This window comes from Vicia villosa, linkage group LG1 (genome assembly GCF_029867415.1).
Source record: "Vicia villosa cultivar HV-30 ecotype Madison, WI linkage group LG1, Vvil1.0, whole genome shotgun sequence".
In the NCBI taxonomy this organism is placed as follows: Eukaryota; Viridiplantae; Streptophyta; class Magnoliopsida; order Fabales; family Fabaceae; genus Vicia; species Vicia villosa.
In genome coordinates this window covers 70,975,710-71,033,295 of record NC_081180.1, presented here as the reverse complement: position 1 = coordinate 71,033,295, position 57,586 = coordinate 70,975,710, and the positions used below count along the sequence as shown (strand labels likewise).

Below are 57,586 nucleotides of genomic sequence, written 5' to 3'. Positions count from 1 at the left end.
CTCCTGGAGTAAAAATATCCCTCCTCATATATATATATATATATATATATATATATATATATATATATATATATATATATATATATATATATATATATATATATAAAATTAATTTTCATATCTAAAATTACAATTTCTTAATAATCTATATAAGTTACAATTTAAATGTAAAACAACATATTAACTTAATTTCAACTATTCAAAATACATCAGAAATTATCCAATATAGCACACAAAATTAAATAACTTGTTCCAACAAATTTTGAGATATAAATATTCATGACAATTATAATTTTATAACAATCATAACAACATACTGTTATAAAATTTTATAACAATTATAATTAGATTAATGGGATATTATTTTATAGCAAATTGTTATATATATGATTTGTACTAACTCTATCCTACCATAAAAATTACATCAAAACTTTTTAAATCTCATTTCAACCTTATTTTTAATTAGAATACATCATGGTGTCTTTTCTATATTATCTACATAATTATATTAGGATGAAACCTTTTAGTTTGAAATTAAGTCAAACCATCAACTTTTGTTTGATATTTATACCTTTATAATACCAAAAAAAATTAAAATGCATAAGACGCAAATTGTTTATAGCATACCTTTATGAATTAGGAAAGGATAATTTCTAATTATATTAAAAATTTTAATTTTTTTTCGGACTGACGGGCTATCCATGGCCCATACGGGCCGACCCATATTTTTTAGGGTTTTTTAGGGCCGGACTTAGAAAGACCCGAATGTAAATGGGCTCGAAAAATAAGGCCCAAGTCCTAACTATTTTCGGGCCTGATAGACCGGCCCTTGGGCTTCAGCCCATTTTGACAACTCTACTCAGACTGACCTTGCTGCCGAAACATATTTTTTCTCTTTATCACTTAAGATTTTAAGGGATTCTTGACCTCTTGATTTTTATTTATTTCATACATCAATTTTTTCTTATGTACTTGATTTGATTACTTAAAAAGAGTTAAATCTCATATGAAGGCAATATTTAGTCCATTATAGAAGAATGATTAAAATAAAAATGGTGTCGTAATCTAGTATATATGCATCATATACATCGGCTATTAGAACACAACTTAAAAGATCCATAGGATCAACATTTGAGTCGCAATTGGATAAATATATTTGAACTGAAAAATCCTTGGAAATATACTCAACAAAGATTTTTATTACTACTTTCAAAATACAAAAGAAGATTACTGGTAGATTATTTGATTATATTTTCTTAGCAAACATAAATATTTATTAAAAAATAGTAACATAGATATACTAATAGATCATGATGATTTGAACTTGGGAAGACGTTTCTTCTTGGGAGCTTCATTGAGCTGATTCACCTTTGGCGACGTTGCCGACGACCCTGCATCAACATCAGATTTAGCTTCCAGACGATTAATCTTCTTCGGCCTGCCTCGTTTCTTTGGCTTGACAGATGAATCAGCTGCTGGTTCATCAACAGGAATCATCATTTGGTTGTTAGATTCATCAACCACCAAATTGGAAGAATCAAGGTTGTCACCATCAAAACTAGTGTTTTGTGGCTCACTTGGTATGAGAACATTCAAAGGTAATTGTGGCTTAAGCGGATTGAAAAAATAGGTGGACAGATCTTCACACATAGGAGCCCTAGCACTCTCAAACATGTCGTCCCACTCTGTAGTGTAACAAGCAGAAAGTTCTTCTGTTAAATAAATGTACTGATAATCATTAACATTGTCCACCATTGGTTTGGGTGGTTGAGAAGTTTCAGAAGAAGCTGGTTTTGGTGTTGGGAGTTCCATGTTTTCAAATGAACCATTGTTGTCGTTCGACATTTTTCAACTCAACTATTTGTGTTTTTTTAGTGAACTGAATTGAGTGTGCTTGTCTTTGTGATATTGCACTCTTCCATTTTATAGTGTCACTTTATAATTACATTTTTTTTATTATTCATTGAATTTTGATAAGTTCACCCATGACAAATTTTATCTTTTAGAGTAATATATTAGTTGTAAATTTTTGTATGTCATTTTAAAATATTAATAAAATATTTGATGTTTATTTTCTTTTTGTTATTTACAATTAATTATTCCATTTTTATATTTTATTTAGATAATTATATGAATAAAGGTCATTTAATGAAATTATTTTATAATTATTTTTACATAATATAAAATTTAAAAATGTCAAATATAAGAATAGATATAATAAAAATAAATAAATAAAATTGCAAAAGCGACGTAGAAACTCAAAATGATCCAAAACAAAAATACCACGGCTCCTATAACAAAACAGGAAACTAAAAACAAAACGTATTTTAAGAAAACCAGAAAACACATCCTTCAAACTACCAAAACTAATATCCACTTTTGTTATTTTTCTTCTTTTATATAAAGTTAATTCTAGATGTATTTTTTAATGTATTTATTGACTGATTACACAATTCAAATTAAAATAAATTAATTCATTAAAATAAAATAATAATAATAAATATTTTATTGTATTTAACCTTAGTTTTTTATTATAAAATACATAGAAACTGATTTTCTTTACATATTGCAGTCAACTAATATTTTGTATTTTTAAAATTATTTATATATTAATAATTAAATATTTCTAACAATTAAACGATTATGATCAATTCATAGTATAAAAAATCTTTTAAATGACAATGTATAATAACACTTTTCTTAATTTTTAGCTATAAAAGCTCACTTTTTTACACGACTTAAAAAGGGATAACTTGTTTTGGTATAATATTTTGGCTAAATTACAGTTTTGATAATTCACTAAATTAGTCATTCTATATTAAATTCAAATAGTTTTTATTCTCTATTTTAAATTCTAATATTTTTGGTCTCCCTCTCACGTTTTTTAATAGAAAATAGATGAGAAGTTCATTTTTTAGCTTATAATATCTATAAAATTTAGCAATATATTTATATACGATGATTTGTCATGTCTCACAAATAATTTCTCATTTAGAAAATGGAAACATCGTTAATTTTAAGTGTAAAAGTATGAGAGGGTGACCAAAATTGTTTAAATTTCTTTCACATTTTATGTTTGTATTATTTAGAACACTTATAAGCAGAAAGACAAATGAACAATCAGTGGTAGTGTTATGTATTGTTTAAGAAAAATATAGGCAAAATATCATTTTTGGTCCTTTAAGTTTACCTCGGGATCCATTCTGGTCCCTTATCTTTAAAAAGTTGCAATGTGGTCCTTTAATTGTTCAAAAAGGTCCACGTCAGTCCTTTCAGTCCAATTTTTTGAAACATCGTTAACTTATTTTGCCTTGATATAAGATTCTAACCAAGGACACCTTGGGTGCTGCATTTCATCTTTACCACTGTGCCACTCAGCTCCACGTTTATTTCAAATTTCTGTAAATCGATTTAGTTTCATCTTCCTGTTATAGTTTATCCCAATTGATTTCTCCTTCCCAGATCAATTTTCTTGTTTCATCTCCATGTTACAGTTTTGATTTCGTCTTTCATTTTAGTTTTCCATTTCATTTGACAGTTCATAATCCAAATCAATTTTGGTTTTCACCTCAAAATCCCAATTGACTTTCACCTTCAAAACCCAGAGTGATTTCATCATTGAAATCAGTTTCTAATATCATCACGGAAATTGATTCCCCTCATTAGGGTTATTCATGATAAGGTACGAACATTATCTAAAAAGTATTAAAATTAGGGCTTTTGAAATCTACAATTAATTTTCCCCCAAATTGATACATACACCAAGAAGAAACCGAATCTAGTGGGAATTTGGGGGAAATCGAAAAATCATAAGCTATGCCATGTTTACAGAAACAAGTGGAAGATTTGCAAAAAATCTGGGTTTACAGAACCAAGCACTGTGTCATCCTCATCTTCAGTTTCATTTTCTGATTCAGGAATTAGATTAAAGCTAGAGAGTGAAGTTGGTGACATAAGAGGGTCATCATCGTTATAGACTTTGAAATTCCTCACGTCTTTGTTTCCCTCTGAAGATTTCTTCTCGTTGTGAATTACAAGCACTTGTAGTTCCTTCCAGTTTGTTCCACAAACAGGACACACGTGTAATGGTTGCTTCGTCATGTGCGAAGATATTCAAGGAAAATGAAAAATATGAGAGCATTCAACTATGTAAATTGCAGTTCCTTGAAGGTGATTTTGGTTAAGAGGGATTGGAGAGGGTGAATGATTTAGGAGTTTTGGGGTTAGTACTACATTGGAGTTTAGGACTGTTTGGAACAAAACAAGTTGTTGAAACGGAGGTTCTAGAAATAGTTTAGGATAAAAATAAATAATATGTGGAATGTAGTAATGGACATGTAGGATGCCTCACAAGCAAAAGTTGACGGTGTTTATGAAAATTAGGCTGAAAGGACTAACGTGGACCTTTTGAACAATTAAAGGACCATTTAGAAACTTTTTAAAGATAAGGGACCATAATAGACCCCTAGATAAACTAAAAGGACCAAAAAGAGTATTTTGCCAAAAATATATTTCATTTGTTGAAGGGTCAAGGAAGTCATATGATTGAGAGGCTTGATTGAGGAGTTAGAGATCACTAGAGATCACTTAGCCAATCATCATGTATCACATGAGAGGAAAAACACATTGACATTCGTGTTTTCATTTCATAAGGGATATGATTGAGTCAATGGAGATTTTGGTTCATAAGGTGGCTTTAGAAGAGAATCTGATAAATATGTCCCCTTAATCATTCCCTAGCCTAAGGTTCTAGTAATTGATAGATAAATTCACATCACCATCAGTTTGAATGTCACCGTGCTATATTGTAGTAATTTGGCTTTAAACCCACAAGGAAAGTTTTGTGAAAATGCAAATTTTTCAATGTACCAGGTGTCAACCATATATATGATACAATGGAGATGCCCATTTCCTAAGAAAATGGAGACGATCCTGATCCTAAAACTTGCATATTTTTACTCTCGGAGTCTTTGGGCCAACATGATGCCAACATGCATAAAATCCACCCTATATAATCTTATCCTCCAAGTTTAACATTCTAATTAAAATTTTCCATATTGCACAAACAGAAGAATTTTCCTTCCACTAATCGCTCATGACTGCAAAACATATATTTTCTATCATATGAGCTCGAAAAATACTAATGCCCACCCATTGCATTTTCACAAAACTTTCCTTGCGGGTTTTAAGCCAAATTACCACAATATATCACTGTGACATTCAAACTGACGATGATGTCAATTTATCTATCAATTGCTAGAACCTTAGTTTAGGGAATGATTTATGGGACATATTTACCAGATTATCTTCTGAAGCCATCTTATGAACCAAAATCTCCGTTGACTCGATCATGTCCCTTATGAAATGCAAACACGACTGTCAATGTGTTTTTCCTCTCATGAGATACATGATGATTGGCTAAATGATCTCCAACTCCTCAATCACGCCTCTCAACCATATGACTTCATTGACCCTTCAACAAATGAAATATATTTTTCTTAAACAATACATAAGACAACCTCTGATTGTTCATTTGTCTTTCAGCTTATAATTGTTCTAAACAAAACAAACATAAAATGTGAAAGAAATTTAAACAATTTTGATCACTCTCTCATACTTTTACACTTAAAATTAACGATGTTTCTATTTTTAAATGAAAAATTACTTGTAAAACATGACAAATTATCGTATATAAATATTTTGCTAAATTTTATAAATAAAATTATAAACTAAAAAAATGAACATTTCATCTATTTTCTATTAAAAAACGTGAGGAAGACCGAAAATATTAAGATTTAAAATAGAGAATCAAAATTGTTTGAATTTAATATATATAAGGACTAATTTAGTGAATCAGAGAAAATTAAAAATTAAAAATTGTAATTTAGCCAAAATGTTATACCAAAACAAGTTATCCCTTTTTAAGTTGTGTAAAAAAAAGAGTTTTTATAGCTAAAAATTAAGAAAAGTTTTATTATACATCGTCAAGAGTTTTTTTATACTATCAATCAATCATAATCGTTTAATTGTTAAAAATATTTAATTATTAATATATAAATAATATTAAAAATACAAAATAGGCTTAATTGCAATTTTGGTCCCTCTATTATTCATTTTTTTGAGTTTTGGTCCCCCTATTTTAAAATCCGGAATTTTAGTCCTTTTATTTTAGTTTTTTGAGGATTTTGGTCCCCTTGCAAATCCGAATACAATTTTTAATGAAATAGAACTCACATTGATGACATGTTCAACATAAATCTTAAATAAAATTAGTTATTTTTGAACATTTCAATGCTAAACTGACACTGACATATCATCAATGTGTGCGTCATTTCATTTAAAATTGCCTTCGAATTTGCAGGGGGACCAAAATCCTCAAAAAACTAAAATACAGGGACTAAAATTCCGGATTTTAAAATAGGGGGACCAAAACCCAAAAAAAAGAATAATAGGGGGACTAAAATTGCAATTAAGCCTACAAAATATTAGTTAACTGCAACATGTAAAAAAAAATTAATTTCTATGTATTTTATAATAAAAAACTAATGTTAAAAACAATAAAATATTTACTATTATTATTATTATTATTATTATTATTATTATTATTATTATTATTTTATTTTTAATGTATTAATTTATTTTAATTTGAATTAAATACTATATCAATCAAATTATCAATTATGTAATCAGTCAATAAAAAATATATAAAAAATACATCTAGAATTAATTTTATATAATAAAGGGTTAATACCTATTTTCACCCCTGTCATATGGGGTTGGTTTGAAAAACCCCCCTACCAAAAAAAATTGCAAGAATTCCCCTAACATTTGAAGATTCTCTCGTTTTAAACCTTGTAAAATATTTGTTTTTAAAACCAACATTGCCATTGAAGATTCAGTCATTTTGAACCCTATAATCTTGTAGATTATGTCATTTTAAACCCTCTGGAATATGACGGGCAAGGTTGGTTTTACTAAAAAAAAATTTAAGGTTCAAAATGATAGAGTCCTTCAAGTAGCAAGGTTGGTTTCAAAAATAAATTTTTTACAAGGTTTAAAACGAGAGAATCTTCAAATGTTAGGAAAATTCTTGTAACTTTTTTTTTGACAAAGGGATTTTCCGAACCAACCCCATATGACAGGGGTGAAAATAGATATTAACCTATAGGAAAAGAAGAAAAATAACAAACTGGATATTAGTTTTGGTGGTTTGTTGAAGGATGTGTTTTCTGGTTTTCTTAAAATAATTTTTGTTTTTAGTATCTTGTTTTGTTATAGGAGCAGAGGTATTTTTGTTTTGGATACTTTTGAGTTTCTACGTTTCTTTTGTAATTAGATTTAGGGTTAATACCACTTGCAACATAGTTGTGATTCAAATTTATTCCTATAAAAAAATTTTGTATTCTACCTTTTGAAATGTGAAAATTCTAGGTCTTTTGTCCACTAAGACCCCAAGCTATCCCTGTAAATATTATTATTTTTATTTATCTTCTAAATTTAGTGTTAAAATTATACTTTTAGGGGAAGAGTTCAAAAAAAAAAAATTATTGAGTGAAATCAAAATTTTTTAAAAGGGGAAAAAAATCAAAACTCACTACAATGGTAAGGTATCGTATATTTAACTCTTAGATTTATTTATATATTTTATTTCTATTCTTTTATTTGACATTTTTAAAATTATATTATATAAAAAGAACTATAAATTAATTTAATAAATGAGCTTATTAATATAATTATTTAAACAAATAAAAAAATTGAATAATTAATAGTAATTGACAAAAACAAAATAAACATAAAATATTTTATTAATATTTTAAAATGACATAAAAATTTACAACTAATATATTTGAGTTTAAAGGTAGTGCCATGACAGTTTAAACTAACTTTACACATACAACCAATCAAAATCCTTACACTTGCCATGTCATATCAGTTTTTTTAAATTAAAATTGTGTTTTAATTTAATACATGGTTGTGATTGATTGACAGTATAAAAATATTTTACACTGTCAGTCAGTCATGTCCAATTTTTCTCAATATATTTCTCTAAAAGATCAAATTTGCCACAGGGGAACTTATCAAAATTCAATGAATTAAAAAATGACACTATAAAATGGAAGAGTGCAATGTCACAAACACAAGCACACTCATTTCAATTCACTTAGAAAACACAAATAGTTGAGTTGAAAAATATCGAACGACAACAATGGTTCATTTGAAAACATGGAACTTCCAACACCAACACCAACTTCTTCTGAAACTTCTCAACCACCCAAACCATTGGTGGACAATGTTAACGATTATGAATACATTTATGTAACAGAAGAACTTTCTGCTTGTTACACAACTGAATGGCCGGACGACATGTTTGAGAGTGCTAGGGCTCCTATGTGTGAAGATTTGTCCACCTATTTTTTCAATCCTCTGAAGCCACAATTACCTTTGAATGTTCTCATACCTAGTGAACCACAAAACACTAGTTTTGATGAGAACCTTGACTCATCCAAACTGGTTGTGGACGAACCTCTCAACCAAATTATGGATCCTATTGATCTTCCAGCAGCTGATTCATCTATCCAGCCGAAGAAACGAGGCCGACCGAAGAAGATTAATATGCTGGCGGCTAAATCTGATGTTGATGCTGGGTCGTCCGGGACTTCAAGAAAGGTGAATCAACTCAATGAAGCTCCCAAGAAGAAACGTCTTCCCAAGTTCAAATCATCATGATCTAGTAGTATATCTATATGTTACTTGTTTTTGATAGGAAGAAAATAAAATGAAATAACTATCAGTAATCTTGGTCTTCTTTGTATTTTGAAAGTATTAATATGAAAATGTTTGGCGAGTATATTTCTAAGGAAATTTTTAGTTCAAATAAATTTACCCAAATGATGATTCTATGAGTCTTTTTAAGTTGTACTTTAATTGCGTATTTATGTGATGGATATATAGTAAGATTGCGACAACATTATTATTTAATTGTTCTTCTATAATGAATTAAATATTGGTTTCTTTTGAGATTTTACTCATATAAAGTAATCAAAACAAATATTTAAGAGAAATCGAGGTATGAAATAAATAAAAATCAAGCGATTAAAGTAGACCCAAAATCTTAACTGATAAATAAAAAGAAATATATTTTGAAATTACAAAAAATAAAAATTAATCTGGAGGTCGACGGAGGCTGGCGGTGGGGCAAGTGTGACAACGCAATCGATGTGGAGGGTTTGGCTGCCAGCAGCAGCCAGGTCAGTTTTCTGCGGGGACGTGATTCGTGTCCGTTGGGTTATTAGGTCTGATTCGAGTAGTTTTCGTGTATTGGTCGTGGTTGTTTTGGTTTGTGGATTAGTTTGTTAATAAAGTTTCTTTAGGATCCGTTAAATTTTTGTTAAGTTTCGGAATTTATAAATATGTATTTTTTATTCATTTTTATCTTAATAATCTTCAGAACTTTAGATGTGATGACAAAGAGAAAAGTTTGAGAATTTTAATTATAATTTTAGAGAGATAAATATAAATTTTTAAGATTGTGTTTTTTGAATTTGGAAAATCTTTGAAGATATGTAAGGAGGATTAAGAAACACTTAAATAAAAAATTAATAGGATTGTTCTTGGAAAATTAGATAACACTTTCTTGTAACTCATTTGTAATATTTTATAATCTTTTGTATCAACTCTATGAATTATACCGAGTAAGAGACATTCTCTCTCTCAGAGGCTAAATTATTTGATCAAACTTGATAAATAAATTATTGTGTTTATTATCTTTACGTCATTTTCTTCGGTCAATTTAAATTGTTGTGTTATTCATATAAAGATTTTTGTCCAAAATCATTTATTTTGTTTGTCATTCTTATCGTTTCACATCAAATTTTTAATGTGATTGAAACTTTTAATTTCAAAATAAAAGTACATATAAAAATAAATAGATTTAGGGATTTCCGAGAAGCGGTTGGAGAAGGAGGGTTGTTCGGATAGCTACTTCTCCCTTCGTGACCGGTTGGCCCTTTCTCTCAGTCCTAGGGATAATCTCGGCATTGATAAGGTTAAGTGGGACGGCGGTGTGGGGGGGGGGGGGGAATTCTCGGTGGGTTCTTGTTACGACTATTATGCTAGAGAATTCACCCCGTTCGGCCCTTGTAACAAGAATGATAAGGCATATCGCCTTTTGTGGAAGGCGGAAGTTCCTTTCAAGATCAAGGCTTTTGGATGGAGACTCTTCCTTGATAGACTACCTTCGAAGGAGCTTTTGTTGTATAGAGGAATATCTATGCCCGTAGATAAGGTTAGGTGTACATTTTGTGACGAAGGTGTGGAGAATACATATCATTTATTTTTTTGTTGTAAAGTGGTTAAGGAGATTTGGAGAAGTATCGCTCTTTGGGTGGGAAAATTGGTTAGTGTGGAGGAGGATTATCTTTCGGTGTTTATGAATTGACATTATTTTTTTAGAGACACAAAAGTGAAAGAAGGAAAGTTGGATGTGGTGTGGCTTGCTACGACTTGGTCCTTGTGGATGACTAGGAATGGGGTTTGCTTTAGGGAGGATGGTTGGAATTTAGACGATACTATTTGGAATATAAAGATCTTAGTTTGGAAATGATCTTTTTGTGGGAAAATTACACATGCCAATTACTCTTTTTATGAGTTTAGTAGAGATCCCATTCTCTTTCTCTCATAATTTTAATTGGGGTGTAATTTTCTTTCTTTTTGTGGGGTTGTTTTTTTTTTTATCTTCCCTTTGTAAAAAGGTTGGAGAACCCTTAGTTCTCCATTTTATATCATCTCTTGCTTTCTAAAAAAAAAAATTCAACTTAGTTGATAATTGTGTATAGGCATCTAACACCAGAGATGTAGGTTTGAATATGCGAAATTCCATTTATTCACCAATAAAAACAATGAATTTTTAGCTACTAAATTACTTAGATAAAAAACTAATAAGTGAATTATTTTATATATGTTTATTTTTTCCTTTTTACTAGAACAACGGAGAAGTATATTTTTTAATATGTCACGATTATATAGAGTCTGTTTGATAAAAATAGCGGTTGACTGATAAGTTAGCTGATAGCTTATAGCTTATGACTGATAGTTTATATAGCTTATAACGGATGATTGAGACTGATAGCGTACAAGCTAATTGAAGTGTTTGGTAAAATTAGCGGTTATATTAACTTATAAATGTAAAATGACATAAAAGATATTTAATATATAATTATTTTATTTTAAATTAAAATAAATTATAAGGGTTAAAAATAGATTTTAATTAAAATAATAAAGATAAAAAAGGAAGAAAAAATAATAAGCTATAAGACATAAGCTAAAACGCTATTTGAAATAGCGTCTGGAAAATAAGCTATAAGCTAGTAAAATTACCAAATAAAGACTGTTACCAAACAGGTCTAAATTATCATATGAACTTATAAGACATAAGATATAAGTTATAAGCTTGAAAACATATTTTACCAAATAAAGCCATCGCTGAAATATACTTTTAATTTAATGTATATTTGTATGTGTGACTATTTATTCAATGTTTGAAATAAATTTGTATTAAATAAAATTTATTGTTATTAGATTGTATACATAATTTTAAAAAGTTTAATAAAGAATATAAAGTGACTAATACTTATGTTTTTCTCCATTAAAAGAAAAGTAAAATAACATGGATAATACATACTTTTACTAAATATATAGTTTTGTTGACCAAAAATAAAAAGATAAAAAGACTTTAAAATATGTATATATATATTTAATGGTGTTATGAAAATGATGTGCATAACTTTTTTTTTTAATTAAGAAACACATAACGATAAAAAAGATGATAAGGATTGCTATAGCTGATATTATTAACTTTCTCTTTCAATCAAAATTATAAATAAGAATAATAAATAACTCTCACTCTAAATTAGGATTTTCAATATGCAATGATGAGAGACTGGTATGCTATTTATAATAAATCTAACATACTATAAACTAATTGACTTTTTTCACAAATACTCGTTACAAGCTAACTTAAACGATTAGACATAACAAACAGACCAAATTTAAAATACTAACAACCCTATCATTTCCACACCCACATACTAGAACACACTTCGACTACAGTATGTAAGTCTTTGACACCAGCATGTGAATATTCTTCGACAACATGTATAAAAACATGTATAAATTCTGTCGAACTAAAACTACTCTTCTACCCAATTCTGTTCTCGAGGTTTGATATGCTTACACTCTATTTGCATATACACCGTATATACACCGTCACTTTTTCAAACCATTTCAACTGTGGCACACAACCCAAGACAAAGAAAAAAATTATTAAAAAATAAAAAGTATGTATTACCGTATATAAATACGGTGTGGTTGTAAGAATGGGTGTAATGCTAGCATTTCTGTTCTCATAAATCTCCAGCTTAGAAATAACTCTATAATAACTAATATTAACTTATTATTAGCTAAAGTTTTATAAAATATAATGTAATTATAAAATAATATTATAAAAAGAAGGGTGAAACAACTCAATAGAATACAAAAAGAGCATGCAGATACAAGAAATCTCAAGCCAGCAAACCAACAATCAACGTGACAACAACAAAAACGAAAATATAGCAAAGAGAATGAACGAAAACATACAACCAACGAATACACACAATAAAATCAAAACGAAGGCTCAGAAATCTCCCACACAGCAAATTTCCAATCAACAAGGATCAAGCTAGAGCTCAGACATCAAATCCACCAACAATAGACCAAATTCTCAAGGAAACACCAAAGAACCACTGATCATGATTCTTGAACCGCTAGTAGCATATTCTCAATAAAGAAAGAGTTGGAGCCAGTATTCCAAACAAAAACTCCAGGGACTAATTTGTTTTTGATGAGGTACATGATGCCATCCATAAGTATAGGGTCAGGAGGATTGGTGTATCCTGGTAAGACTTTACAAGGACTGTAGGTAACTACTAGTTTCTTATAGAGTTCAACAACTTCATCCTCTGAGGAGAATTCTTGATTGTAGAATTGATAATCAACTAAGTCAATCATGTCTTTGTTGTCCAAATACAATTTTTCATAGTATGATTCAACTTTTTTCGTAGGAGCAATAGATACCACATTGATGGACAAAGGTGTATCATTCTTTAGTTGCTTTATAACCTCACCAACACAATAGGAAAAATCATCCTCATTTGATTCGACGACATCATAGTGAATATCAATACCATCAATCAGGTTTTCGTATTTATGGATTTGATCATAGCGAACGATGATCTGTTTGATCGAGTTGACTGCGTAGGTAATCCATGTATTTTTATCGAATGGATTGAATGGATATTCATCGCCAACGCCTCCTATGCTTATAACCACCCTCACTTGAGGATTGTTATCCTTGAATGATTTTACATTTTCAGGACTGAGATCATTAAGGTTCCAAGTAGGGTTGAAATTCCCTGTGCCTTTTCCTTGTATGTAGTCTTCGCTAGCAAACCCTAAAATGTAGTCGAAGTTTTCGAGTTTTGCGTTGAAATTGAGTTTATTGGGTAGATGAAGCATGTATAGACGATAAATGGTTAGATCAATGTTTCCATTGCTATCATTTGCAGACATTTTTTGGCAATTGGCTTTTAATTTGTGGATTTGATTTGAATGTGTTTGGAATGACAGTTTCTTTATGGCATTTTATAAGCGTTTTTTTTATGTGCATGAAGGTTTTTAACTATACTTCTATTGACTAATGAAATTTGAAGACTTGATCGGTCAAAAATTTATGATTCATTTACTTGTTTTCATGGATTGCATTGTGTTCACATTATAGTTGTTAGGACTATTAAAATTGGAATTATTTGAGACATCCTATTCTCATAGTTCTCCTTTTTTTATATTATCATATTTCTACATTTAAAAATAATGAATTTAATATGACCCTTTAAAAAATTGTGCTAAGAAAGATTCACACTATAGTTGTTAGAAGAATTGAAATTTGGAGTTATCTGAGATATCCTCTTCTGATACTTCTCATTAATTTATATTATTGTATTTCTACATTTTAAATAATGAATTTAATATGACTCTCTGAAGAGTTGTGCTAAGCTAGACTCATACTAAATAATTAAAAATGGATAAGAAATTTAATTAAGCTTTCTTAAAATTAGCAAGGTGTTTTAGTCCATGTTTTATTTTAATAAGCAAAAATTGATTATAAGGAGTATAAGGGATACTCAACCAATATACAAGAACGACCAAAGAAAATTACAATAAAGCCGCGTGAATGCAAGTCAAAGGATTTAATAACCAAAGCAACCAAGTGCAACTAGGGTCCCCTTAGTCCTAGAATGAAACCAGTCTCAAGCAAGAGATTTAGCCAACTCAAAAATTTCCCGGACTCTTTTGTGATCACCCTTAAAAAGGGTGTCGTTCTTCACAAGCCAAATCGATCAAACTAGAGCCAACCTAAAAATAGAACCAAAGGACTTTGTCACCTTCTTACTGAGAAAATGCAGCAGCCCCACAAAGTGGTTGAAAACAAAAACAAAGGACATGAAAGAAACAAGACCAATTCAAAGGGAAACCTGATGCCAAACCTGAACCGCTACCGAGCAAGTGAAAAAAAGATGAATGAGATTCTCTTCCTAACCTAAGCAAAGCGGGCACATCAAATTAAGCTGACCCGAAATAATTCCTCTCTTCGTTAACTGATCCCGAGTTTGTAACCTATTGTGAAATAATCTCCAAGCAAAAATTTGATTTTGCTAGGAACTTGAGACTTCCATTTTTTTTTATCAGCAATGGTATATATATATATATATATATATATATATATATATATATATATATATATATATATATATATATATCATAAAGCACCAATGGTGCTCAAACCAACAATGAATACATTACACAGGCCAGAGAAATAACATGGCCAAAAAACACCAACAGACCTGTACAGCATCAAAACCCAGAATAAAAAGTAGAGTTAAAACCCTTACAATTGCATACATTGTATAGGAAAGTTAAACCACTCAAAATGGGAATGAAATGGGACTCAAAATGAGAAAAAGAACGCAAACCTGCAGGAGAAAGACAACAAAGCCTAGCTGTCTCTGCTTTGACCGAGTAATTATCCGCGTCCCTCCACCAAATAAACAAGTCCACCCACAACGGATTAAGAGCACACGACACAAGGCAATTATGCAGCTCTTGTAATTCCAAAACATCTAGATTGGAAAGAAGAGCCTCCTCACGATTAGTGTTCCAACTCCACACATCATTAGACCAATACCCCGTCTCCTTAACTAGAGTGCAGTTAGGCTGCAGCGAGGCAAATAATGAGGAAAATTAAACACTTAACGGAGTTGGACCGACCCATTTGTGCCGCCAAAAATCAATGATGGAAACATCGCCAAGTTTGCCGGAAATACTATTCCCAAATCAGTTTGGATCAGCCCCCCAAGATCCAAGAGACAATCTTAGATCCCTCCACGAAATTGACGATGTCTTATCATTAACAAGCCTCGAGGAATCACTACGCCAAATTTGGCTTTTAGCAGCACCCCTACGAAAGCGCTTTTAGGAAAAGCGCTGGCATAGGCTTCGCTAAAGACAAAATTAAAAAACACGCTAAAAAAGCGCTCTAATAGTGGGGGGGTATGAAAGCGCTTTTAAGAAGCGCTCTGGTAGGGGGGGGGGTTATGAGAGCGCTTTTCAAAAGCGCTCTGGTAGGGGGGGGGGGTACGAAAGCGCTTTACAAAAGCGCTCTGGTAGGTGGGGGGAACGTGGGGGGAACGAAAGCGCTTTTCAAAAGCGCTCTGGTAGGGGTGTTTAATGAGAGCGCTTTTTGTCAAAAGCGCTGGTATAGCCCAGGCTATGAGAGCGCTTTCCAGAAGCGCTTTAGTAGCCTTATTACTAAAATTAAAACCAAAAACACGCTTCTACTGTTTCTCACTTTCTCTCTTTCTTTTTCTCTCTGCACGCGAACCAGAAACCCCACCCCTCACCGTCGTCGGTCCTCCGTCAACCTTATCGGTCCTCCGTCAACCTTATCGGTCCTCCGTCCACCACCATCGCGCGAACTTCTTCTCCTCCGTCCACCACCATCGTTTCGTCTCCGTCTCTTCTCCTCTGGTAGCAACTTGCTTTGCGCCACCCAGGTATCACACTTCTCATAGCTTTTAACAAAACCCTAGATGTATCAATGTATCCTTGTGATTCTGAATTTGATGGAATGCTCTTTTCTTAAGGCCTTTGATATATATATATATATACATAATATTTCTGTTAGCAATTGCCTAGTTCCAGAAACGTGTGATTTTAGGTGATAGGGTTTGTTCCAGAAACTTCTAAGTGATAGGGTTTTGAGTTCTGTTGAACTGTGAAATGGTGGCTGTTGGATTGTTTGGGGTCTGCTTGTATGGTTTTCACAAAATATAAATTTAACCTCTTCTTATCTTTTGAGTTCTGTTCCATAGAGAGGCTCTTATTCTTAATTTGTGGTCTCCATTTATGTCCTTAGCCTCTTCTTATCTTAGTACAATTGAAATTGTGAGTCTCTTGTTATCTTAGTAGAATTGAAATTGTGAGTAAAGTTTCTTGACTGTTGTATAAGATAGTGGAGGAGGTGCAATATTTCTCTACCAATGATGATATATGTAGTTGTATATATTATATACTTTTATTTATATATAATAACAACAACAATAACCCTAGCTAGTACATACATAGCTATATAGATTTTGGAATTTGATAAAATATATATTATATACTTTTATTTATATATAATAACTCTATGATATATATGTTGTGTGTGTATGAGATTGAGAGTGATGGTATATATTGTACAATAAATTGGCTTGTTCAAGGATGCCAAGTACTGTAAAGTATGAGAATGACAGCACATAGAGAAATTAAATAATAAATAATATATAATAATAGTAATAATATATACCTTATGAGAGTTGAATTAATGAGGAAGAGAGAAGGTAAAGAATGAAACAAGAGTGAGTTAATGTATATAGACAAGGATGATTCATAAGGTTTGCTTTTGAGCAAAAAGTTTTATAGCTTCGTGTTAGTAGTGGTGTATTTAATTAACTGCATCGTGTGTCTTGTGTTAGTAGTGTTAGTAGTGGTGTATTTAATTAACTGCATCATGAGCTATTCACCCATTCTTATTATAATCATACATTGAATTGAATTTCTTGTATAGGTCTGACTGGATTGATAACTTTGGATCTCTTTGGAGCTCGTATCATTGACTCTGGTACTACATATTTAGGAGTATGTACACACATCAAACTATTGTTGATTTCCTTTGTTCAATCGATTTTGTCTTGGTGGTTACTAACTTTGTGAATTTGCTATAGGGGTAACTTGTGTATAGTGAAAGTTTGATCGTTTCCCAGCCTAGTTCGACGTTTGGCGTTTTCTTGAGTTCGGTAACATCCGAGGTAAATTTCTTTCTCAAATTACTGGTATTATGATGAATTTGTCTGAAATTGTGTGATTATATATGTTACGTTTTATTGCTTCGGATTCATTCCGTTTATACTTTGCGTTTTGACAGAAACACATTAGTTTTATGTGTTTAGAGAGTTAATATAGGAGGTACTTACTAACTTTGTGAATTGAATTCGCCATAGGGGTTACTTGTGAAGAGTGGAAGTTTGACCGTTGTTGTTTAGCTTAATTAAGACATGGATAAGACATGGATGAATTCAAACCGATTGTCGAAAGAGTACGAGAAAGGGGTATGGGAATCATACGACATAGAGACCAAGGATTAGTATACCGATTGGAATGGAATTCTGATAAACAACCAATTGGTCCTAATTCTGCAAAGTTGACAAGTTATATTGGTACACTTGTCCGTATGCATATTCCGGTCTCCATAGCTACCTGGAAATCGAAAACGAAAAATTTAGAATTGGAGGAGAAAAAACAAGCGATTTGGGAAGAGCTTCAGGTATATATCATATATGGTTAATTGTTGTTATTATCTTGACGATAAATTGTTTAAATTATTTATACTAACACACTATGCGTACGTTTTTTTGCAGAGGACTTTTGAGATACCAGATGAACGTAAAAGCTACATACTTAGTTTGGCCGGCAAGAGATATAGAGGGTGGAAAAGTTTTTTGACAAACACCTATCTTAAGGATAAAGATGGAAAATTTCTTGAAGATGCACCGGGACGGCCAACAAAGTATGCGACCTTCATTGATGAAGCAGATTGGGCTGAGTTTGTAAAGCAAAGAGATGAAGCTTTTCAGAAAAAGAGTGCCACGAATAGGGAGAGAGCATCCAAACCCGCGTATCCATACAAAAAAGGGCGTTTGGGATATGCACGCTTAGAGGATAAAATTGTAAGTAAATAGAAATTCGATTTAATTAATTGTCTACATGTGCATGTTTTAATTGACGATTTTATCGTTTGTGTCAATGCATAGTTGGAGGAGACTAAAAGTGAGGAAGCTTCACTTCCTGTACATGTGTTGTGGAAGGAAGCTCGTGTGGGCAAGAATCACGCTGTCGATCCCGATGTTCAGAGAGTTTATACTGAATGTGTAAGTATAATACTGTGTCTTTAATTAAATCAAATGTTTTTTAATATATAAATGACTTTTTATCTCCACTAATAATTATTTAAATGTAAATGAATTACAGGAGACCTTGTCGCAATCGGCATCCACCGGTGAGGATAGCGTACTTAGTAGAGTACTAGATGCTCCCGAGTATCCCGGTCGGGTGAGGGGTAAGGGTCATGGTGTGACTCCAACCTCTTTTTATAAGAGTTCTAGGAGAAGATCAAATCTTACCAATGAAGAAGTGTTGCAAAAGTTGCAGGAATTGCAAGCACAGGTCTCTGAATTGCAAAGAGATAAAGATATGTATATGAGAGAAAAGTGCAACACTTCATCGGTGAGAGAAACTAGTGATAAGGCTAGTATCAACTATCAAAAGAAATTTCCCGAGGTAATTATAAGTTTTTTTCCTTACAAACTGTTCTATTTTATTAATGATAATGACTTTATATTTACTTTTGGTTTAGGGCATTTCATCTTGCCAACTATACTTATCGGAACCGAATTATCGACTAGTTGGCAAGGGAAAAGTGCACAACACTTCGGGAGATTTACTTCACCACAGACCGCTCCCGGATGGACACCTGAAAGTATCGGTGGATGTTGTATTAGATCGTGATGCGATTCTACCGGTACCTGACATGGTCTCAGAGACGACATTGCTGCGAGATGCAATAGGATCGTTTGTTGCATGGCCCTCGGAGCTCATTACCATTAGTGATGAGGTAAATTGAAAACGATTATGAATCATTTAGTTTTCGAATGTCAATTCTAAACCGTTTATTAATTATGTTTTACATTTTATTTTTAGACTGCTCCTATAAAACCCGCAATTAAGGGTAAAGGGATTTTACAGGAGGAGGAGTCTGTTGCATCGCTAAAAGAGGTACATTTAAAGTGTTAATATATAATCTGAATCAAAATATGCATGATTTTATATTTTACCTAACTTATATGATTTTTAGGCATCCGCTCGGGAGTCACAACAAGTGACGCAGCAGGTTCGTAGCGTACCACCCAGTGGTCCTCCGAAGCAAGCGGCAAGAAAAGGCGGTGCTTTTGTGCCTCGATACCGGGCGACACTCGCAACAATGGTTGATATGTCCGATATGAAGGATGGTGCTTTACGGGAAATCGATATGGATGAAAGTGTCTTCGGTATTGAGTTCAAGTCACATATTACAATTGATGACTTGCAAGAGATTTTTAACCATGATCAACTAGGCGTCAGTAATATGCAATCATACATCCGGTAATATTCACTCATCCGATATATTATTTAATTAGTCCCACAATATAATTTATTTACACTTTTCAATGAAAAGAATCTAATGTTTATTATGTTTTTATTTAAGGTTGTTGTATGACAGAGTGTTGCGCGGGACTGCATTGTCTAACAGATTCCGGTTCGTGTCTTCCGCCCATTGCAGCGGAATGGAAATTGTTTCGGATCCGGAATCTGTTAGACAGCGCTTAGTCGATAGATTCATGTCCACCGGCAATACAGAATGTCTGCATCTTTGGGCGTATAATACCCGACCAGTAGGGTTAGTTTCTCATTCTTTATTCATCTAATCTCTGTTTCTTTAGTGTATAGCAATATTTTCATATATCCTATTGTTTTAATTTATAGAGCACACTGGTTGCTGCTTGCTATCAACCCGATAAGGGAAGTCGTGTATTATCTGAATTCGGTAAAGGGTGAATGGACCAATTATCCGGCCATGAAGGAAATCGTTGATTTGTAAGTGGGATCGTTCTAAATATATATTCGTGTATATTTATATATTTACTTATTTGTGGGATTGATCTAAACATATGCTTTTATATATTTGTTAATTAGATCAATACAAGTATTCCGTAGTCAACGGGACGCACAGGTATCCCGGACTAAATCAAACAACATCACCTGGATCGAAGTGCAGGTACATTACTTTTCACAAATTTGCTTATAATATTTATGCTACTTGGTAAAACAAGACAACTTATATAGAATCTTATTTGTTTTTCTATGTAGTGTCCGCTACAGCGTAACAGTTCAGACTGCGGATACTTTGTATTGAGGTTTATGAAAGAAATCATTCAGGCGAATCAATTAGAGATTCCTCCCACGGTATAAAGTTATAACTTAAGATAATTTCATATAATTTATTACATTTACCTAAATATATTATTCATATTATGTTTTTGTTTTATAGTACCTTGACGAATTCCGTGCTGCTGGGTACTCGAAGCTAAAGTTAGAAGAAATCAAAGAGGAATTGTGTCAATTTTATATTAAGCTATTTTTCATGCAGATTTGAACTATAATATTGTTGATTTTGTAATGATGTATATATATAATTTTGTAATGATGTATATATATAATTTTGGATATTATAATGGTATATATTAGTATATATATTGTCTTACTGATGGCTGAAATAATATAGTCGAAAATATATTACAGGTCGAAAATATATTACAGGTCGAAAATATTACAGGTCGAAAACATTACAGGTCGACTGGGAGGATTAAATTATAGGCTGCACATAAAAATACCTCATTTAGCAACTACAGCGCTTCTAAAAAGCGCTCTTAAAGGTCCACATACTAGAGCGCTTCTTAGTAAAAGCGCTGGCAAAGACCAGTAAAAAAGCAAAAAAAATTAAAAAATTACGCAGCATACAAAAGCGCTTTTGGAAAAGCGCTCTGGTAGGCCCCCCTATGAGAGCGCTTTTTCTGGAAAAAGCGCTCTCATAGGGGGGCCTACCAGAGCGCTTTTCCAAAAGCGCTTTTGTATGCTGCGTAATTTTTTAATTTTTTTTGCTTTTTTACTGGTCTTTGCCAGCGCTTTTACAAAGAAGCGCTCTTAAAGGGGGGTCTACCAGAGCGCTTTTTCCAGGAAAGCGCTCTTATAGGGGGTCCTACCAGAGCGCTTTTTCCAGGAAAGCGCTCTTAAAGGGGGGGTCTACCAGAGCGCTTTTAAAAGCGCTTTCGTAGCCTACGCCAGCGCTGGCTTTGGCAGCGCTTTAAAGCGCTGTTAAAGGCCAAAAAAAGCGCTGTGAAAGCCCTTGTACGGCGTAGTGAATTCAAAATGAGCCCCCTAAGATCACCGTATTTGAACGCAAGCAACACATAATAATCTGCCCCTACATCAGTTAAAATACGCAACCCCCCATGTTAAACGTCTTCCTTAAGTGTTCGTCTTCCTCAATACGAAGCTTTCTCATTATGCGTTTAATTTCTATCTTCCTCACCATATTCCATTTTCTCCAGCCACACCCTTTTTGCTTTGAGTTTATTTCTTTGCACCTAATCTTCATTTTTGTCATGGCTCGTATAAATTTACATGTAATCCTATTTAGTGATTCTATAAATAGTGATTCCTCCCTTTTAGTCCATGTTAAACGTCTCCTTATTTGTAAGTTATTTATTCAATATATATATAACTTATTTTTAACTTATCTTAAACTTAGTTTTAACTTATGTTAAATGCCTCTAAACTAGGTTTTTGTCTACCCAAGAATAGTTGTGCCTAACATTTGTGGGATATTGTTTTAATTAGGAAATCTTTCAAAATCGATGTCGGTATCTCGTTGTCAAATTCTATCATAAGTGGAAGTGGGAAGGCAACTATGTAGTTATATGGGAAACAAACACATTAAATACCTTTTTCACCATGGAGATTTTTCGAGCGCGTGGGGAATGACACTCTTTTAGGGCATTCGAGTGCACTTATTCACTTGTATTCCCAAGGCAAAATCTGGCCGTTAATTTTTTACCTTTTCGTTTTTTATTTGACTCGTTGATTGTTATCCTCTATATAAAGGTTTTCTGACCTTTTAGGATAATTTGTTTGCAATTCCTTAGAGTCATTTCCCTTTGTGAGAACTGTTTCCTTCCTTCCCATGAGTATTTGCTTAAGAGTTTGTCTTCCTCAATACGAAGCTTTCTCATTCTGCATTTAATTCCTATCTTCCTCACCATATTCCATTTTCTCCAAGCACACCCTTCTTGCCCTCAGTTCTCCCTTATATATCATATTGCTTTAAATAGTTTTTTTTTTTAATTTACATTGGATGCATGCTTCCTTATTTGTCGAACAATTTTTTTTAAAATTTAATATTTGGTCTTGCGACAATTCGAGAGGACCAATTCTACCGTTCACTTATTATGGATTTAACCCAACATAAAAATTATTAGCATCTAACAGAATTTGAATTTCATGATTAGTTTAAGAACTCAAGGTTTCACCACCTAGTCAACACTTGAGATTTTTGTCAAACAAATATTATACTTCCATTAGAAGAATTAATATAAAATAACCCACTCTTTGTTGAATATATGAATGCACATCACAACACATTACATTGTATGTAGCCTTATAAAAACGGCATCAAGAGCTGGTTTCCAAACACACAAAAAGCCAAATCAAATCAATAATTTAAGTCATCAAAATGTCTGCAGGCAGTAGCAAAGGAGAAGTTGAACTAACCATTTTTCGTCTATACGTTCATTCACAAACTGAATTATCTTTCGGCACCAAGTTTAAACAAATCGACATCATTCTAGACTTTGCCATCGAGCACCCTATAGGCTCAGGTAAGTTCAAATCAACATGGAACGTTGATGTTGAATGGCTGCAAATGATGAAGAAAAAATATCCACAACTGAGGGTTGTAATTAGCCTTTGGAGGTGTTGGTTCTAAATATCCATTCAATCCTGTCGATCCACTCAGGTGGATTATCAACGCGGTAAGCTCGATCAAACATATCATCAATCTCTATGGTCAAAAACTGATTGATGGTATCGATATTCACTACGATGTCATTGAATCATCTGAGGATGATTTTTCCTTCTGTGTTTAAGATGTTATAAAACAACTCAGAAATGATACACATTTATCTATCAAAGTGGTATCGAATGCTCCAACAAAACTAGTTGAATCTTACTACCTCAAATTGTATTTGGACAACAAAGATATTATTGACTTGGTTGATTATCAGTTCTATATATAACGAGAAATTCTCATCAAAGGATGAATTTGTAGAACTCTATGAAAAACTTGTAGTTGACTATAGTCCTGCTAAAGTCCTACCAGGAATCACCATTTTTTCTAACAGTATCAGTAAAGAGGCCATCGCGGATCTCGTCGACAAAAAATTAATTCCTGGGTACTTTGTTTGGAATCCTAATGATTACTCTCCCGTTGGCACCAACCCTTTCTCTCTAGAAAAGATGCTGGAATTAAAAAGCTTTGATCAATTTGATAATAATCAATTACTAGCTACCTATCTAGTAATCCATCTTTGATTTTACATGTTTTAAGTAAGATCTATGAAATCATGTGCTTGTAGTATTGTTTGTCTGTCATTGATTTCTTGTTTCCTTTGAATTTCTGTCATGTGTGCAAAATTGCTTATCTTGTAACAAGAGACTGTAATGCTTTGAATAATAAGAATCAAATTTTATATCATTTTTCTTTTAATACCTTTTATTTCACTTAATTGGCCCTTCCTTGTTAGATTTTTCTTTTAATAAGCTATTTTGGAAACAATATAATTCTCCTACATTCGTGTTATCTGCAGCATCACCCCAAATTTTGTTATTCCTCATATTTCAACTTTCATATACAGTTTTTGTGACCGCCATTTTAAGGATAACGACTTTTGCACTTTTTCCTTTTGTCTGGTGTGTTATCCATTTCATCTCTCTATACATATCTTCAGGACTATGCTGAATTTGAATCCACTCTAGGATTTCCATCCAAATTTTCTTAGTAGCAAAACACTCGAAAAAAAGATGATTTATTGATTCTATTCTAGAACATAAACAACATTCCATGTTATTAATCATTTCAAATATGAATAGACGGTCTTTTGTAGCTAATTTTTCATGACAAGCAAGCCATAATGTAAAGCAGGCTCGAGGTCCCACATTATTTCCATACATCAGATGCCTCCAATCAACCTTTGATTCACAGTCTTGCATAATTGTGTAGATTTTCCTCATATTGAATTTTTCCAATATTGAAATATCATCCCACTCTTCTATACAATTCACAGCCTCTCTTTGACCAAAAATTGCCTTCATAATCCAAATATGATCGGCTTTCACTTTAATTTCTAAAAGGTGTTTGTTTTTCATATAACATTCTTGTATCCAACGAACCCACAACAAATCGGACTTTCTACTAAGATTCCATAGCAACCAGATCAAGTTAGCTTTGTTTCATACTTTTATATCAATAATGTTCAGTCCACCATTACTTTTCAGCTTGCACACATTCTTCAATGCTACAGGTGCCTTACGGCTACCTTCGTATCCTCCTGTCCACAAGAAATTACGGCAAATGGATTCATTTTTTTTGCATAACACTTTTGGGAAAGGGGAAACATTGCAGCCAATAATTCGTTATCGCAAACATCACACTTTTGATAAGTTGTAATCTCCCTGCGTACGATAGCATTCGAGTTGTTCATTGCTTAATCTTACAAACTATCTGGTCAATCAGTGGCATGTAATGATATGAAGCGGATTTCTTACCAGTCGTAGACACTCCTAAATATTTGAAAGGTAAGTGTCCCATCTGGAAACCAGTTGTTCTGATAATGTCCTACTTCACATCTTCATTCACCCCAACACAGTATAGTCTGCATTTTTATGGGTTAACAACTAGTCTGGTTACCTTCAAAAACTTATTAAAGGCATTCATCATAATTTCCACAGAAACTTTATCACCTCGAGAGAACATCAATAAATCATCTGTAAAGCATAGATTCTTGGTTTTCAATTTCTCGCATTTTGGATGATAGTTATAGTTACTATCTTTGTGCATTTTGGTGAGGTACCTGTTCACACATTCCATAACAATGACAAATAGCATAGGTGATATCGGGTCACCTTGTCTAAGACCTCGTTTCACTTCCATAATGTCACTGTGATGTCCATTAACGTTAAATCTATACAATACAGTGGTCACAGCTGTCATTGTCCATTTAGTGAATCTCTTTGGAAATTCTACTTAATTCAGTATACTCTCTAACGCATTCTAATCTACCATATCGTATGCCTTTTAGATATCCATTTGCATCAAGCATTTTTCGTATTCTTGAATTGCTGCCTTGCCTTTATGAATGCATAAAAATATTTGTTGCGGCCATCACTTAAGCAAAACCAATCAATTTTTGCTTGTTGTTTTAGCATGTTAAATTCCATTTCTTGCCACTTAATTAATTCTTCAGAATGTTGCATGACCTGCTCAATTATTATTTATTTTTATGTCTGTCCACTTTTTTTTCAAACCTAAAATACATTATTTAATATTTTACTCTATAAAAACTAAATAAAATATCTTTTTACAAAAAAAAGTTTTAAAATCATAATAAAAAAATAGTAGTATATTATTTAAAATAAAATGATTGATTAGTACTTTTAAATTTGATTTATAATTTTCAAATGGACAGAAGAAAAAAAAGTCTCACATTCTTTCTAAAATATAATCAATTATAATTGTAGTTATATATATATATATAATAAAAAATGAAACTTCCGATTATAAAATTGAACAATAACTTCTCAGCCAATTTACATATAAATGTCCTATAATATATTAATAAATTTAAAATAATTAATATGAAAAAAACAATTCAATTCAATTAAATCAATTGTATGCATCTTTTGTTGGTGATTTTAGTATCATCAATGCATTTTGGTAGTAATGTGATTTACTATAGGCCAATGCGATTATGCGTTAAGTTTGAAACGAGTTAGGGTAGTGCGGAGTGCACACTCGTCGAGCCAAACGCGTAATTGAATATGAATAATAGAAACGGGCATAACGTTTCATTTGAATAGTTGCACCCGTTCCCAACGGACATAACGATTCGTTTGAATAGTTGCACCCGTTCCCAACAGACATAACTGTTTTCTGAAAAGGTGTGTCTGTTCGTTTCTATTATTGGTCTCCTATATAAGGAGTCTTTTGGTCTCGATTTGGAAGACGAAATTACATACTTCCTCTCTACATTCTGATCTGTTCTCCATTGTCAGAAACAGATTGTTCTTCAAGAATTATCCCCGCAAAGATTTCGTGAACCCAGACAAGAATAGGGTCGAAATACTTTGTTCGGAAAGTGAACGAACACGATTCTTGAAGATATCCAGAATTATCATACCAGTTATCTAACAAACGAACAAAGTATTTTTTCTGATAATCATGGCTGGAGGAGGAAGCACCGTCAAGGAGATGACTAAAAGTTTCGGAAAATTGGACAAGTTTCAAGAACAATAATCGACAACATAAATTCGGGTATGTTTTATTATTTTTCGTAGAATTTAGATCACTGTGATTCATATTTGTGGTTTTCGATAATGATTAATTGAAATTAATATATACATAGATGATTATGATAACTTGATAAGGATCTATTATGATATAACTTCCATGTATTCATGATACGAAAATAAGTATTCTGTATAGTACCAACTATAAATTTACTTATATTAGGTACTTGATCCTCTTAACTCCATTTAGATTAATTGCTTAATGGATACAGTGATACAATATCCGTTTTACTTTCTAGTTTATTTTGCATTCCGTGTATATTATTTACATACTGCATTATTAATTTATATTGATTGTATACGGTATGTATTTAAACGTTGATCCTGTAATGTAAATATATAAGATAATTACGCAACGTTTCAAAAGTTTTTATTATAAATTGCTGCCGTGTTTTGAAGTTTGTTTTTAAATTTACCATGAACCATTGCCTTGTTTATCATGAACATGTTGTGTTTTGTGGTTTGAACAAAATGAAATTATATCAATTTTATTTTGGAAAATGATTGTTACTTAATCAGTGTCGTAACAGTGGCATGAAATTTGTTCAAGTGTCATTCTAATGATTACTTAAGTTATTATTATTGACAAAAGAAAAACTTTGAGAAGAATCTTGGTATAACTGATTGAGGAGGAGATTAACGTAGCATAGCATGAATGGTCAATAAGGAAAGCGAAACGATTACGGCTTGGCCATGAATCTACAACATCACAAATCACTCTTCATAATAGATCATGTGCAACATTATTCTCGTTATCATGGCCTTCATCATTATAAGTTTTAAAATGTGAACGAGAATTTGAACTTTTATGTGATTGTTAACTGGGAATTGGATTAATTTGTCATTCCTTTTAACTAGGTCACATATTTGAATTAAATTTTGAAATGATTCTCTTTCATTTGTATCATCAATTTGATTTTTGTTAAGGTTGTATTGTATCGGTTGGATACTACTGGTGGTAGAAAAGTACAATTGTGAATCGAAATGGAAAAAACACAACGATTGATACTAATGGTAAGTTATTATAAATAAAAAATTATTAAATGGATTAAGTTGAATCCTCGAGGTACCTAATGTGTTTTATAAGCTTTTCACTCAACAGTAAAATATATATAGACTTTTAAATTTAGAGTCTAATATAACTTTTGAATTCCGAGATGTGGAATTTTAGAACCTTATCACAAAGGATGAAGAATTCGATATTCCCGCAAAAGAAGAACCTCGTGAGGAAGGTTCTTAACATATTGTTGGAGCACAAATCGAAAGTTCGTCACAGATTGTTGAAAAACAACTCGAACTTAAATTAAGCAGATGAGTCCAAAAGACTAAGGATCAAGGACCAAACAAAATCGATAATCAATTTATTTCTTTTATCTGGTAGAAAAAAATATTGAGAATTTTGTTCGTAAGGTGCTGATTATTCTTCAGGTGGAAGATGATCCTTAGACTTTCAATGAAGAAGTAACTTCAAGAGACTTCTCTTGGAATAACGTTATTATCCAAGATGAAATGGATTCAACAATGTCAAACCATACTTGGTTGAAAACAAGTGAGTGTTTAGAAGGAAGTATCATAAAGATGGTATACTAAACACCTACAAGTCTAGATTAATAGCCAAGTGTTTAGACAAGGAATGTGTTAATTATTTAAACGCATATGCACTAGTAGCATAGACGGCAACAATTAGAGTATTGTTTGCATTAGTTTTTGCATGAACTAATACTTCATCAAATGGATGTCAAAACAACATTTCTGAATGGTGATTTGGAAGAAGAAGTGTATATGAAGCAACCTGAAGGTTTTGTAATGCCTGGTAATGAGCATAAAGTGTGTAAGCTAGTTAAGTCGTTGTATGGTCTGAAACAAGCTCCGAAGCAGTGGCATCAAAAGTTTGATGAGGTTGTTTTGTCTAATGGTTTCATTCTAAACCGAGCTGACAAATGTGTATATAGCAAATTTGATACATCCGGTAAAGGAGTTTTCATTTGTCTATATGTTGATGACATAAGTTGATAAAACAAAGAATTTCTTGTCGTCAAAGTTCTCCATGAAAGATATGGGAGAAGCGGATGTTATTCTTGGTATTAAGATTAAATGGGAGAATAAGGGGATTGTAATTACGCAATCTCATTACATTGAGGAAATACTCAAGAAGTTCAATTGAGAAAATTGTTCTCCAGTAAGTACTCCCATGGATCCGGGAGAAAAGCTTATGCCAAATACAGGTAAACCTGTGGATCAACTCGAATACTCAAGAGCTATAGGATCTTTGATGTATGCCATGATTAGCACTAGACCGGATATTGCGTATGCGGTTGGAAAGTTGAGCGGATTCACTAGTAATCCTAGTAGACATCATTGGCATGCGATAACTAGGGTATTCAAGTACTTGAAGGGTACTATGAATTATGGATTGTCATATATGGGATTTCTTTCGGTGTTAGAGGGTTATTCGGATGCTAGTTGGATAAATAATGTTGAAGATTCATCCTCTACAAGTGGATGGGTGTTCTTGCTTGGGGTAGGTGCCATCTCATGGGCTTCCAAGAAGCAAACATGTATAACTAGTTCCACAATGGAATCTGAGTTTGTAGCATTAGCTGCTGCTGGTAAAGAAGCATAATGGCTAAGGAACTTGGTATATGAGATTCCGATATGGCCTAAACCGATATCACCAATTTCTATCAGTTGTGATAGTAGTGCCACATTGGCTAAAGCATATAGTCGAATATACAATGGAAAGTCTAGACATTTGGGTATTAGACATAGTATGATTAGGGAATTAATCATGAATGGGGTGATATCTATTGAGTTTGTTCGGTCGCAACAAAACTTAGCTGACCACTTGACGAAGGGGTTAGCTAGAGACTTAGTGAATAAGTCGGTTATTGGGATGTGATTAAAGTTCATTTAAATCTATTAACTATGGTATACCCAATTCCCTTCTAATACAACGTTAGAAGCAGAATTCAATGTGGAAAGATCATAGTTAAAGATTGGAGCAATTGTGTTTATCTTCCCAAGGTATGTGCTCAGACCTGCAAGTGATGGCTAGGTTGAAGTATATCTTCTTAATGGTTCTTTTGAAAAATTGCTAATGCAGGTGCAAGATTAAAAGGATCACCTATGTGAGCATGAAGTTTTGCCGCTTCAAGAAGCTTGGACTTGGCTTCCTATATGCTTATTAATGGATAAGGACACATGGCTTGTAAAGTGTCAAGTATGAATAGTAGAGTATTGTAAGAAACATATGTGTACTATATCTTTAGATATTCAAATGGATTGACGGGTTCAATCATTATGACACCCTGATTTTCGAATATTTGGAATGTGTATTTGTACTAAGATGAAAATTCAATCGTAAGACATTTTCTTCTATGCATTTGTTTGATCGTTATACCTGTAAAGTAAATCAAGGATTATACTAAAATGGGGGGAGTTTGTTGGTGATTTTAGTATCATCAATGCATTTTGGTAGTAATGTGATTTACTATAGGCCAATGCAATTATGCGTTAAGTTTGAAACGAGTTAGGGTAGTGCGGAGTGCACGCTCGTCGAGCCAAACGCGTAATTGAATATGAATAATAGAAACGGGCATAACGTTTCATTTGAATAGTTGCACCCGTTCCCAACGGACATAACGATTCGTTTGAATAGTTGCACCCGTTCCCAACAGACATAACTGTTTTCTGAAAAGGTGTGTCTGTTCGTTTCTATTATTGGTCTCCTATATAAGGAGTCTTTTGGTCTCGATTTGGAAGACGAAATTACATACTTCCTCTCTACATTCTGATTTGTTCTCCATTGTCAGAAACAGATTGTTCTTCAAGAATTATCCCCGCAAAGATTTCGTGAACCCAGACAAGAATAGGGTCGAAATACTTTGTTCGGAAAGTGAACGAACACGATTCTTGAAGATATCCAGAATTATCATACCAGTTATCTAACATCTTTAGCCACAAAGAAGGTTTTAGAAAACAGGGGATTTTCGCTTAAAGAGCGATTTATCTCCGTAGACTCAGATAAAACTAGAATCGTTTTGACCTGGCTTAAAAAGACGCGATTTACGAATGAACAAAGAAGAAGCGAAGCGGGGAAGCCATACTCAATCAACTACGATAAGAAGAAGGACAGACCTGCACCTAGGAATAAATCTAAAACCCCGAGGTCTCGACGAGCCTTTAATTTATATTACACAAATTGTTGTGGACATAGTCAACCTCCTACTAAGAGAAACTAATATATTGACGATTCATCTTCTTTCATATGTGACATCCATTAAAATCCGATGTGCCATTCTTCAAAATTTTCAAAACCTTTTAATATTCATGTTAGCATAATCTATAACCTTCCATTCATAACTATTTTTTAAAACACCATTTTTTATATATATATATATATATATATATATATATATATATATATATATATATATATATATATATATATATATATATATATATATATATATATATATATATATATATATATTAAAAATCATTATCCTATTTTTTTCATGTACTAATCATTAATTTTTTTGGGTCTATCCACTGTTTTTTCGAATCTAAAATACATTATAGAACGGTTTAGCCCATAAAAATTATATATAAAATAATTTCTTACAAAAAGAGTTTTAAAATCATAGTTAAAAAAAAGAGTATAACATTATTTAATATAAAATAGTTAATTAATACTTTAAAGTTTGATTTATAATTTTCAAATTAATAAAAAAATGTCTCACATTCTTTTTAAAATATAATTAAATTACCATTATAGTTATATAAAAAAATGAAACTTTGATATTAAACCAAACAATAATTTCACAACAAATTTACATACAAATATCCTATAATATATTAGTAAATTAAAAATGACTAATATAAAAAGACAATTCAATTGAACTAAATCAATTATATACATTAAAAATTAATGAGATAATGATAGTTAAACACAAACAAATAATATTCTTGGATTTATTTAAATACATATTTCATCATCCAACTCATAAAAACTTATTCAACAATCATGCTTATTTCACTCTCAAACTAACAAGACTTTGTTAAATAAAGAGTTTTATCTTAGATATAATGTGAATCGTAATAATTGATTACATATTGTCTAAGCCGTTCGAATGTGAAATATATTTAATTTATATAATAATGAAAACACATTCTTGATAAGTGAAAAATGAAGCAATAAAAATCTACATAAATGTTTTACACTTATTTCACTTTTTCTTTGTTTTAATTTTGTTGTCTTATCTTATATTTTCGAAATTCAAACTTGTTTTTTTCACTAAAAGTTATATTTTTTTTCTGTAAAAAAATCTCATCATCTTATTATAAATTTTGGTTTACAAAGTCAAAATCTATTTAATCTAATATTAATTAAATAATTCATTTAATTTCGCGCATCGCGCGTGTCTTAATTTAGTTTATATATATATATATATATATATATATATATATATATATATATATATATATATATATATATATATATATATATATATATATATATATATATATATATATATATATATATATATATATATATTATTATGATTTTTTTAAAAAAAGCAAATATAATATATTAATAAACGAAAAAAGACACTAACAGCCAAAAGTCAGGTAGAGGACACTGATAGTATAAATATGTTTTTCATATTTATAAATCAATAATAATTTTAAAATTATTAAAATGTTTAATTCCCCTGACAACCATAATGTGAACATAATTAATGTGGACATAGTAAAAACATCAAATGAAAGAACACTTATTATATTTAATTAACATATGTTGAGTTATTCCTACATAAGTAATTGCACACGTATAATCCAATATTTTAATTTAGTTGAAACTTATCCAATAATACTTATAATCCTTAGCATTAAAAAATTGTTGTAGAATTTACCTTATAATTTAATTTTCTCCCTAACAACCATTGTGTGAACACCTTATATTAGTTTGGTACTTGGGCTTATAAAAGGACATCAACAAGTGATCATTTCAAGCATCAATAGTAGCCAATTATAATTCCTCTTTCAAATTCCAATTGTGACAATGTCTTCCCATGGTAGCAATGGAAAAGAAGAGCTAACCATTTTGCGACAATACATACATCATATACCAAGAGATGAACCCCATTTCGACCGCAGGTTCAGACAAATCGACTTCATTCTGAGCTTTGCCATCGAGCACTACGATAAACATGGAAAAGGCGACGGATATTTCACCCCTACTTGGAAAGTAGATCGTGAAAGTATTGAATTGGTGAAAAAGTTGAAAGAAAATCATCCAGAAGTGAGGGTGGTTATCAGCATTGGAGGTGTTGGCTCTGAATTTCCATTCAATCCAGCTAAAAAAGATAGATGGATATTCAACGCTGTAGACTCCATCAAAAGAATCATCCTTCTCTATAACGACGACCGTAGCTACAGAAACACAATCGACGGTATTGATATTCATTATGATGTCATCAATTCCAGTGAAGATGAATTCTCCTTTTGTATTGGGGAAGTTATAAAACAACTCAAAAATGATAGAAATTTATCTATCCATGTTGTGTCCATTGCTCCAACGAAACTCGTGGAACCCTACTATCTGAAATTGTATTTGGACAACAAACACAATATTGACTTGGTTGATTACCAGTTCTACAATCAAAAATTCTCTACAAAGGAAGAAGTTGTAGATCTCTATAAAAAACTGGTAATTGATTACAATCCTGCTAAAGTCCTAGCAGGAATTGGCATTCCTGTTGACCATATACTTGACGAGGGCATCAAATACCTCGTCAAACACAAATTACTTCCGGGTATTTTTCTTTGGAATTTTTTGGACTCTATTGATGGTCCCGACACATTCTCTATAGAGAAATATCTACAAGATCTCTGATTAACCTATGATGAATGTTCGAAATAAGACATGTGAATTGTGTGCTTGTTTTAATATTGTATGTGTGTGAGTGTGCTTGTTTTGATATTGTATGAGTGTAAGTGTGCTTGTGTATTGCATTGTTTTCTTATTTGCTTTTTTACCATTTTGTTGCAAGTGCAGAACTATTTTGTTGTATAATTATATGTAATGCTTTGAATAATAAGAATCAAATTTATGTATGTTTTCCTTTCTTTACCTTGTAACGTTACTCAATTCACCATTTCTTTACACCGGCTATTTCGGTGCCTTTTAGTTCATTATTTATAAAAGATGAAGTAACACACATAAGTCATAATAGAAAACACGAAAATAAAATGTTCTAAACAATTAGAATACGTTATGCATGCAAGAAATTGCCGACTATTTCAATGTCTTTTAGTTCATTATTTTGGTAGTGTTTACTGTGGAAATTGTAAACAACCGCTAATCCTCTCAAAGCCTTTAAACTAAGGATTATCTGCAGAATCGACTAGTTGATTCTAAGACACGTGCTAATGTAACTAAGGTGTAGCTTGCTCAATTCGACAGAAGCTTGACTCGAAGAGAAAAACGGTTCCTCTTAAGAGTTTAAGTAAGCCAAATTTTCCACAATAGATAAACTAAAGGTAACTCATGACCAATAGAAAGTTAAGTGATAACATTCAAAAAAGATACACTACGAATGCATCTATGGTGAACTCCATTATCGTAACGGAACCACAGTCGACAACGTATATAACGAAGCACAAAGATAGTTCAAACGTAAATGAAAGTAAAACGAAATGTTCAAGAGGAACGACTGATAAATATGGAAATTGCATTGAAGTAAAAAATGGTGATTCACGTACATTAGCACTCTTGAAACTCTTTTTTTCTCGCGCTGGGATCATGAAGTTTTTCAAGTGATTTTAGTACAAATGAACACCCCGGAGCCCTTAGTGGGGTCTCCTATTTATAATACAATAAAATAATTGCCTACAAGTTTCGTAACTACTTAGAAACCGCCTATAAGCCAAACAACTGGATGCACGATCCTACGCAACTGCCCCCATGTCTCTGGCGCTTATTTTGAGAGCCAAATCTTTGCTAATCGCTGGAGTTTAAATTTCAAATTAGCCCGCTTGAATCTTTCTTTCGACGCTAACCCTTTACACAAACCCCATCAATAAATCTTCTAAGTTTCAATCCTCCTTCATGGTCGACAAAACTCAAGTCGATGTTTTGTCCCAGTTATGCCGACTTCCTCTCGTTGACAACTAAACATATGATTCCTTTGTCATACTTCTAAGCTCCCTTGCAGACCCAATTTGTAGGACTCAACCCCTTAATTTGGGAGCCTTTTCCTTTAATTGCACTATCAACATGCCTTACTAGATTTTTCCCTTAACAGGTATAGCCAGGTGTGCTTTTCCTATCATCTTTGATTGATGACCACTCTAATTTGAGCTTGAATAACTACATATCCTTGCTCCAATTATGGTTGTCTAATGAGGCATTAGCACACGATGATCTGATGTGTCTTTATGCATCTTAAAATTCTTTTTACTGCAAGTAGATGACATAGCTTTGGTTCTTCCATGAATTTACTCACCAATTCTACAATATGTCAAATGTTAGGTCTTAGGTTAGAGAGATACCTCAAAGATCCAATAATCTGCTTATACAATGTGCTATCAACCACTTCTTCTTCAAATTCATTCTTCAACTTGTAAACCCATCTTACATTAATTGCTTTCTTGCATGAGTTCTCAACCAGCTCTCATGTATGGTTCTTCTCAATGGCCTTGTGTTCCTCAACCACCGCAACTTTCCAATTTTCATCCTGCACAGCCTGCACGAGATTGATTGGTTCTTCCCCAGCCATCATGCTTCTTCAATTAGTTCATTATTTTTTCTGATTGCTTGATCAATAAATCTCTCATAGTCGTTCAGCCTGACCGATAGAGCTCTAGTTCTACTTGATCTTCTCACTCATTGAGATTGTTCAGACTCAACTGGTGTAACTTTATCCTCATCATGCAAAGTAGTTCTGACGTGAGTTGAAATTTCACATTTTTGCACTGTATTTTCTGGAATTTTTAGCCAATTCCAACCTTTGCTTTCATCAAACTCCACATCTCTACTGATCACTATCTTGTTTTCATTAGGTGAGAACAACTTGTAAGCACTTGTTGAATGATATCTAACTAAGACCATAGCTTGGCTTATATCATCCAACATTCTTCTAAATTGTTCAAGAATATGTCTAAAGCAAATTGAGCAAAAGATTTTGAGATGACCAACATTTGGCTTCAATCCTGACCAAGCTTCATAAGGAGTTTTGTTACTCATTTTCTTTGTTAACATATGTTGATGATGTACAGTGTAGTTGAAGACGCTTCTCCCCAAAAGCTCTTAGGCATGTGCTTTGCTTTTAGCATACTCCTAGCCATATTCAAGATGTTTTTATTCTTCCTTTCAGCAATGCCATTTTGCTTGGATGTGTAGGGTGTTATCACTTCATGCTCAATCCCTTCCATGTCACAAAAGCGAACAAACTACCTGAGGTATACTCACCCCCATCATCAGTTCTCAATCTCTTATGGTGTTTCCAGCTTGTTTTTTAATCAGCAATTTAAATTTCTTAAAATTGCTGAAAACTTTCCAACAAGTAAATCCACAAATTCCTAGTGAATTCATCTATGAAGGTCAAGAAATAGCAATTACCTCCTTATAATTTTACTTCAAATGGACCACACACATCTTAGTGCATAATCTCAAGCTTGTATTGCGACGTCATTGGCAAGTCATGTTTGAAAGGCTTCCTGATCTACTTGGCTATGCAACATTCCTCACATAGCTGCTTTAAAACTTCAATACTTGGAAGTTTATACATTATCTTCTTGCTGTGCATTAAGATAAGACTCCTAAAATTGAGATGGCCAAACCTAATTTTTATCTTTAGCTATGGTTGATGGAAGACATTGATGACCTTGAATGTCCTGTTGATTGACAAATATGCCCTAAGAATTGGCCTAGAAATTTCATCAAACACATTGAGTTCCCTTCCTTCCAGCTTCATTATGTAATTCTTGTCGAGTAATTGACCTAAACTGGTCAAATTACTTGCCATTGAAGGAACATACAAGACATCACTAATGATAGCTTCATGTTCATCCTGCATTTTCACCCAGATGTTGCACATCCCTTCTTATGTCACCATGTTATTGTCTGCAAAATAAATTGATTTTCTAACTGGTTCATCCAACTTGAGAAACTACTTTTTATTGTCTGTCATATGATTGTTGTAACCTATATCAAGGTACCACACATTTTCTTTCTCAGATGCCAAATATGTTGCAGCCATGAAGATAACATCTTGAGATTCAATGCTACCATCTTGATCAAATTGAGCAACACCCTTGTCCTAATCATTGTTACTATTGTAGTAGAATTCCTAGCATAATTACCAAGCTTCTTACAACAATAGTCTTGAACTTCCTCCATGTCAACATTATTCTTGGTCTTCTGGTTCTGATAAGCATCATTTTTTCTAGTTTCACCTTGGCCTTTTGTAGCCTTACCAGCATCACCATCACTACTACGGAAAAGGCATTTAACAACAATTGGGAAAGATATATAACTATGTTGGACCAGGCATTATCAAGCTAAAAAAATAGGGTTTATGATCATTAGTGATACATTTTCCTATGATGATGGTGATTGAGTTAAAGATATCTTAAGCCTTAAGAAGATTCAAGATAAGTGCGCATTTGAGTGGTATATATGGAAAAAGGATTTGAAACTTCAGAGTTGAAAGATAGGTGATCGGGTCTGTAAACAGAGTCTAAAATAAAACTGCAAGTGCACAGCCTATCGAAGTAATATATAAGATTATTGAACCACAGATACCAATCGTCAATCTATCAACTCCATTGCTAAGGTGCTTATCTAAGACGGTTGAGAATATTTGATATGAGTGCAGTGCAAGAAAGTAAATGGAAAAAAGTAAATAGCAGATAAAATCAATAGGTTCAAATGTAAGTCACGTATATCAGACAGCGTTCCAGTTACACATGGATAGAATTACTTATGGGGCAGTATTTTCTACTTATAGAAAGGAACAATTTAACGGGAACTTGTCGCTTTCGCATACTAAGAACCGAGTTTACTCTTTAAGTCTACCCATTCATTTGTCACATATGAACAGTGCGCAGTGCGTTAAAGTAATAAACCTATTTTTAATAAATTAATTACTTGTCTTAGTAGAAAAGTGATTTTAACTTGGAAAATTTAACTTAAAGAGATTCTTGGCTTTTGGCCAAGAATCAGATTTCAAACCCATAAACGCGTCCGAAAATAGTTACAAAATCGTTTTCTAAAAATGTGTCAAAGATTCCTAATTAACCAAACAAACTTCTTTCGCCCTTTTTGTTTGGTTAAAAACTAATCAAGTTTGATCTTAAGTATGGACGACTTTCGATCTTACCCATAAACATTTAAACACAGTAAACTTGAATTAAAGGTCAAAACATCCCCAGTAGTATTTCTATTAACATAACATTTGGAACACGATCGTGACAACGATCCTTACATTCTAACCCTTATAAATTTAGCCAAACATGGAAATAAAAGCGAGCCTATAAAAACGTGTAGGCATGGTAAGAGCGGGAAAATAAATAACGTAAAAGTGAGACAGTAAAATAAAGCAATTAAGCGAGCCTATAAAAACGTGTAGGCATGGTAAGAGCGGGAAGTAAATAAAATAAAGCAATTAGGCGAGCCTATAAAAACATGTAGGCATGGTAAGAGCGGGAAGTAAATAAAGTAAAGCAAGACAATAAAATAAAGCAATTAAATAAAACTTTCTCTAATCGGAGTCTCTTTGAACCTGCTACAATACTTTTTGGGGTCTCCAATATCACAAAAATAGTTGGGTCTATGTTGAAATAATATTCTAAATAAGACATGTGAATTGTGTGCTTTTAAAACTGTATGTGTGTAAGTGTGTCTGTGTATTGCATTGATTTCCTATTTTCTTTGTATCATTTTGTTGCAATTGCAGAACTACTTTTGTTGTATCATTATATGTAATGCTTTGAGTAAAAAGAATCAAATTTATAGATTTTCCTTTCTTTACATTGATATGATACTCAATTCACAATACTGTTGCTACTCTGGCTATTTTGGTGCGGTAGAAAAGGGATATTATGACGATTAACTAATTGTGGATAGGTAGGTGTGATTGTAAATATATTACTTTCCAGCACGGCCGTCTGGTTGTAATTATAAACAAAGTAGCGAGCTATTTATCCTAACGTTTATAGTAAATAGTCGTTGTGATATATAGTTCATAAATCATCATCTTCAATTCTATGTGACGTAGATGTTTTTTGTCACATCACTATCCCGTATTCATTTCGTGTAATTTTGAATAATTTCATCACAACCTAAATGATTGAATATAACATCTCTTGGATGTTTTTGCGTGTTTCGACAATTTTTACAATGACACTAGAAATTCCATTATGGTTAGGAATATTTTTTCTGCGAATTAAAGAAATTGAATCACTTCATTCTCATATTCTTCATTCAAACATTTCGCTTTAGTCCAACTACGGTCCATAATCACATACAACTTTTAAAAATACATGAACATTTCATCTCAATAAAACAACAATAACAACAAAACAACAACAACTAAAAATACCTTAACAACAACACTACATTATACCTTAAGTCTCATAAATCATAACAATAAACAATAACAAAAAGAACAACGACGACAACAACAACGACATCAACGTCGACGGCGACAACAACAATAGTCATGGAGAATTTTTACATACCGGAAATGTGTTGGTTTGAGGTTTGAGCTTCCTTCCTCCTAAGAGAAGATAAAGAATATTAGTATCCTTTTCGTTTGCTGAAGAAGACTAATGTTCCTTTTGTTCGCTAGGACGCAAAAATTAAATGAGATTTAACATTATATTGTTTTGAATTTTCATCTCAGTTTTTGGAAAAATCGATGGAACATATTCGAGGTAAAAATTGTGTTCCATTTAACAAAATAAAATATTACTCCCTCTGGTTCTATTTATAAGAAAAAAATTACTTTATAGGTACATTAAATAATTAATGTATATGGATGATATATCGTCTAGATACATTAATTATTCAATGTATCTATAAAGTGAACTTTTTCTTATAAATGGGACCGGAGGTAGTAATCAATATTTAATGTCGATTTTATATAAAACTAAGGGATAAGATAATTTATAAAATAAATGCGTCTTTTTGGTTCTAAATAAAACTTAAAATTGCAGGATCTAGGAATCGAAGCTTAAATCATGAGCAACATTTTATGTTTGTTTTGGGAAAGACTGAGGTATAAGATTTATTTATAAAAAAAGAAATATGACACATTCCATGTTATATGACCTCTGATTTTTAATGGACGAGGTGAAAGTTTTGTCATGAAATGTATCAAATATAGTAGTCATCGATTATCAACACCGTGTCAGCATCAACACCTCTGGTTCAAGAAGTGTTGTGATTGCAATCTTCAATCCACAGTGTCGCATCAGTGAAGTCCATCAAAAGATTTGTTCAGTCGTAGTTTTGCAATCACTGTCATTTCTATTTCCTTAACAAAATACTAACAAATATCAAAGAATTAAAAATTGGAATCCAAAACCAAATACAATACTTATATCGAGAGATGAGAATGTTTACGATTTTTAGAAAAATCCAAGAAAGAAGAAATCATTGTGAAGTTGGATAATTTTATTCAACTACTAAGGGATGAAGGCATGAGCTCGAGTCTAAAATAATATCTAGCAACTTCGTCAACTAACTCATGTGAAGACAAATGAACTTCAGTAATATCTTTCGAAAGAACGGTCTCATTAGTTGGATGATCCTCAGAGGATTCAACATCAAATGCAGGAACTTCATCAAAAGTATAATATGAAGAAATCTTATCAAATGGAATATTCGAGAGAAGAAGAAAGAAAATAGCCTCAACGGACAATACCTTCAGAATGACAACCTTTGGAAAAATCTTCGAAGAATCATCTCCCAATGAGGAATATGAAGTCTGCTTGAAAGCATCTCACTAAGAAGGTGAATGTGAGGTAACAAAGTTATCACACGTGTAGTTGTTTAAAGTAAGCACTAAGTTAATTGAAGGAATGATAAGATTAAGAAGCTTAATTAAGATCTTAAAAATTATCTAGAATTTTTAGAAAAGAACAATGAAACCCTTAGGCATGAAAAAGCTAATATTATAAATTCAGCTGGAACATGTGAGACTTATGTCTCGATGAAAAAGATTTGCATGAAATCCTAGGTTAATTTACTTAGGGGAAATAAAATCTTTAGGTTAAATTTACTAAGGATTTAAATAGGATAGAATAAATAGTAAAGGATTTAATAGGAAGAAAGTAAATTGATATGTCTATAAATGTTCACACTACAATATATTTGGCCATTTTGTTTGATGAACTAAGAAGGTCTAAAGGTAATGTAGTAGTACAAAGCAAAGTGTATACCTTGGAGTATACAATAATGTTTGTTTGAACTGTTGCGCGTGATCCAAGAATGTTCGTTAATAATGTATAACAGTGTTTGAACAAATTGGATAGGGTGCAAAAACGAAGTGAGACAAAGCTGAAATTCGAACCATGGCCCAAAAAACACCAAGGAGACTAAAAAACAAGATCCAAAAAAATTAGGTAACCTACGCGCAACAAATTTTAGATCAAATCATATTTAAGCTTTGTCTCATAAAAAATCAAACCAATGCAATTATGGAAAACATACGAGATCTTAAAAAATATCAAGATCTAATCGATTATAGCTTTAATCTAATAGATTATATGGCCTTTTTGGAAAGATTTGGCTCTCATATGTCGTATCATTTTGCATCTCATATTTTCTTCTTCTTCGTGTGTGTGTGTGTGTGTGTGTGTGAGAATACTATTATTCCATCATCATGTCACCCAAAATGTTTAGATTTATCTCTCTAACATCTCATCTCATTGGCCATTTCTCATCACAACAACAACACCAATGAAGGTTCTTTCAAGATTTTGCAAGCAAAACTGTCTTGGGAACTCACACTTTGGATGCTAGAGCCTTACAAAGAGTATGTTCCAAAATGACAAGAAAGTGGAAAGTGAGTAAATGCTAATAAATGCATGGGATATAGTCTCACATAGAAAGATTTACTCACATTGAAAGTCTTTATAAAGAGTTAAGATCATTAACTCAACAAAAGGACAAAAGAGAATAAAGTGTCGCATGGACAAATGTGGTGGTCCCAAGCATTATGTCACTTGTCTCTTCCATACAACCTCTCGCGGGCATAGAAGTGCTAGTTGCGGCTTGTAGGCGGCACTTAAGCACTTAGGCACGACACATTGGAGCAATCGAGCTATTCGCGACGCTCCGGCGGCCGGCCTTCGGCCGGCATGAAATGATTATTGCTCTTGTTTTTTATCAATGCTTGAGTTTGAATTCGGGATAAGACAATACTTCATGAAGTTTTACAGAATAAAATGAGGCAATACTTGGAAAATGTTGGTATAAGTGAATCATTACACCTTTTGGTAAAAATATTGCTTCACCAAGGGTTGCTACCTTGTGAAACAATACTAATGTAGCCTATAAATACTTCTTTCTGGATTCAGAAAATCACAACACAAAATGCATATCCTGTAGGATAAATTCCAGGCACTCTTTGCTACATTCGAGTTTTCATCTGTCTTATGCAAACTCGATAAGGCTGAATTATCCTGGGTATTCTTGCATCAAAACTCTAAGACATTCGAGAGTGCTTGAAATACAATAAGGAAAGTGTTTCATTCACGATTCAAGCCTGTATTCATTCAACTTCCAAGTGTTACATAACAATCTTATTGTATCTCAAATCATGGCCACCAACGCTTCAGTTTCAAGTATCAAATTGATGAACCAGTATCTTGTAAAGTTGGATCGTTTTGATGGAATAAACTTCACCCGCTGGCAAGAAAAAATAATGTTTCTCCTGACTTCCTAAAAGGACACACTTTATGACCCTTGACAATGTACCCAGACAAATTACCATATGCAGGAAAGTCATTGATTGTGCAAAACAACATGGCACATTACATAAAGTTATCACTTGTATACGCATCATCAACATCAACACCTTCCTCCCACAAAATTCCTAAATCTTCAATCAATGGCGATAAATGAACATATATGTTGTTCCCTGGTTATTTTGGATCTGAAATTATCATTGATAGCATCATATACTTGCGCTTCAAACACAACCATGGAGATATGTTGTAAATTAAAAGAAGAACAAACCATGACATATGATTAGTACTCAAATTACCAAAATGGTTCATTCCATCGGTGGCAAGTCCAAGCCTAAGGTTCCTCGATTCATTAGAAAAATCTGGAAACAAGAAATTTCTTCCATTGCAATGAATTAGCTACATGGCGAATTTTTCCATCACACACTCCCATTTAGTATTCTTTCTGTCACTAACATTAGCAAACAATCTCTTGAACCTTAAAATTATCGGTAGGTACCACATTACCTTGACAGGACACCCTAGCTAGTTGCACCGTCTTCGTCATCATGTTGTCCTTTTGTTTGTAGCACGGCACCCCACACCTCGGGCGCTCGTTCAAGTTTTCAAACTCTTTCCTATATAAGATACAATCATTACGAAAAGCATGTATTTTGATATATTCCAAACCCATTGGACACAATAACTTCTTGGCCTCAAAAGTACTGTTTGGCAACGTGTTACCTTCAGGAAGCATTTCTTTCAACAATTCGAGCAATTCAGTGAAACTTTTATCCGTCCACCCACCTCTTGCCTTAAGATTAAATAGTCTTAACACAGGTGACAATCTTATAAACCCTTTACATCTCGGGTACAACTAATCTTCCATGTCTCTTTGCAAAGTATCTAGCATATTAGCTTTCTTGAAAGCATCGACTCCAATATCACAAATGATGTCTTCTAGATTATCAGTTTTACATCCATCATCTTCAATTTTTTGTGACAAAGGTCTCTTTTTTGTCCCTTCACCATGTCATACTTATTTCGTGTAATTTTGAATAAGTCCATCACAACCAGAATGATTGAATATAACATCCCTTGGATGTTTTTGCGTATTATAGAAATTCATACAAGGACACCAAAAAATTCCATTGTTGTTAGGAAGGTTTTTATCCACGAAATCAAGAAATTGTAACAATCTTTTCTCATAATTGCTACTTAATCTATTGACTTTCATCCAACTACGATCCATAATCAAATCAAGCTTCTAAAAATAAAATAAAAAGAGTACAAAAGTATAGCTTCTTAACAACAATAAAACAATGCGCTGAGAACAACAAGAACAATAATGGAGAATAACAAGAACATATTGTGGAGCTCCTTGGAGAAGAAGTGTTCTTTTGTTGGCTAAGCTCCTTGGAGAAGAAGTGTTCTTTCGTTGGCTGAGCTCCTTGGAGAAGAAGTGTTCTTTCGTTAGGGCTCAAAAATTAAATTAGATGGACATGGAAGTCAAAATTAAAAGAAACTTTATCTCGGTTAAACTTTAAAATCCGAGGTAGATTAGCCGACGTAAAATATATATAAAAAATTGTCTTTTTGGTTGTCAAAAAAATAAAAAATTATGGAGTATTTATCTCACTTTTCATAAAATCCAAGGTAACATATCCAACTTAAAATCTAGAAAACATAATGGTGCCTTTTTGATTCCATATATAACATTAAATGTCAGGAGTTGAGAATTGAACCTCAAACCCTTAGCATATATTTATGTCGGATTTATAAATATCTGAGGTAACAGCTTTATTAATATTTATTTTTAAATAAAACAATTCGCTCCGCGGTTTTGTTTCGTACGTTGTGAAAGCTTCGTCATGAAAAGCGTTATTTGTTGTAGTGATATATATATATATATATATATATATATATATATATATATATATATATATATATATATATATATATATATATATATATATATATATATGCGTGTGTGTATCACAATGGTTGAACAAAATAACCGTAGTGATATCCCTTTAATTTTTTATTTAAAAATAAAATAAAATAAGTGCACCTTATAGTTAAAGGAATAAAATATTTAAGGGAGCTGAGGTTCGAACGCATGAAAGTTTGATTGTATCACCACAATGAGCTCAACAACGGTTAGTATATCCTAACAATTTTTAATTTAAAACTATATATATTAACGCATGAGTTTAGAGATGTTATCGCGGTGTTTGGAAAAACCATGGTGACTTAAGCATTTTTGTTTGTGTTTTTTGTAGTAGTGAAAATAATTAGCATAGCACAAATGCCATAATTAGTTAAAGTAATTAGCATATCACACTTTATATATATATATATATATATATATATATATATATATATATATATATATATATATATATATATATATATATATATATATATATTAATAATGATTTTTTTTGAAAGAATAGTAATACATGATTCAATTCTAATTTTTTGTGTCAAGACATATTATTTATTAATAATTTGTTTTAGAAAATTTGTTAATTATTTCATGAACTTAAAAACTAAAGCTAATACTTTTAATTTGGTCTAACTTTCAAATAAAAATAATTATTTTTTAAGGATTTTTTAATACATATCCTTAATAAATATTATAAAATATTTTTTAGATACTAAAATTGAAAAATATGGTCAACAGACAAAAATAATAATTATAATATCACTACTAGAAATACACGTATTACCTGCGGAATTTCCTGCGGAAATTTTTCCGCAGGTATACCTGCGGATTTTCCTGCCACTTTATTAAATAAAATAAATTCTGCTGCGGATAAGAAATTTGCAGAAAATTCCGCAGGAATACCTGCGGATTTTGCTGCGGAATATATATTTCCTCCAAAAAATCTGACTACAAGACAAAATCCGCAGGTAATTTCGCAGGAAATGTTTCTGCGGATTTTGCTGCGAAAAGCTAATTTTTAAAAAATTAAACCACAATACATATTCCGCAGGTAATTCCGCAGGAACGTTTCCTGCGGATTTTGCTGCGAATTAGACATATTTATATTTTTTCTAAAAAAATTAATTTTTGTTTAAATTTAATAAAAAAAATTGATCATTATTTTATCTACGTTATTAATTATTTTTATAATGTATTTTAATTAAATTTTTTTATTTTAATCTTAGTTTTTAATAAAATAAAATGTATGCAAATTTTGATATATATTTATTGAATTATTCAACTTATATTTTTATGATATATTTTAATTAATTTTTAATTTACTGTTAGTTTTCAATAAAATAAATTGTATGCAAATTTTGATATATATATTTATTTAATTATTCAACTTATATTTTAATAGTAGCTATAAAAGTTTTAAAGAATATAATTACAAAATTATAAGAAAAATTATAAAAAAGGTGAAATATGTTTGACAAGGAATCGAACCACAGTTTTGATCCCAAAAACTCTAAGTCTTTACCAATAGGACACTAAATTTAACTTTAATACATTTGAAACAAACATAATCTATACATTAGTAATGTTGTAGAGAAAGGAAAAGGGTGCAGATCCATCATTGACCGAGTTCTATTTTCGCACACATCGGAAAAAGGATCAAAGTTGGGTTGGAGTTCATGCTGAATCTGCATATGTAAGTATTTCGAGAAGTGTTAATTTGATTGAATTTTAAATCTACACACAAGTCTTTTGGAAAATATCACTTTTATTGGATTTAGTTCCTTACTATTTTTTTCAATTTTCTTTTAGGATAAATTTGATCAGAAAAAGTTGGAGATTTCTTCTCAGAATCCAACTATTCCAGGAGAGGACGAAGCTGATAGTCAACCAACTAATGAAATGCCACCTGATTTGGATATATGGGTAGAGTCGGTTGGAAAGAAGAAAGGGAATAGGGTATTTGGTCTTGGAACCGCATCTAAGACTTTGGTTTCTGTATCAAAGAAACCCTCAAGTCTTTCAAGTGACTCTCAAGAGGTTGATGTTTTGAGAAGTCAAGTCCATGCCTTAAATGCATCGTTGCAAAGACAAGAACAAGAGAAGATGGTGATGAGGCAACAATTGCATCGACAGGAAGAAAAGATGGCCGAAGCGAATAATAAAATTTCATTTTTAATGAATCATTTAGGATTTGTTGGGTCTTCTTCTCATCCACCACAACCCATTAATGAAAGTGATCACACAAATGAAGATGTCGTCGATGAAACAGATGAAGAAGACCTTAGTAATAAATTTTGATTTGTATTTTTTTCATTTTGACTTAGTTTTTGGATTGTATTATCTTTTTAACCTGTCAAACAAATGATTAGTAATAACTTGATTTTTTGAGTCATTTTTAGTAATGACTATGTAAGTCATTCTTACCAATTATGTTCTATGAATTCAAGTTTAATTTAAATTGAAAATTATAGTTTTATTTTATATTATAGTTAAATATATATAATGGTTCAAAAGTTTATTAAAATAAAAAAATTATTTAATTTCAGAAAGAAATTTCCTGCGGATTTACCTGTGGATAGACATTTCCTGCAAATTTACCTGCGGAATTAGCTGCGGATTTACCTGCGCATTGTTACCTGCGGATTTACCTGCGGAATTACCTACGAAAAATATTACCCACGAAGGTTTTAGCTGGGGACATAAATCCACAGGAAATTCCGCAGGAAACACGTTTCCTGCGGAAATTTAGCAAAATTCTGCAGGTAATTCCGCAGGAAATACGTGTATTTCTAGTAGTGAGAATCAAATGTTGAAAACTAATCCTCCTACTTTCTACTACTGTGCTGATGAGCACTCAATGTTTTATTTTTTCCGAAAATTATTTGAAATTTATATGATTATTTAAAAATATTATTTAATCGAGTAAAGAAGGATAAAAGATAGAATAATATATTTTAAATAAGGGATAAGACTGAAAGAAAATTAAGTATCCCAAACATTCTTGTCCCTTTATATATAGTTATATTTTGAAAAAATTCAATTTTTATTTGATTGAGAAGTAATAAAATTGTGAATGAATAATTTAAAAAGAATGATAAATCTGAAATAAATAAAAAGTCATATATATATATATATTTTAATTTTTAAAAAATTCATTGAATAATTGATGTATTTGATACGTCAATATATAATTCAAATACAATATTTATTCTACTTACTATAAATTAAATTTTACTTATAAAGTAATTCAAAAGTCAAAAATATAAATTAAGTCAAAAGTATAAATTTTACTTATAAATTTTATTTATAATTTTTTTAAAACTTATTGAATAATTAACGTATTTAATATGTCAATATATAATTCAAATACAATATGTATTCTACAAACTATAAATTAAATTTTACTTATAAAGTAATTCAAAATTCAAAAATATAAATTAAGTCAAAAGTATAAATTTTACTTATAAATTTTATTTATAATTTTTTTAAATTCATTGAATAATTGATATATCTATACTTATAAATTTTAAATTTTATTAAGAATATAAATTTAGTCAAAAGTATAAATTTTATTATTTTGATTTGAAATATGTCAATTTGTATTAATTTTTATTTAGTACTATTCATATAAATTAATTAAAATGCCAAGGTAAATGTATTAAAAAAAATATTTTATTATACTTTTCTTAATTACTTGAATACTAGTCAATTATGAAAATGACTAAACACTAAATAATGAATAAAAATATAATTTTATTAAGTGACTCAACATATATAAAAGTACAATATTACTTAATACAAATGCAAACTCGTTTCAACAACTAGTCGAATAGAAAAATGTTGACAACAAAGATTCATCTGAAAACATGACTTCCACAGCAGCTACTGTAACTCCTCAGATGCTAACAGCCATAGTAGATAATGTTGATGATTATCAATACATTTATATCTTACAGAAGCACTTTCTGCTTATTTAAACAGTTACATTACTGAATGGGATGACATGTTTGTGAATGCTAGAGCACCTATGTGTGATGATTTGTCAACCTATTTTTTCAATCCTCTTAAGCCACAACTATCATTACATGTTCTTATACCAAGTGAACCCCAAAACACTAGTGTCGGACGAATCTATGTTGTTACCATCACTAATGTTTGATCTTACATCTGGTGAGAGAACATGTAATGGTAATTGTGGCTTAAGAGGATTAAAAAAATAGGTTGACAAATCATTAGACATAGGTGCTCAAACATGTCATCCCATTCAGTAATGTAATAATTTGAATAAGCAGAAAGTGTTTCTGTTACATAAATGTATTGATAATCATTAACTTTATCAACCAATGGTTTGGGTGTTTGAGAAGTTAAAAAAAAAAAAATCGGTGTTGGTATTCAACAATGTAAAGTCGTGAATTCTTGCTCTCAAAATCTTTGTTGCAGTCTAATTTTCGTAGAAATTCGGTATTCTTCTCTTTAAATAAGAGTGGATGGATTTTAAGCTTTGTCTAGAAGTTTCGAGGGGTTTTGAAAAAGGAAAAAAATGGAGTGAAAAAAAAAATATTTAGGAAATTTACTTTTATTCAAAAATAAAAAAACTTCTTAATTTGAGAAATTAAAAAATTATATTGGAGGAGGGTTTTGTACATTTTAGATAAATTTATGTTGTTATATTATTCCAAAAATTAAAAAATGTTAATGATAAACACTTAATTATTATTCTATACAAAAGCAAATTCAAAAAATGTTAAGATTTCTCTAGTTTTTAGAAAAAATCGGTTTTCGAAACCCTCTCTTCCGCTTCCCTCTGTTTAGAGTAGGCATCACAATGGGGCGGGTCAAAGACGCTCATTACCTCGTACAAACTCAAACCCGAATTCCCAAACAGTCTTTGTTCTCCGTCTGAACCCCGGTTGAAGATGAAGAGTTAAAACCCAAACTCGTCTCAAACGAGTTCAGTTTGGATTCGTGTATCCCCGCTTTTCCACCATCTATTTAGTGAAATTAATTTTTTTAATAAAAATATTTATTTTTTTCATAATAAAATTATATTAAAAATAATAAAATAAATCAATCTCAAAAATTTTCATACATACATATCAAATATTTTATAAGTACAAATCAAAATATCAAAACATTGACAACATAATTAATATCAAAAATTATAAAATCAAAATAATTAAGTACATAATAAAATAAACGTGGCGGATTCGGGGTGGGTACTAGTGTCCCCATTACCTAGCTCGTCCTCATCTTTTATAATCTGAGAAAATTCAAACTTGAACCCAAATTCAGTCAATTAGATTTTCTTGGTTAAATTCTGGGAGGATTCGGGTGGGTACTCACGGGTACGAGTTATGTTGTCATGCCTAGTTTAGAGAGGAAGAGATGGGAGAGCTTTGAAGAAAAAGGGAATGAGTGAGGGAAAAGAATATAAGGATTTTGGTGGGGAAGATTTTGGGAGATTTAGTTTTATTCAAAAATCAAAATCCCCTTAAATTAGGGGAACTAAAAAATAATATTGGAGGAGGGTTTTTGAGAGTTTAAATAAATTGTTCAAATATAATTTATGTTGTTATAGTATTCCAAAAATTCTAAATATGTAAATATAAACACTCTTCTATCATTCTAAATAAAATATTTTCTTCAAAAAATCTTCTATATTTTTTTAAAAAATCGTTTTTCGAATTCCTTCTACTCTTCCCCACCAAACTCGCAAACAAAGCCTTAGGGTTGAGAGAAAATCCAATTCCATAATTCTGCCTTATAACAGCGTCAGAAAATTGTTTTCTCTATTTTTCGTCCATTTATAATTTGGTTTAAACTTTGACTTCAACATGAAAGTTGTAGCCCTGTATGTTAGCTTTCAGTGTCGTCTGTCGGACCTCTGTCAAAGTTACAACGGTCTAGATATGGTCAAAATGTTGCACATACATCATGATGCAGAGTGTACTGAAACAGAGTTGTCAATCTTCCTAAAAAACAAAGTTAGTGGAAGGTTAACATGTAGTATTTGTATACAAAAAGAAAAAATGGACAGCAAAATCTGGAGGAGGGTAGGCAAGACGAAGGCTATGCATAGTGGTTTTGTTAGATGGGATGTCGCGAACGGAGGAAGTAGGAAGGAAGGGCCTACATCATCATATTTTTCTACGGAGTTTGGAGAGGGTTGGAAGGCGCGGGATCTCCTATTCGAATTCAAGGAGCTGGGAGAGGTGGAGGAGGTGGTTATACCATCGAAGAGGGACTTTAGAGGTTGTCGTTACGGTTTTACTCGTTTTCATAATGTGTCTGACGAGCGTTTCTTGGCTACGAAGCTGGACAACCCCATCCTAGACGGGAGGAAACTCCATGCTAATCCGCTGAGATTCCAAAGATCTGTTCTTAAACCTAAAGAGAAGGTTAATCATCTGATGTCTTTAGGTGTGCACAAACCTTGGTTTCAAGGGATAAGGGCTCAAGGGAAAGTTGACGGAAGAACGTTTACGGAAGGTTCGACGGATAACTATCAGGCAGGCTTGAAGGAAAGTGCCATTTTTTAATACTGAAGATGAATCTCTTGCTAGGTACCAAAAAGCTACTATTAGTGTTGTTAAATCTCCCACATTGGCTTATGCTATGAGAAGTAGCTTCTATGAAGAGGGCTTTTTCTCTATTAGAGTCACAACCTTGGGGGCTAACTTGTGTTTGTTAGAAAACTTAGTGGATGGGGAGGTCAAGTCCTTCATTGAGGAGCGTAAAGATTGGTGGGATGAAAGATTCAGGGAGTTTCGTCCTTGGAAACCAACTGATGTGGATCCGTTAAGATCATCATGGTTTCGTTGTTTTGGTATCCTTTGTCATGTGTGGGGGGATAAGTTCTTCCAGTTTATTGTTGAACCATGGGGCTCGTTCATGGAGTGTGATGAGAAAACAAATCTTAAGGTTGTTATGGATGTGGCAAGAATTTGTGTGTGCACTAGTAAGCACGCTCTGTTTCTTTGTAGAAGGGAGGTCATCGTTAACGGCATCTCTTTTACAATTAACTTGGTGGAAGAGTTTTCGTTGGAGAAGGAAGAAGATTCCGGTAGGAGAGTTCACAAGAAGGATGCTTCAGAGAAATTTTCTCTGTCGTCTGAGAGCCTTGCTGATAGTGATGACTCAGGAGTAGGCAGTGTTAGCTATGTTGACGAAAGTGTGTCCCTCTCAGTGAGCAAATCCTACGGTACAAACCCTAAACCTAGGCAAAAGGTTGTTCTTATGTCTGAAGGATGTTACCTTACATCCTCAGCGGATTCTGCTGCTAGCCAACATGAAAAGGGGTACTTTGTCCATTATGATAGTTTGTCAAAGGACAAAAAGGTTTCTCTTTTGGTGAAAGCTATTAATGACTTTAATGCAGAAGAGGGTAGTTTTGTAAATAGCACAGAAGGTGACAAAGTAGATCCAAGTGGTAACGAGGATAGGATGGAAGATGCTAGTGGGCCCAAAGGAGGGGTTTCTATTATGAATGATGATAATGGGATTTTTAATAGTGAGGGTCCAGATTTAGGCCCTTTATCTTTTAATAAGGCTTACAAGAATATTAAAAGAACTAGGCCCAAGAAAAGAAAGGCTCTTTCTGTTAACGGGTTGAGTGAGAAGGTGACAGTTTATCCATCTTTCTATGCTTGCCTAGCCCTAAGGAATGGAAAGAGTACCGAAGGAATCTCTAGAGCTTCAGTAAAGGCTATGGCTGAAGAAGAATCGATCTTGAATGGTTCGTTCTCTAATTTCCTTTCTCTTATTGATTCTAAAGCTATGAGATGCAATGCTAGAATAAATAGAGATCCTTTTTCTGAAGTAGGGAAGAATGTTTGGGATTCTATCTCTAAATTGGGGGTGGTTGGGAGGGTTGATAGAAATTATTTTATTAAAGAGGTGGAGGATATGGAAAGGAGAGATAAGAAGGGGAATGAGGGTAAGAAGTCGTCAACATCATCGAAACCATGATAGTGTGTTCGTACAATATTAGAGGGGGTGGCCTCTCATCCAAAAGGAGGAGAATCAGTTACTTACTAAAGTCTTCAAAGTTTGTGATCTGTTTCTTATAGGAGACAAAGTTAACAACCTTTGATGAACCAATGGCAAGGTCTTTTTGGGGCTGCAATAATGTTAAGTGGACAGTCAAAAATTCTGTTGGAGCTTCGGGAGGCTTGGCTATCCTTTGGGAGAAAAACAGTTTGTCGGTTAATTACAGCTTTACTGGTCCTGGTTTAGTGGGTATTAATGTGGATTACAAAGGCTCTGCTTGTAATTTAGTTAATATTTATGCGGCTTGTAGAGTTTCGACCGTAGAATAATGTGGAGAAGGCTGGTGGATTTGAAGAGAAGTAGAATTAATGAGGAGTGGTGTTTAGGTGGCGATTTCAACATGGTGTACAGTAGAGAGGAAAGATTAGGTGGTGAAGTTAGTGATAACAGTAAAGACATTGAGGAGTTTAGAAACTTCATTAAGGAGATGAATGTGATCGATATTCCGTGTGTGGGAGGCAAGTTCACTTGGTACAAAGATAATGGAAAGGCTATGAGCAGACTCGACAGATTTTTGCTATCTAGCAAGATGATAGAAATTTGGAAAGTCTTAGACCAAACAATAGGTGAAAGAGACATTTCGGACCATAGGCTTACAAGTGAATATGTGTGTTGGTGTGCAGTGTCGTGGCATGTGAGGTCAGAGTGGTCAAGTGGTGTATCTCTACAACATCAAGGCATGCATATAAAGGGCAATGGAATAAATCTCTAAGCATCACTTATAACCCTCATATAAATATGTTGGTATTCTAATATTCCCCAATAGTTGCAGGTTCTTATCTCTAAGCAAACTAGGCAAGTGAATATCTCTATCCTACTTATTCAACTATTTTTACTAAGAAAACCACTTGTTGTTGGATCTCTCACAACAACAATTGTTATCTACTCTTAAGTTGATTAAGCAAAGAAATAGATTTATAACAAGTTAACAAATAATAAAACAAGTCACTTAACCACACATGATATCACATAAAAATAACTTAATATTAACTTCACATTGCTCAACTATAAAAAAGTTTAGCTTATACTGAGCTGAGTACAAACTACCAACATGGTTCTCATAAGAAACATCTTTAAACACATAATGAAAAAGAAATGTAAATCTAAGAGAGACTTGAGAACTTCTTGAGATAAATGATCTTCAAGAGATACCTCCAATCGCACCAGGGCTCAGCATCTAGTACATGATTGGGTGAGAAGAAGAAAACTCTTTTTATTCTCCATTATTCCTCACGATTATAACTTCTGTATTTCTCTTGGAACTGCTAAACTTCTTTCTCAATCTCATCAAGGTCCTATTTGTAGTCCCTAGCTAGGGTTCTTGTGTCATTTTGTGGACTAAAAAAATAAGGAAATCACATCAAGCATATCAAAAAATCAGCATAATCATCCAAAGTCCTCTGCGTGGCTAACAAGGAAACGGGTACAGGAATTGTTGGTGGGAGACAAGGTGTAGTCTGGCAGACTACCACAACCGAGGTGCAGGCGGCGCTACACAAATTGCGCAGTGTACTATCGTACTATTTTTTTCTGCTAGCACCTCTCATCCTCATCCTTTGACTCAAATGGAATTTTCTTCTTAGCACAGCAAATATTTCCCTCCAATTCTTCTAGCATTCCACCATTCCACGCTTGCTCTAAAAAAACCAGCAAGATTCCTCATTCTTTTTCCCTTTAGCTAGGTTTTCTATTGCTTCAGCTTGTGTTCCTTTCTCTAGACCGTCACAGTCGTGCCTCAGCTCGACATAAATAGCCTTGAAACAAGTAAAAACACATTAAAACAACAAAATGGAACACCTATTATGCTCCAAGCTAATTCTTGCAAACACAACTAAAAAGAAATACAATCATAATTTAAAAGCTAATTAATTAATAATAACCCAGAAGATTAGAGTATGTATTAACTCACAAAATGTGTGTTAACACCTCCTAAGAATCGATATTATGAATTTAGAAATGATAAGCGTAAGAAAAAGAAAAAAAATTGAAGAGTTAATTCAATCTCAAGCAGGAGCTCTTGATAAATTTTAAATCAAAGAACCACAAGTTCCAAATGAAAGTCATTATGTTGATAATATCATGATGTTGAAATTCTTGATAGTCTGCCCATTGAAAATAATAATGTTGTTGATAATGTGGCCATTGAAAATGATAACGTTGTTGATAGTGTGCCCGATGAAAATGATAATTTTGATAGTGTGTCCATTAGTGATGAAGTTAGTTAAGATGATGATAATCTTGAGGAAGTTAATAATGATGATGATGATAATGTTGATTATGATATATTTGATCAAAGAAATTAGGATCGTCTTCAACCTAAACATATTGATTTACTAGTTGCGAAATATCCTAGAAGAGATAGTCCTACTGTAAAGGGTCTTAGATATAATTGGAATAGACATTTTATGGCTAATTTTAATACTAGAGCTTTAGCAAATTGAGAGATGTGTGACTGAAATTGACTTGTTTATTTGAAGAGCTTGATAGCATATTTTTTGTTGTTGTAATAAAGTTTTGAAAAATATGATTGGTAGGGGACAATTAGCAAATCAGAGTTATAATGATTGATCACATGTTGGTGCAAGAAATAAAGAGTATGAGTTACGCATGGAACATGTTAAGAATATGACTACTTGGTATAAGTATTGTCAAATACTGCAGAAATTTCAAATTATTGATAAAACGACTCAAAGACTAATCGAAAAAGAAAATGATCTCTTGAAAAAAGTTTTAAAAAGAGTTATTTTAAAAGTGAAAATTCTTGTTAAACTTGATTTTTCATTTCGTGGTTCTAAAGATTCTATATATTTTTTAATTTAGACTCACTTTTTAAATTAAAATAGGGTTTCATAATTGATTGGGTCGGCCCTATAAATTATTAAAGAATCATTTAATCCTTAATTGTGTTTGAGAATTAATTGTAGATAATGCGATTATAATCTTGTGATTGTAATCTGGGGGGAGGATTGCTAATAAGAGATGCTGAGATGGTGTGCCATTATTTTGTTAAAATGATTATGATATTTGAAGCGATCATTACCGGATGAGATGGAGTTACCCGACAAAAATAGAAAAAAGAATTCGAATGAGCCTAATCACTTTTCTTATTAGATGTTTTCAACTTTTTCAGTTTTACTGCTATATAATTTTACCTAGGTTTTTTCTTTACCCACCTCGCTATGGGGGTCACCCCCAGCAAAATCCCCAACTTACCCCTGCTTCGGAGATGCATATCCGAAGTAATTTTTTTTATAGATTTTATTAGACTTCGAAAATGCATTTCCGAAAACACCAAAAACTTGGTGTTTTCGGAGATGCATTTTCGAAATGCATGAAAATTCAAAAAATTTACAATCAGGTAACCTTTCGGAAAAGTGTTCATATACCATTTTCCCTCCTTCACTATTTCATCATTTTTCTCCAAAACAAACCCAAACCCTCTCCAAAACTTCCATCAAAATCAAACCATTTTTCGTCTCTTAATTATTCACCATTACAGGACAAAAATTGTAATCGCATTGATAGTAAATTGGGAAGTCTCTTAAATGATAGTAAATGCAGAACGAGTTGTAATCAACCTGATTTGAAATTTCGAAGTGCATTTTCTTCCTACTTAAAAGCCTGCTCTCTCACCCATTTTTCCTCCATATGTTGCAGCTCCGGTTGTTCGTCCACCTGTTGCAGCGCCGTTTGTTCCATCTGTTGCAGCGTCGGTTGTTACTCCATCTGTTGCTGCGCCGGTTGCTTCCTTGAGTTCGGCTCCGATTTCCATCGAGAGTCTGACTGCCGAAGTTAAACAGAAGGCTACTCTAGAGTCGGCTCCATCGTCTTAGAAGGCGGTTAGGTTCCCTAACCGACCTGGTTACGGTTAATTGGGAAGGAAAATTCAAGTTCGTGCTAATCATTTTCAGTTGCGAGTGGCTGATAAGGATCTACACCACTGTGATGTAAGTATAGTTTGCTCATAAGTTTTTTGAACTTTAAGTGTATAGTTTTTGTTGTTGTTTATTATGTTGGTAAGTTACAATGTGGTATGAATTTCTAGAGGATCAGGACTTTCTAACTTGTTGCAGCGTCTCCTCCATCGTCTTTCTAACCTCATTCTTTTATCATCAGGATCGGGACTTTTCAAATTCCCACTCATATGAGAGTCAGTCGGGTTAAACTTGACTAAAGCACGCTTCATATATATGAATGTACTAATACTCATTAACTGTACTCATACAGTATCCTACAAGATATTTTACAACATGTGTAAATGATAACAACTGTGTTAACAAAAGGGCAACAATTTCTACACCTCTTGGTAAAAACATTGGATGAATAATCAAAACAAACCCTAAATTAGGTGTATTTTCCCATTAGGGTTTCATGATCATGAGAGTAATGTGAGGGTTTCATGATCATGAGAGTAATGTGAGTGGAATGTAAGAACAAAAAAACAGTAAAAGTAAAGAAAGTATAATTACCGGGAATATGAAAAGGAGGAGGTAGGTGAACAAGGGTTGGGTTTGGTTCAGTGATGTTGAGTTCAAAGATCGGGGGCCGACGTTATCAAAATGTTGACTCATCCTCACCTACCCGTGTTTAACAATATGTAACTTTAATCTTATGTAATGTGATCGATGTAATCTTCACACTACAACAAATTTGTCTTTTAGCAGCGCATCTACGAAAGCGCTTTTGGGAAAAGCGCTGCTATTGGTTGCGCAAAAAATA

At 32.5% G+C, this 57,586-nt stretch overlaps 3 protein-coding genes across 3 annotated transcripts; 2 read left to right on the top strand and 1 right to left on the bottom strand.

The window, feature by feature from the left end:
- Positions 1-12,786: 12,786 nt before the first annotated feature.
- LOC131645202 (chitinase 2-like) lies at positions 12,787-13,608 on the bottom strand. The gene has a single exon (XM_058915874.1). The coding sequence runs from the start codon at positions 13,606-13,608 to the stop codon at positions 12,787-12,789; it is 822 nt and encodes a 273-aa protein (XP_058771857.1).
- A 6,333-nt stretch (positions 13,609-19,941) lies between these two features.
- On the top strand, positions 19,942-20,957 carry LOC131609163 (uncharacterized). Its single transcript, XM_058880824.1, has 5 exons — positions 19,942-20,128; positions 20,215-20,325; positions 20,425-20,506; positions 20,599-20,694; positions 20,780-20,957. The coding sequence occupies exons 1-5, from the start codon at positions 20,016-20,018 to the stop codon at positions 20,882-20,884; spliced, it is 507 nt and encodes a 168-aa protein (XP_058736807.1). The 5' UTR covers positions 19,942-20,015; the 3' UTR covers positions 20,885-20,957.
- Positions 20,958-32,974: 12,017 nt separating this feature from the next.
- LOC131645198 (chitinase 1-like) lies at positions 32,975-33,808 on the top strand. The gene has a single exon (XM_058915869.1). The coding sequence runs from the start codon at positions 32,975-32,977 to the stop codon at positions 33,806-33,808; it is 834 nt and encodes a 277-aa protein (XP_058771852.1).
- Positions 33,809-57,586: the final 23,778 nt, after the last annotated feature.

Coding starts and splice junctions, on each gene's coding strand:
- LOC131645202 (XM_058915874.1), bottom strand. CDS start 13,608: ATGTCTGCAAATGATAGCAATGGAAACATTGATCTAACCATTTATCGT.
- LOC131609163 (XM_058880824.1), top strand. CDS start 20,016: ATGGAAATTGTTTCGGATCCGGAATCTGTTAGACAGCGCTTAGTCGAT. Junction 20,129..20,214: donor TATAATACCCGACCAGTAGG/GTTAGTTTCTCA, acceptor TTTAATTTATAG/AGCACACTGGTTGCTGCTTG. Junction 20,326..20,424: donor ATGAAGGAAATCGTTGATTT/GTAAGTGGGATC, acceptor TTTGTTAATTAG/ATCAATACAAGTATTCCGTA.
- LOC131645198 (XM_058915869.1), top strand. CDS start 32,975: ATGTCTTCCCATGGTAGCAATGGAAAAGAAGAGCTAACCATTTTGCGA.